Genomic DNA, 70766 nt, shown 5'->3' with positions numbered 1-70766 from the left:
GATTGGTCTATTTTACACACTTTGCAGGGATTTGTCAATATACTGTGCAAATTTAGCATGTAAAACCACCCAATAGGATTGAGTGATTTGCAGGGATTAGTTGGTTTGTGGTCCTGCTGGGAGGTCCATGCCTTGAAATTGATAAACAGCTTACTTATATAAGCAGCCAACCCCACAGTGTTTTTCAGAGAGACAATGGGAGAGAGAAGGAGGGAAGCTCCCAAAGAGCTGTAATATGGGTCAAAAACTGGAACACTGAAGATGGCATATATAACATGAGATGGTGGCAAGCACAGCAGAACATAGAGGGAGAGAAATGGCAGCAGCAGTACTAGTGGCAGGAACCATGGGACTGGCAGATAGCTGTGGTGGGCTTGCTGGCCCATGGAGAGAGAGCTGAGCACCTTCATGCAGGAGGCTTGCTGGTGGAGTTGGGTGCTTCTGGGCACTTGTCAGTGGAGCTAAAGAGCTGTAACACTTGCCCAAATAGGGCAGAGGCCCAGAGGGGCCCGGTGGCACAATGGCCCAGGAAGGGGCCCAGTAGCAGAGCTATTGGCAAGAGGCCTGGAAGAAGAGCCCAGTGACGGAGCTGGAAGTGATGGCAGAAAGCTGCTGCTAGGAAAGCAGCAGCCAAATGCACTGCTACACTGGCCATGAGTTGGCCTAGTTAGCAGTGAAGAGGCCGATAGAGGGGACGCCGATGGGAGCGAAGGGTGTGCACATGGCTGAGAAGGGCTATTGGCTGGCACTGTTGAGAACAGTAGTCAGCTGAGAGAGCTGTCCTGGTTGGAAGCTGTCCTGACTGATGAAGTTGCCTCTTACTTCCCTGATAAACCCCATAATCATGAGTATTGTCTGTGAGTTCTGTGTGGACATTGCAACAAATTACTGAACCCAGCAGAGAAGTAGAGGCGGGGAGGGCAACCGGTGTCAGAAATAGTGAGAGTTGGAGAGTGGAGGTATGTCCACCTCAACCTCATAGGAACCAGATTTGTGCTGATCGTGATTCTTATTGCTCTGCAATCTAGGCAAGTTCAGAAGTGAGATTACATCACTCCATTAGGCATTGGGTAAAAAAGGAAATAACTTGTAATATGTATTTCTCATGTGTTGGGATTTGTGCCCCACAAAGCTGTGTTGGTAAATTGAGGATCTGAGCAGAGAAGCTGACTGCTAAGAGTCACACAGCTGGAGATCCAAATTATGTCTGCCTCAATTCAAATCCTGTCCTCCTGACCTACATCATACTTCCCCTGGCTTTACTCTTTAAGCCCTGTGTGTTGGGAAAATGGGAAAGCAGTCTATTGCGCAGCCTTCGGACCCCCACCTGGACTGCCTAATCAGAAGCCATGGCCCTGGTAATGAAGTCTGCTTATTTAGTCTCTTTCCCACCGTTTCTTCTCCTTTTGGAGAAACACCCTGTTTGGAATACACAGTAAACGTTCTCTCTGCTTTGCGCATGTGTGTACCATATCCCGCTGTCTTCAAGTCTATTCCAACTCCTAATGACCCTATAGGACAGAGGAGAGGCTGGTGGATTCAAACTGCCAAACTTTTGGTTAGCAGCCATGCTCTTAACCACTGCATCACCAGGGCTTCGGGTACCATATGGCAACTGACCACCTGGCCAATCCCATTCCTATACTTGCTCCCGGAGGGGAGGGAATGGTGTCTCTCAACTGTGGCACAGAGGGATAAATGCAGAACACCTGTCCTGCATCAGCTCTGGGGAGAGACTCGCTGGCCGTGGGGGACGAACACCACTATTGAAGCTGACTTTGCTCTGTCTCTTCTCTCTGTACCTAAGTCATGCTTTTGTTGGCAACCTCAGACCCTGGACCTTGGCACTGTGAGTTGGCGCAGTGAGCAGGGCCGGTAATTTGATACTGTTAAACCCTAGAAAAAAGTGTCCCCCATTTCACCCAGATTTACCAAATGTAAAAACTGAGAAAAATGAGAAAGCTTAAAAAAATAATGACCCTGCTGACCTCATGTGACACAGTGAAGTAACGGATTTCATAGCTCTTTGGAAAATAACATAAAGGACTATGCAGAAGGATTCTCTCAGTAAAGATTTATTGAGGCTTTTAATTTGCAGAGGTGGAAAAGAAGAAAAAGTTAGACCCTGTTCTCCAGGAATTCACTGGAGGAGAATTGTGCATTGCAGGCACCCCCACAGGGGCAGGGGAAGAGAAGGCAGGGGAGAAAAGGAGAGAAGAAAGAAGGAAAAGGGAGGGAAACAGGTGCAGCTATTTGGTACTCATCCACAGGTACGTCATGACACATCCTTCAAAGCAGACAGAACTTAGACAGAATGATGGTATTGGGAGCTAAGAAAAGTGAGATCCCAGGCAAGAAGTCTGCAGGCCCAGCAAAGGTCCCAAAACTCCAGTCATGGTATAAGTTCATGGGATAGGGCCTCTGGTAGTCAAGGGACACTGTGAGATCAGGCCATGAGGTTTCCAGCAGTGACCAAGACAGACTAAAGCTACAAGACATCCCCCCTACCAACAATTTCTAGGAAGCACCTAAATGTCTAGGATTCTCGTGTTACCATGCAGAGGTGAAGAGGTCCAGTGATGACAGAAATGGAATTTTCTACCAAGCTGATGTAATGGCAGCTTTGAGTCACAACTTTCACAACTATGTGTTTTAAGGGAAACAAAGACACCTACGTTTGTGAAGTAAACCATAAATATTGTTTTGATTTAAGCCATTGGTAAGTGCAATTGTAATTGTCAATTGTAAATTAAAATGTAAAACACCTCAGTTGTTACAAGGCCTTGGGAATAATGTTTGCAGAATGACTGTCTTTACTTCTGTCTCTGTTTCTTTCTTCTGATATTTCCCCATATCACTCTCATACCCTTGAATGATACTTACAATTTCAGAAAGATCACCATTACGTTGGACTTAAAAAAAAAAAAAAAGTTGTTGAGTTGACTTCAACTCATGGTGACCCCATGTGTGTCAGAGTAGAACTGTGCTCAATAGTGTTTTCAAGGGCTTATTTTTTGGAAGTAGATCACCAGGCCTTTCTTCCAAAATGCCTCTGGGTGAACTCAAACCTCTAAACTTTCAGGTAGCAGTCAACTGTGTTAGCTCTTTGCATCACAGAGGGACTTTTTGGCCTAAAGGCCCACAAATCAGCTCCCACAGGATCAAAGGATTATGGCAATAATCTTAGAAGTGGTATGTGGGTGGGTAGGTGGTGCTCTGTCTTGTCCAACTTTCTCAGCTTCTCTGCCTCCGTTATCTCTCTCTGTGTTTCTGGTTACTCTCTTTCATCTTCATCTTTGCTTTTCCCTGTTTGTCTCTGGCTCTTATCTCACTGGAGGAGAATTGTGCATTTCAGCCACCCCCAGTAGGGTAGGAGAGGAGAGGGTAGAGAAGGGAGGGGAGGAGACAAAAGAAGAAGAGAAGGGAAAGGGAGTGATAGAGATGCAGCAAGCATCTTGCATTATTACTTGCCCCTTTCCTTTTCTTTATCTTGATTCCTTGAGTGGGGAGGGGCCTGGGCACCCAGATTTCTCAACCCTTGATGTTGAGAGGGTTGAACTTCTGTATCCTACAGAGGATTGAGGTTGAGGAAAACAGTCAGATGCTTGAGTTTCTAAGAGGGAACAGCCTGTTCCCCAAATGCTGTTAAGACATATTCCAAGTTGTATATTCTTTGGGCCATATTTTCAAGCAGATCTGGTTTCCTGTTACTCAATAGGTTTGTTTCATTACCCTTCCCCTTTCTCTTCTATAAAACTGTTGTGGTCATTAGGGCCAGAGTCATTCTCCCTAGGAGTCCAGGACTTAGACCTGCCCAGGGAAGGACCACTGCCGGTGGAAATTTCAGGTGAGAAATGTATCCCTGGAGGCTGGGTCCCTTGACAAGGGCACATTCAGTGGTGTGGTAGAGACAGAAGACCCTTTGGAGTGGGCTGTGGAGAAACACAAGGTAAAGAGGTGAATACAGCAACACACACATCTGTTTCAGATGTTTTGCTGTGAAAGAGAGCCAAAGAATTGGTTGAAAACTAAAGAAGGATGTGTAGTCAAAAGATAATTTCTTTAAAAAGGTTCTAGAGCATATTGGTGTATTGATGGAAATGATGAAGTAGAGAGAAAATATTGATGCAGCAGAAGAAAGAGGGTATGAATGAAGGAGGAAAGTTCTTGAGAAAGTGAAGGGAATGGCATTTGGGGTACAAGTAAAGGAGCTGGTTTGGGTAGGCCTTGGGCAGGGATACATATATTCTTGACACCAGAGAGGAAATCAGAGACTAATGGTGCAGTAGCAAGTAGGAGAGTGAATCTGGTGGAGTACAAGACAAGAGCATCAGCTGGACATGGGAGTAGGGAGAGGCTTGGAGATTTGAAGAGAGAAGGGCCAAAATAATTATTGTGGATTATGGGCAAATGAATGCTATAGAGAAGCAGTAGCCTTCCAGAGCAGTGCTGTGTCTTCACATGCAGCACCTGTCAGCAGAGCTCAGCTCTGCCCACTCAAGGATTACTTCCCTTCTCAAAGTCTGAGTTTCTCCTGTCACATGGTAAAAAGAATATTTAGCCAATACTGAACTTGCTGAGCTCAGAAACCAGAAAGGTGAGAGTGTGACACAGTGACCGCTACAGAGAAGGGGCTTGGTAGATGGTAACCACCATGATCTGTGTTGAGTGCAGATCACAGATTTTCTCTTTCACCCTGCTGTGCCACAGCAAAGCCACAGTCACACAGCTTTTCCTCTCTGGCCTGTCTTCTCTTTTTTATTCTTTGCATCAGCCTTTTCAAATAGTTGCCTTAGTGATTCTTGAGGACAGACAGTCCTCGAGGTGTCTCAATTGTTGGGCGAGGGTGTCGGGAGACATTTTCAAGTCGTTTCCAAGATTGTAGAACATTGCTATTCAATAGAAATGCAAGTCACGTATGTAATTGTTTATTCCAAAAAACCAAAAACCCATGGCCATCAAGTCAATTCTGACTCATAGCGACCCTCTAGGACAGAGTAGAACTGCCGCATAGGATTTCCAAGACTGTAAATCTTTACAGAAGCAGACTGCCACATCTTTTCTCCTGTGGAGTGGCTGGTGGGTTTGAACTACTGACCTTTTGGTTGGCAGTTGAGTGCTTAACCACTGCACCACCAGGGCTATTTAAAAAATTGTTTATCAGGCACTTAAAAAATTAAGATGAAAAAAGTGAAATTAATTCTAATAAAATATTTTAGTTAACTTGATATAGCCAAATTGTTATTTCAACATGTAATCAATATAAAAGTTATTATTGAGATAGATCACATTCATCTTTCCATACTAAATCTTTGAAATCTGGTGGATATCTTACTCTTACAGTCTATCATTTCAAGAGCTCAAAAACTGTATTTGTTGAGTGGCTACTGTATTAGACAGCTCAACTCTACAGGCAGCATGACAGAGACAGAAAAAGCTTTTGCTGGAATCCGACAGTGTGAGCTCAAGCCCTGGCTCCATTTCTAACCATTTGGGTGACTTCAAGCAATTTACTTAAACACTCTAAGTCTCAGTTTCCGCATCGGCAAAATAGGTATGATTAAAAAAAAAAAAACTAGCGTACTATGTGTCAAACACTGGCTCATGCTTCATGGTATTAGCCCATTTCATCCTTACAACAACTATTGAGGGAGGCTGATGTAATGATTAGAAAAGAAGAAAAGCTTTTGTCAAGAGACAGACACATGCTTTGAATCTCAATTCCTCTTACATAAAGTGGAAATATTTTGTTCTATAGGTACATCAGGCAATGTAATGAGCTACTATAAATGAAATAGCTAAGAAGTTCCAAAGAACCAAACAGATACCTCTCTTAGTTATCTAGTGCTGCTGTAACAGAAATACCACAAGTGGATGGCTGGCTTTGACAAAGAGAAATTTATTTTCTCACAATCTAGTAGCTAGAAGTCCAAATTCAGGGCATCAGCTCCAGGGGAAGGTTTTCTCTGTCTGTTGGCTCTGGAGGAAGGTCCTTGTCCTCAATCTTCCCCTGGTCCAGGAGCTTCTCAGGTGTAGGGACTCCAGGTCCCAAATGATGCGCTCTGCTCCTGGTGCTGCCTTCTCGGTGGAATGAAGTTCCCCTGTCTCTCTGCTGGCTTCTTTCTTTTATATCTCAAAAGAGATTGCTTCATGACACAATCCAATCTTGTAGATTGAGTCCTGTCTCACTAACACAACTGCCACCCATCCTCCTTCATTAACATCATAGAGGCAGAATTTACAATATAGGAAAATCCCACAATACCGGGAGTCATGGCCAGCCAAATTGATACACATTTGATACATGGGGGGCCATAATTCAATCCATGACAATACCCAACACACATTTGGACCATTATTACTATCATATTCTTCTTCATTCCTGAGAGTACTGAGCCTATTCAATGGCTATAGAAGAGTCTCCTGTCTGTCTGGCCAAGATAATCATGGAGATGAGAGTTGAGATGGGGTCTCTGGTTCTACTTCCTCTAACACAGAATCCACAAGATGCAATGCTTTATCACACATTGTCTATTACCTCTCACTGATCTTTTTTAACTATCTTTGGAAATTAGCCAAATATTACGCCTTGTCTCTCATAATGGCATAGTAAAAGGGGCTTCCATGCCTCTTAAGAGAAAGATAAAACCTAGGAGGGAGAAGCTGCTTATCTTGTAGCCCTCAGGCAGAAAGTAATGGATGGAAGAGAACCTGAACCCATGTCTTCCTGACTGAGCCACTGAAGCTGCCTCCCACCAATTTTCTCTTGTCCATACACCTTTTGTTTTTTTTTTTTTGCCTTTTTTATTGTGGTAAAATACACACAGCATAAAATTACCATTTTAACCATTTTTAAGTGTAGAGGTCAGTGGTGTTAAGGACATCTGCAATGTTGTGCAACCATAACTACTATCTAGTTCCGGAACTTTTTTGTCACTTAAGCAATAAGTTTCCACGGCCCTTGGTAACCTCTGAGCTGATTTGTGTTCCTATGAATTCACCTAGTATGAATATTTCATGTAAGTAGAATCAGGCAATATTTGACCTTTTCACTTAGCTAACTGTTTTCAAGTTTCAACCATGTTGTAGCATGTATCAGTACTTCATTCCTTCTTATGGCCGAATAGTATTCCATGGTATGGATAGACCACATTTTGTTTAGATCAGTTTTAAAAATCAGTTAAAAAGATCTATTGATGGACATTTGGGTTGTTTCCACCTTTTGGCTAGTATGACTAATGCTGAAATGAACATTAGTGTACAAGTTTTTGTCTGAGTATCTGTTTTCTCCATATGCCCTTTGCTCAGTATTTCCTCTTGGAGCACAAGGACATTACGTCCTTTAGCAAAGTAGGTGGCTTTGATGTTAACAATTGTGGGACTATGTTGCAAGATACAATCTTGCCCAAAGGGTCTGATAAAAAGTTGCCAACTCACAGGTGTGAGTAGGCACAGTGGGGAGTGGTGAGAATGTTCTGGCTGGAGCAGGGCTGTAGGGGAAGGAAAGGGAGGTGTGGGCGGGAAAGTCAACGGTTGCAAAGACGAGGGCATAGAGAGGCTGCATTCAAGATCAGAGCTAATAAATGACCATTACTGAACTGTTTCAGGAGTGAGTAAGATGGAGACCAATTCCTCTCTTCCCGTGAATTTGTCTGGAGGGATCCAACCTGTACCTTCCAGCTATGCTGCCCTAAATATCTTCTCTCTGGTAGTATCTGGAGTCACCTTTGTCCTCAGCATCCTGGGCAATGGGCTCGTGATCTGGGTGGCTGGCTTCCGGATGACACGCACAGTCACCACCATCTCTTACCTGAACCTGGCCTTAGCTGACTTCTCTTTCTCTGTCACCCTACCATTTCTCATGACTTCTCAAGTCATGGGAGAACAATGGCCTTTTGGTTGGTTCCTGTGCAAGCTCATTATGACTGTGGTGGACATAAACCTGTTTGGAAGTGTCTTTCTGATTGCTGTCATCGCCCTGGACCGCTGTATTTGTGTCCTGCATCCAGTCTGGGCCCAGAACCACCGCACTGTAGGTCTGGCCAAGAAGGTGATCATTGGGCCCTGGATTCTTGCCCTGCTCTTCACTTTGCCAGTTATCATTCGTGTGACTACAATTACTAATCAAGTAGGAACATTCTGCACTTTCAACTTTTCACCCTGGACTACAGACCCTCAGGAGAAGTTGGAGGTAGCTGTTACCATGTTGAGGCTCAGAGGGATCATCCGGTTCATCATTGGGTTCAGTATGCCAATGTCCACAGTTGCTATCTGCTATGGGCTTGTCGCTGCCAAGATCCACAAACAAGGCCTCATTAAATCCAGCCGTCCCTTACGGGTCCTCTCTTCTGTTGTAGCTGCTTTTTTTATCTGCTGGTTCCCATATCAGCTAGTGGCCCTCATAGGCACAATCAGAATCCGAGAACACTTGCTGAATATGACCCCAGGCTTTGGAGTAGTGATTAATGTGACAAGCGCCCTGGCCTTCTTCAACAGCTGCCTGAACCCAATGCTCTACGTCTTCGTGGGCCAGGACTTCCGAGAGAGATTGATCCATTCTCTGCCTGCCAGTCTGGAGAGGGCCCTGAGTGAGGACTCAGGCCAGACCAGTGACACACCTGCCAATTCTACTTCGCCTCCTTCAAATGCTGAGTTAAACGCAACGTGAGGAGAGGCTGGGAGACCTTTTGAACTCCGCCTTCTCCTATGGTGCTCCCACATTAGTTTCATCTCACCTTGAGTCATACTGAGTCACAAGCACTTCCTGTGGCTTATCTTAAGTTTACCCACTAAAGAAAAAAGTTTCATGCCTTTAATTTTGGAAGGAAGAAATAAGCATGAGGGTACTATTGATGTCTGTTTTGGTTTTTGGACCTCAGCCTAGGGGCGGTTGTTGTTAGGTGCCATCAAGTCAGCTCCAAGTCATGGCAACCTTATGTATAACAGAATGAAACACTGCCCAGCCCCGCTACATTCTCATAATCATTGCTATATTTGAGCTCATTGTTGCAGCCGCTGTGTCAATCCATCTCATTGAAGGTCCCCTTCTTTTTGCTGACCCTCTACTTAACCAAGCATGATGTCCTTCTCCAGTGATTGGTCCCTCCTGACGACATGTCCAAAATAAGTGAGATTAAGTCTCACCATCCTCACTTCTGAGGAGCATAGGGAGACCATACATCCTAGTTTGCTTGAAACATTCCTCAATGATACCTATTATGCTCGAATAATTATCAGTTGTGTTCACTTTCATTCTCAAAGCTACCCTGCTGTGGATAATAAATTATAGGGTCACCTTAGGAAAGTGAATGAGAAGGGAGAAGTGTGAAGGAGTACGGCTTAAGTGAAGCAAGATATAGAGGTATTTTATATAAAGTCTTCAGCTTTTATTGATCACTAAGAAAAATATAATGTTATCTAGATGTCAACTGAAGATCTCTATCTCCCTGAGATCTACATAAAATTGCCTCATAAAATTTGGGAAATCTATTTTCCTCCCCACAGGGCCTGTGTTTTCACATGTGGCTCCGAGTTTTGCTTCAGTTGAACTAGTTCAGCTCACACAGTATCTGGTGTTTGCTGCCCTTTTTCTGAATGAAATTCACCCAGAGTGAAACTAAGCCATTTCCCTCAATTCCCTTAAAAGCTACTCGCATAAAACCTTTCTGTGTGGAACATACTTTACCAAAGTCTGCCAAACTGGGGATATTCACTGGTCAGCAACAGAAACAACTGTGAAAACTTCCAGTTGAACTTTAGACATTCGTGTTCTTAAAAGTCTGTCTTCCCTCCATCATGTTCCTCTGCCATCCCTCCACTCTCCCCTCCTGTCATCCCACCCCTAGATTCCTGCTCTTTTACAATGTAGAACGATCTACCCATTATACCCTTGACTCTTTGAATGTATGTGTTCTGGGTCTCTCTTTCCAACCCAATCCACTTATCAACAATAACATCTGCCCCAAGAGGATTTCTGGTGCCAGTTCTTGAAGGAATCATTTAAGTGTCACCACAGAAATTTTAATTTGATTATAAATAATAAGAAATAGAGAAGGGGGGAAAGGGACAATGAGAGGAAGGAAGAGGGTTGGAGAAGACTAAGAGTGTCCAGGGTCAATGGAAAGCAGGACACACACTTTGGTGAGGAACTGGGTGATGACAGCTGATTTCATTCCAGTTCATGGACAGATTTCTGGGTTTTGACTGCATGGTGTGACCCTTAGAGATCAGCCTTCATCTGGACCCCCATGGCCTTTTCTGAACAACTCCCAAAAAGCTCTCTGAGCCTTGCATTGCCGCTTCCAGCACTTTCATTTAATTTATTCCACTAACCCCTGAGCTCCTGGAGGGCCCTGTCTGATCTTTGCCTTCCCCTGCACACAAAAGACCCCAATAAATGTTGCTGAACTAAATCTTTTGCCTCTCTCTCTTTTATTAATTACCCAGAGTTCTTGCACATCCAGTAGTTACTTCTTTTTTTAAAATTTTTTTGTACTATGGTGAAAATATACATAACAAAACATAAACCAACTCAATAATTTCTACATGTACAATTCAGTGACATGGATTACATTCTTCAGGTTGTGCCACCATTCTCACTACCCTTTTCCAAATCATTCCACCACCATTAACACAAACTCAATGCCCCCTAAGCAAAAACTCCCCCATTCCCCCTCCCACCTCTGGTAACCTCTAAAAATCTTTGGTGTCTATATATTCATTTATTTCATATAAGTGAGATCATATAGTATTTGTCCTTTTGGGACTAACTTCTTTTGCTCAGTATGATTTTTCAAGGTTCATCTATGTTGTAGCATGCATCAGGACCTCATTGCTCTTTATGGCTGAGAAGTGTACCATTGTGTATACATACTACATTTTGTTTATCCATTCATCTGTTGGTAGGCATATCTATTGTTTTCACCTTTTCAGTAGTAACTCTTTTTATTAATTGTACTTTAGGTGAAGGTTTACAGAACAAACTAGTTTCTCATCAAACAGTTAGTACACACATTGTTCTATGACATTGGTTAACAACTCCAGAACATGTCAACGCTCTCCCTTCTCTACCCTGGGTTTCCTATTACCGGCTTTCCTGTTCCCTCCTGCCTTCTAGTCCTTGCCCCGGGCTGGTGTGCCCCTTTAGTCTTGTTTTGTTCCATAGCCTGTTCAATCTTTGGTTGAAGGGTGAACCTCAGGAGTGACCTCATTACTGAGCTGAAAGTGTGTCCGGGGGCCATACTGTCAGGGTTTCTCCAGTCTCTGTCAGGCCAGCAAGCCTAGTCTTTCCTTTTGAGTTAGAATTTTGTTCTACATTTTTCTCCAGCTCTGTCTGGGACCCTCTATTGTGATCCCTGTCAGAGCAGTCAGTGGTGGTAGCCGGGCACCATCACATTGTACTGGACTTTGTCTGATGGAGGCAATGGTAGATGTGATCCATTAGTCCTTTGGACTAAACTTTCCCTTGTATCTTTAGTTTTCTTTATTCTTCCCTGCTCCCGAAGGTGTGAGAACAGTGGAGTATCATAGATGGCTGCTCACTCAGTAATTACTCTTTAGATCACCCACTGTATGAGGTCAGCTGAGTTCTTCCTATTTTGACAGGTGGGGGAACTGAGGCACAGAAAGAAGGATTTTCCAGTCCTTCAGAAATGGTGTTAGAATGGATTTTTTCCAGCTGAGCGAAGCCCTTGGTTGTGGGGAAACCATGGTATTTGGAATAGAAAGGGCACTAAAGCTGGCATTGGTCAGACTTGAATTTAAATTACTAACAGTTGACCCTTACAAGAGACTGTCACAAGTCAGATCCTCAGTTTCCATCTCTGTAAAATGGGAAGATAGGACCCATCTCCTTACAGGTCTTTTGTGGATTAAATACCCAGCACAGACATGGCATATGATGAGTGCTCAAAAAAACTTTCTCAGTCCTTATAGGGCTCTGCCTACGCCTACCATGACTAAACCAAGCTAATGGTCCTTTAGGATGTTTGGCCAGGTGCCCCAGGTGTGTCAGAGATGCCTATCCATATCTCCCTGTTTACACCTCATGGCCCATCCCAGCTGCCCTGATTTTATCATATATCCATGCCCCCCTCTCAAGTCCTAGCCACATATGATCCTACCCCAGGCAGAGCTCATACCCAAAGCCAGTTGGTGCATAGCCATCTGGTGTCCAATCAATTCCCACTAGAATCTGTTTGAAAGAGAGTCTGTAAAAGATCAGACTGTGTTGGGCACTGACGTTGGGGCAGGAATTGGTGTCGTGGTGGCCCAAGGCATTACTAAACTTGCAGGGAGGGCAGATATCAAAAGGAACCCAGCAGAGATGTCTGAAGTTTGACCCAAAGGGGGCCTGGGGACATCCTGCATGGTCTGTCAGGTGTGGCATGAAGAAGTGAGACTTAAGCAGGAAGGCCAGAAAACAAATAGAATTTCATACTCGCAGGTCCCCGAGAGGAAACTACAGCACACCTTGATGCAGGGCCACACAGGGGGTTGCACCTCAGGACAAGGCAACAAGCTGGAACTGTAGGAGAGGGCTCATGCATGGAAAGCAGGGTAGGGTCTTGGGGTTAGTGTACGCTGAAGTCTTATTAATCAGTTTAAAGGTTTCTAGGGCATTAGCGTGGGAAAAGGTAGATGTTATATCACAGGGAGTTATATGGACATGTCTGGGAGGTGCAAGGAGTAACTGTGGCTGTTAAGAGACTAGGTTACAAGGTAGTAATGGGTTCTTATCATGGGAAACCTTATGATCTGACCAGGAAGGCCAGTTAGAGCTCGTAACTGTTAAGAGACTGGGTGACAAGATAGGAACGGCCATGCCAGACACTGGGTGAAAGGGCAATGAGGAGGAATTAATGGATGCTGATGCAGCAACTTATGTCAGCCACAAATTGGGTTTATGATAAGAGGAAGCTCATCTTTGGAGGCAGAATGGAGCACATGATTTGAGCAAAGCCTAGATGAGAAATGATAGAGCACCAGTTTGCAAGGGACAGAGAGAAGCCATCTGACAGCTTTCGTTTCTCTAGGATCTGGATATAATTTCTGCAGTTGGCCTCCTTTAAATTCCACTGTCTTAGTCATCTAGTGCTGCACTAACAGAAATACCACAAGTGGATGGCTTTAACAAAGAGAAATTTATTCTTTCACAGTCTAGTAGGCTACAAGTTCAAACTCAGGGCATCAGCTCCAAGGGAAGGCTTTCTGTCTCTGTCAGCTTTGGAAGAAGGTCCTTATCATCAATCTTCCCCTGGTCTAGGAGCTTCTCTGTGCAGGAACCTCAGGTCCAAAGGATGCACTCTGCTCCCAGTGCTGCTTTTTTTGGTAGTACGAAGCCCCCATGTCTCTCTGCTGGCTTGTCTCTTTTATATATCAAAAGAGATTGGCTTAGACACAATCTAATCTGTAGATCTTGTCAGTATAACTGCCACTAATCCATCACATTACATCATAGTGATAGGATTTACAGCATATAGGAATATCACATAAAATCATGGATAATCATACAACACTGGGAATCAGGATCTAGCCAAGCTGACAGACATTTTGGGGGGATACAATTCAATCCATGACATCCACTCTGTCCTTCCGATAAGGAGCTCTGGTGGGACAACAGTTAAGTGCTTGGCTGCCAACTGAAAAGTTGACGGTTTGAACCCACCCAGCAGATCTGTGGGAGAAAAATCTGGCTATCTGCTTCTGTAAAGATTACAGCCAAGAAAATCCCAGTAAGACTTCGGTGTGCACTACAGCAGTTCCACTTTGTCACATTGGGTCGCCATATGTCAGAATTTACTTGATGGCACCCAACAACAACATGTCCATCCAATAAGCAGATTTAACTTAAGCCAGCTTGAGTGGGTTTCCGTAACGTGGAACTACATGATCCGTGCCTAAAATACCAAAGATATGTGCCAGGATGGAATACAGGTTGGTGCCCGTGCTGAGGTGGCCCATGATGAAGAAGGGAGTGGGAAAAAGACATGGCTGAGAGGAATTATACAGTATTTGCCGTTTTGACTGACTTATTTCATTCAGTGTAATGTTTTCAAGGTTCATCCATTTTGTGGCATGCATCAGCACTTATTTCTCTTTACGGCTGAGCAAGATTCCGTTGTATGGCTAGATCACATTTTGTTTACCCATTCATCTGTTGCTAGTCATTTAGGCTGTTTCCATCTTTTGATTATTGGACCACATTCTTTTTTATGGCAGCAATGCATCTAGCCCAGAGTTTAAATCTCTATTGGAGGAATTGAGTTCTAAATTTTATTTAATTAATCTAAATTTAAATATGTAGCCACATGTGGCTAGTAGCTACAATCTTTGTATGACTGACGGTCTCCATCTCTCCTCTCCTCACTACACTCTTGAGCTTAAGGCTCTTCTGGATCCAGTTTGCCTCTTCATTCTTACTAGCAACTGGCACACAACCAAAAAATCAAACCCATTGCCATCAAGTCGATTCCAACTCGTAGTGACCCTATGTGTCATACAGTAGAAATGCACTCCATAGGGTTTTCAAGGTTGTGACCTTTCGGAAGCAGATCACCAAGCCTTTCTTCTGAAGCACCTCTGGGTGGGATTGAACCACCAATCTTTTGGTTAGTGGTCCAGCGCTTAAATGTTTCTGTCACCCAGACCCCAGGAAAACGTTTATGAATATCCTCACGTCCTTCCATTTTTGCCTTTGTATGTCCAGTTTTCTTTCTTCGCTTGACAAATGTGTTTATAAGATAATCATTGGTGTTTTCTGATAACCTTTAGAACTTCAAAAAGTCCTCTGTTTCCTCAGCTCAGAAGACCACAAATCAACTTCCAAATTTGGAGAGCCACGGGAAGTAGGAGCATGGAGGCAAGAAGAATGTTTGGATATTTACATTCCCCAGAAGTTCCAGCCCATCTCCAAATGAGTGGTGAAATGAGTTCCTTTATGTGGCCTTTTGTGTTGGTTCTTTGGAAAAACAGCTCGAGAGATTTTTCTCCTAAGCCCTGAGGAGTTACCTTTGCCCTAGTTTTCTACACTGGAGGGTTTGTTACTTTTATCCAGGTTGATTGACATTCTCTGGGCAGGATGTAAACAACTTGACTTTTTGTCTGGTCCTGGGCTGCAGCCTGACCTGTGATTAGTATGCACCTTGCAGGGATTGGTCAATAGACTATGCAAATGAAGTGACTATAGCCTACTATGCAAATTGTCTGTGGCCTACCAAGAGACGATTGGTCAGTTCATAGCCTGGGGTGGGAGGTCCATGCCTTGAAACTGATGGGGAGTTTGCTTATGCATGCAGCCAACCCCACCAAGGTGGGTAGACAGAAGCAGAAGGAAGAAGAGAGATGATGCGGAGAGAAAGGAGGTAAGGAACCTCCTAAAAGAGCTGTTGTCAAGTCAAGGGCTGTAACACTGAATATAGAGAGACGCCTGAAAGGGGCCCAGCAGCAGAGTAGGTGGTGGTGGCAGAAAACCGCTGCTAGGTATGCAACTAAGAGCGTTGAATAAAACTGCTATACTGGCTATGAGCTGGGTCAGTTAGCACTGGAAAAGCTGACACCCAGGAGGCCCCAAAAGCAGAGAGGCCTGTCCTTAGGGTACTGAGAAGAAGCCTGTCCTCAAGGGGCTGAAAGGAGCTTGTCCTGAAGGGGCTGAGAGAAGGCCTTCATGGTTGAGAGGGGAAGTGCACAGCAGAGAGAAGGGTCTGCTTGCTTGCACAACCAAAAATAGCTGAGAGAGCTGTTCTACATTGAAGAAGAGAGGGATGTACTCTCCTCTTTGGGGGCACCTTCCAGACTTTGCCTGCATGCTTCCTGATCCTGATCCTAAGTTGTATCCTGTCACTTCCTTAATAAACCACTCAACTGTAAGTACACTCTGAATTCTGTGAGATTTTGCAGCAAATTGCCAAATCCAAATTGAGGGGGACGGAGTGCTAAGGAGGGGGGAGAGTGGTTGATGTCAGAGATGTAGTGGTACAGCAACTTAGAGAATGTAGACATCTGGTATATATTTAGCCTCTGCCTTATAGGAATTGGCTTTGTGCTGATTCTTATATTTGAAGTTATTTCTACAGATGATAACACGTTGTTCTTGTTGTTAGGTGCCACTGAATCAGTTTCAACTCATAGTGACCCTACATGACAGAGTGGAACTGCTTCACAGAGTTTCTTAGGCTGTAATCTTTACAGGAGCAGATTGTCAAGTCTTTCTCCTGTGGAGCTGCTGGGTAGGTTCAAACTACCAACCTATAGGTGAGCAGCTGAGTGCTAAACCATTGTGTGACCAGGGATCATAAAACCACACCCATGTTAGGAAATAGGGTGAGACCCTACTTCCTCCTACTCAGGCATCCCCAAGTCTATTTTCCCTGCCTATGCCTCAGCTCTGTTCCTTCTGAAATCACCAAAGCCTGAGTCACTCCACAAACGACCAGGACTCAGCAAATCCTCAGGGTGAGAACTACAGTTGCAAGTGTGTCTGGATTAGGAAATAGATCCATGTTGTTGTTCTTAGGTGCTGTTGAGTTGGTTTCGACTCATAGCGACCCTATGTACAACAGAACGAAACACTGCCCGGTCCTGCTCCATCCTCACAATCGTTATGCTTGAGCCCATTGTTGCAGTCACTGTGTCAGTTCACCTCATTGAGGGTCTTCCTGTTTTTCTTTGGCCCTCTACTCTACCAAGCATGATGTCCTTCTCCAGGGACTGGTCCCTCCTGATAACGTGGCCAAAGTATGAGATGCAGCCTCGCCATCCTTGCTTCTAAGGAGCATTCTGACTGTACTTCTTCCAAGACAGATTTGTTCATTCTTTTCGCAATCCATGGTATAGTCAATATTCTTCACCAATACCATAATTTAAAGGCATCAATTCTTCTCTGGTCTTCTTTATTATTTGGCTTTCGCATGCATATGAGGTAAATGAAAACACCATGGCTTAGGTCAGGCGCACCTTCGTCCTTGAAGTGACATCCATGAGGGGTGGGGAAATAGGAACCTTGACTCCCCCCTAGGGGGAGACTCCTGGGACTGAAGGCTTGGGCTGTAGAGTCTTGGCAAAGAGTCTTTTCATCTTTCTGAGCCTCTTCCTTCTCATTTGTAAAATGGATATATTAATAATCCCTCCCATACAGGAATGTCTGCACAATGAAAAGAGACACAGTGTATTCATACAATGCAATGCTATCTTATAGGAATGAGAATGAGCAAGGAAGGAATGGAGAGGTAAGGGAGAAAGGAAAAGAGGGAGAATAAGTGAGAGAGAATGAAGAGAGGGAGAGAGAACGAAGGAAGGAAGAAAGGCAGAAAGAAGGGAGGGAAAGAAGGAGAAATGAAGGGAGAGAAAGAGGGTCAGATAGGAAAGGAGAGATTGTTTGCACATAGGAGATAAAGCGTGAGTTCAAGATTTTTCTGCAGCTGAAATGAATGAAGTAGGGTGAGTTGGCACAGGGGCCCAGTAGGGACTGTGAAAATAATTTTTGATCCTTCCTTTCTCCCACTGCCCCATCCACACATAATGCTGATGTTGTTGTGTGCCGTCAAGTTGATTCTGACTCACAGCAGCCCTATAGGACAGAGTAGAACTGCTGCACAGGGTTTCCAAGAAGGTACCACTGGATTCAAACTGCTGACCTTTTGGTTAGCAGCCAACTTCTTAAACACAGCACCACCAGGGCTCCTCCTATAATGTTGGAAAAAAAAAAAAAAAACAACCAGTTGCTGTCAAGTTGATTCCAACTCATAGCAACCCTATAGGACAGAGTAGAACTGCCCCATAGGGTTTCCAAGGAGCGCCTGGTGGATTCAAACTGCCAGCCTTTTGGTTAGCAGCCGTAGCTCTTAACCACTATGCCACCAGGGTTTCCTCCTGTAATGTTAAAAAAAAAATTTTTTTTTTTTTTTTTTAATTCAGGCTGTGATATATGCCAAACCCTGTTCTGTTTTTGCTGGCTGCCATTGAGTTACCCCTAACTTATGACGACCTCATGTACAACGTGATTGAACCATTGTGATCCATAAGGTTTTCAATGGCTGATTTTCAAAAGTAAATCTCCAGGCCTTTTTTATTAGTTTGCCTTAGTCTGGAAGCTCCACTGAAACCTGTTCAGCATCACAGCAACATGCAAGCCTCCACTGACAGATGGGTGGTAGCTGCGTTTCAGGTGCACTGGTGGGGATTTGTATCTGTGTCTCTCACATGGAAGATTGCAGTTCCACCACTGACCACCCTGCCCTCAAACTCTGTTCTCCCACTTTATATTCATTATTGTTCTTGTTAGGTGCCATGGAGCCGATTCCAACCCATAGTGATCCCATGTGACAGATTAGAACTGCCCCATAGGGCTTTCTAGGTTGTAATCTTTACAGAAGCAGGTCACCAGGTCTTTCTCCTGTGGAGCAGCTAGTTGAGTTTGAGCCACCAACCTTTTGGTTGGCAGCAGAATGCTTAACCATTGTCCCACCAGGACTCCTTTTACATTTATCAGCTCTAATAAAAAGATCTGCTTCAGATAGTTATTATAGCCTCCATGTCAAAGGAGAGAACACCAAGATTTAAAGAGGAAAGTGACTTAAGGATTTAAAGGGGGAAGTCACACAGAGTCAGAATTTAAACATAGCTCTTACAGAATCCAAACTACATGTGGAGACACAGTGGGGAGACTGGGAAAACTCAGCTCTGAAGACAGAAGTAGCTGGGTTGCAAGCACCGCTGAGTGTCCGACACAGAGAAATTGCCATTGACAAGTTTCCATGGGCTGGGGACAGCCTTGGTCTCCCAAACCCCAGAGCAGCCAGGGATCTTGATTTCTGGAACTCTGACATAGTAGGGGACCCTGTCTCTCCCCCCTACACATATCTGTGCTGGAGATGGCTCATACCAGCTTATAAGAGATGATTGCTAATAGCCAAAAGTGGAAACAACTGAAATGTCCTTCAAAGATGAATGGATAAAGAAAATGTGATATATAAGAGCTATGTTCAAATCTTGACTGTTACTACTTGCATGAACTTACACGTCACTTCCTTCTTTAAACCTCAGTGTTCTCTTCTTTAGTAAGGGGGCTGTGACAGCTTTCTGAAGCAGATCTTTTGGTTAGAACCGATGAATATAACCACCATTCATCTGACATTTTGCCTTACTGTGGGGGCTTGCATGTTGCTGTGATGCTGAAAGCTATGCTACCGGTATTTCAAATACCAGCAGGATCACTCGTGGTGGACAGGTTTCACCAGAGTTTCCAGACTAAGACAGACTAGGAAGAAGGACCTGGCAATCTACTTCTGAAAAAACTGGGCAGTGAAAACCTTATGAACAGCAGCAGAACATTGTCTGATATGGTGCCTGAAGATGGGCCCCTCAGGTTGGAAGGCACTAAAAATATGACTGCAGAAGAGTTACCTCCTCAAAGTAGAGTCGACCTTGGTGACAGGAATGGAATCAGGCTTTCAGGACCTTCGTTTGCTGATGTGGCACAACTCAAAAGAGAAGAAATGGCTGTAAACATCCATTAATAATAGGAATTTGGAACGTACGAAGTATGAAACTAGGAAAATTGGAAGTTGTCAAAAATGAAATGGAATGCATAAAGATCGATATCCTAGGCATTAGTGAGCTGAAATGGACTGGTATTGGTCATTTTGAATCAGACAATCATATGGTCTACTATGCCCAGAATGACAAATTGAAGAGGAATGACATTGCATTCATCATTAAAAAGACCACTTCAAGATCTATCCTAAAGTACAAAGCTGTCAGTAATAGGATAATATCCATACTCCAACAAGGAAGACCAGTAAATAAGACTATTATTCAAATTTACACACCAACCACTAAGGCCAAAGATTAGGGAACTGAAGATTTTTACCAACATCTGCAGTCTGAAATTGATTAAACATGCAATCAAGATGCATTGATAATTATTGGTGATTGGAATGCAAAAGTTGGAAACAAAGAAGGATTGGTAGTTGGAAAATATGACTTTGGTGATAGAAACAGCATTGGAGATAGCACAACAGAATTTTCTGAGACAAACAGCTTATTCACTGTAAATATCTTTTTTTCAACAATAGAAACGGCGGCTACGCACGTGGACCTCACGGGATGGAATACACAGGAATTAAATCAACTACATACTTGATTTAAGAGATGATGGAAATGCTCAATATCACCAGTCAGAACAAGGCCAGGTGCCGACTGTGGAACAGGTCATCAATTGCTCATATGCAAGTTCAAGTTAAAGCTGAAGAATATTAAAACAAGTCTATGAGAGCCAAAGTACAATCTTGAGTATATCCCACCTGAATTTAGAGACCATCTCAAGAATGGATTTGACAAATTAACACTAATGACCGAAGATCAGAGGAGTTGTGGAATAACATCAAGGACATCATATGTGAAGAAAGCAAAAGGTCATTAAAAAGAGAGAAAAGAAAGAAAAGACCAAAATGGATGCCAGAAGAGACTCTGAAACTTGCTCATGAAAGTACAATAGCTAAAGTGAATAGAAGAAATGATGAAGTAAAAAAGCTAAAGAGAAGATTTCAAAGGGTGCTTGAGATGACAAAGTATTATACGAAATGTGCAAAGACCTGGAATTAAAAAACCAAAAGGGAAGAACATACCTGGCATTTCTCAAGCTGAAAGAAGTGAAGAAAAGATTCAAGCCTCAAGTTTCAATATTGAGGGATTCTACTGGGAAATGATGCAGGAAGGCATCAAAGGAAATGGAAGGCACAGAGTCACTCTACCGAAAAGAATTGGTCGATGTTCAACTATTTCAGAAGGTAGCATATGTTCAAGAACCAATGGTACTGAAGGAAGAAGTCCAAGCTGCACTGAAGGCATTAATGAAAAACACAGCTGCAGGAATTGACGGAATATCAACTGAGGTGTTTCAACAAATGGGTGCAGTATTGGAGGCTGTCACTTGTCTATGCCAAGAAATTTGGAAGACAGCTACCTGGCAAACCGACTGGAAGAGATGCATATTTGTGCCCATGTCAAAGAAAGGTGATCCAACAGAATGCAGAAATTATCGAACAATATCATTAATATCACACATGAGTAATATTTTGCTGAAGATAATTCAAAAGTGGTTGTAGCAATACATCAACAAGGAACTGCCAGAAATTCAAGCCAGATTCGGAAGAGGATGTGGAACAAGGGATATCATTGCTTATGCCAGACGGATCTTGGCTGGAAACAGAGAATACCAGAAAGATGTTTACCTGTGTTTCATTAACTATGAAAAGGCATTCGACTGTGTGGATATAACAAATTATGAATAACCATGTGAAGAATGGGAATTCCATAACACTTAATTGGGCTCAGGAGGTTGTATCCTTTCACCATACTTATTTAATCTGTATGCTGAGCAAATAATCTGAGAAACTGGACTATATGAAGAATGATGCATCAGGATTGGAAGAAGACTCATTAACAACCCGGGATATGCAAATGACACAACTTTGCTTGCTGAAAGTGAAGAGGTCTTGAAGCACTTACTGATGAAGATCAAAGACTACAGCCTTCAGTATGCATTGCACCTCAACATAAAGAGAACAAAAATCCTCACAACCTGACCAATAAGCAACATCACGATAAGCAGAGAAGATACTGAAGTTGTCAAGGATTTTATTTTACTTGGATCCATAATCAAAGCCATGGAAGCAGCAGTCAAGGAATCAAATGATGTATTCAATCATGCGAATCTGCTGCAAAGACCTCTTTAAAGTGTTAAAAAGCAAAGATGTCACCTTGAGTACTAAGATATCCCTGACTCAAGCTGTGGTATTTTCAATCACCTCATATGCCTGCGAAAGCTGGACAATGAATAAGGAAGACCGAAGAAGAGTTGACTCCTTTGAATTGTGGTGTTGGTGAAGAATATTGAATATACCACAGACTGCCAGGAGAACAAACAAATATGTCTTAGAAGTACAGCCAAAATGCTCCTCAGAAGCAAGGATAGCAAGACTTCATCTCACGTATTTTGGATATGTTATCATGAGTGACCAGTGTCTGGAGAAGGACATTGTGCTTGGTAAGGTGGAGAGTCAGAGAAAGAGTTAAAAAATCTGTCAAAGAGATGAATTGACACAGTGGCTGCAGCAATGGGCTGAAGCATAGCAACAATTGTGAGAATGGCGCAGGACCAGGCAGTGTTTCATTCTATTGTACATAGGGTCACTGTGAGTAGGAACCGATTCAACAGCACCTAACAACAACAACAACAATGAATATAAAGTGGGCACCCCAGGGCTTGGCATATATCACGGCCTCAGTAAGGGATCGCCATCAATGTTATGGAGTCCCCAGGTGGGGCAAGTATTTAACATGCTTAGCTGCTAACCAAAAGGTTGGAGGTTTGGGCCCACCCAGAGGCACCTTGGAAGAAAGGCCTGGAGATCTACTTCTGAAAAATCAGCCATTGAAAACTTTATAGAGTATAGCTCCACTCTGACACATATGGGGTTACCATGAGTTGTAATCAACTGGATGGCAGCTGGTTTGGGTGTTTTTGTTTTGTTTTGAGTCCCTGGGTGGTGCAAACAGTTGACATGCTTGGCTGCTAACCGAAAGGTAGTCTGAAACCCTACAAAGCACAGTTCTGCTCTGACACACACACGGGGTCATCATGAGTTTGGGTCGACTTAATAGCAACTTAAAAAATTTTTTTTTAGTCAACATTATGGCTATTTCCACCTGCTGGAGACAGGCTGGGTCTTTCAGTGCCCTGTGAGATCCAGACCACAATGATAACACGCTTCCTCTCTGTCTTGTCCTTTCTGCTTCTCGAAGTCTTCCTTCCTCATTGCACCTCCCTTTAGCAATTTATAAAATGCAGGGTCATTCAGGACACTTTATTCTGAAATCTTTGGGTCTGTGCTTGGAGAAGAGGAAACACTTCTTTTACAACCCATTCTGCTCTCCAGCATCTCAGAAGAGGAAGGTCCCTGTGAACTTCTCCAAGGCAAAGACCAGCACCTGGCCTATCACATGCTTGCATGTGCCAGGCAATGGGCCAGTGTATTAGTTTTCTAGGGCTGCCATAACTCATTACCACAAACTGGGTGGCTTAAAATAACAAAAATTTATTCTCCCACAGAGTCCAGAAGTTCAAAACCAAGATGTTGGCAGAGTTGATTCCTTCCGAGGCTCTAAAGGACAGCCCATTCCATGCTGTTCTCCTAGCTTTTGGTGGCTGCTCGCAATTACTGGCATACCTTGCCTTGTAAATGCGTCACTCTAATCTCTGCCTCCATCTTCACCTCACCCTCTCCTCTGTGTCTGGTGTCTAATCTCCCTCTGTCTCACTCCTATAAGGACACCTGTAACTGGATTTGGGGCCCACTCTAAATCCAGGGCGATATCATCTTGAGATCCTTAACTTAGTTACATCTGCAAAGACTTTTTTCCAAAGAAGGTCACATTTACAGGTATCAGGGGCTAGGACTTGGACATATCTTTTTGGGAGCCACCATTCAACACACTATACCTGGGGACTCATATGCATCATCTCATACAATCCTCACTTTGAAACAGTATCAGAGGAGGGAAACTGAGTTCAAAGAGAACAAGTCACTTTTCCAAGCTCAAACTGCTAGGTGTCAAAAGTGGGATTAGAATCCAGGCCCTTCTGACTTGCTGCCATACCACACTGTCCCAGAGGAGGCCTCAGTAACAATGATTGATTAGTGAATGAATAAATGAATGAGTGAAGTATTTAAGTAACAGGTATGCAAGTTACCTTGTACAAACATTTCCTAGAAACAACAAATTACAGGTTAAAAAGTTTGGGAGCTCATTTAAACTAGGTTTCTATTCCTGGTGGCTCCAGCTCTCTGTGTGACCTTGAATACATTAGGGCCTTAGTCTACTTATCTGTAAAATGGGGATTATAATATTTTCTCAAAAGTTTTTCAAGGATTTTAAGTGAGAGAAAGGACATAGATCAATGTTAGGCACAAATTGGGAGCCTGGGAAATATTACTCCATTTAAGGAGGCATTTTTGCCTAGTCAGGCATGTCCCTCCACAGTGCATAAGAACCACCTGAGACATTTGTTTAAACCATTTCCTGAGCCCTGAACTCACTTGGATCAGAATATATGAGAGTGGGCCCAGTAATCTGCATTTTTTTTCTTTTTTTTAAAGTTGACATGAAATTCACGTAACATAAAATTAACCATTTAAAATTGTACAATTCAGTGGCATTTAATACTTTCACAGTGTTGTGCACCACCTTGTCTAGTTCCAGAACATTTTCATCAACCCAAAAGGAAACTCCGTGCCCATGAAGCAGTCAGTTCCAATTCCTCCACTCCCACCCCAACCCCTGGCCACCATTAATTTGCTGTCTTTATGGATTTACTTATTCTGGATATTTCAGATAAGTGGAATCATATACTATATGGCTTTTCGTGTCTGGCTTCTTTCACTCAGCATAATGTTTTTGAGGTCCATCTACATTGTAGCATGTATCAGAACTTCATCCCTTTTTGTTGTTGTTGGTTGCCACCAAGTTGATTTTGACTCATGGAGGCCCCGTGCGTGTCAGAGTAGAATTTCTCCATAGGGTCTTCAAGGCTGTGACCTTTCGGAAGCAGATGACCAGTTCTGTTGTCTGAGGTGCCTCTAGGTGGGCTCGAACTGCAAACTTTTTTGCTAAATCTTTGCACCACCCAGGGACTCTCATTCCTTTTTATGGCTCAATAATATTCCATCATAGGAATATACCACATTTTGTTCCTCCATTCATCCATTGATAGAAATAATCTGAATTTTTAGGAAGCACCCACAGATGGTTCAGATGCTTTGTTGTCACTTGGATATGTAATGACAAGGGCAGAGGGTAGAGTCAGCCAGACCTGAGTGGAATTACCCAGCTCTGCTATTTTCTGGTTGTGTGTTCTTGGGCAGCTTCCATCGTCTCTCTGAGCCCCTATTTCTGCATTGGAAAAACGGAAATCATCACAGGGATCAGAGGAGCATCTGCCAGGGTGTGATATGGGTTGAAATCCCGTAAGCTGGGCATCGATAATAGGTAGACAGAAAATTGTGGCAACATGATTTACCCTTTTCTAACACACAAGATAGCTTCTGTCTTACTTTTTTAGTGCTGCTATAAAGAAATACCACAAGCAGGTGGCTTTAAGGAACAGAAAATCCTTTTCTCACAGTTTAGGAGGCTGGAAGTCCAGGTTCAGGGCACTGGCTCTAGGAGAAGGCCCTTTCTCTGTTGGCTCTAGGGGGGAAATCCTTGTCTCTTTAAGCTTCTGTAGCCCTGGTGTTCCTTGGTTCCTCGGTGATCTTCATGTGGAATCTATATTCCCATATTTGTGCTCCTTATGACTCTGAAGTGATTAGATTTAGGATACACCCTACACTGACATGGCCTCATAAGCATAACAAAGAAAACAAACAATTAAAAACAACAACAACAATAGCCCAGAGTGGAGGGTCTTTTCATCCCGCACTTGAGAGACGAGGAAGGTGGGCCTCAGGGATTAAGTCACTTCCCAGCAGAGTTTGGTCCGCTCACATCAATAGGTGATGGGTTCTCCTTGTCTGCAGGTGGCCAAGGTGGAGAAGGAGGTTCAGGGAGAGAGGGGGCTTGCCCAAGGCCACCAGTCAGGGTGCTCAAAGCTAGATTGGAACCCAGGAGTGTTTGACTCCAGAACATCAACTCCTTCCAGCCCTCACCAGGCTGACTCCTCAGATGAGAGCTGGGATACCCAGGGAGGGTGAAATGTCCCCGTTGCCACCTGAGTCAGGCATGGAGATCCTCGATTGCTGCTGGTTCAGGAATAGCTAAAACTCACCTCATATTCTGGTGTGCCAGGCAGTCTCTCTCTCTTAATCCTAAAGATAACTGTGAGGGATGGTCTGGGATATTCCCATTTTGCAGATGAGGAAAAAGAGGCTCAGGAGAATGAAATGGCAGCTTGCCAAGGACATGCAAGTGCAGGGCAATGAGTTCCTCTTTTTATATGGCCTTTCTGGCACGGGACTTGTAACTCCGGCAAAATGATTGGGTGGGACTATGCAAGTAAGGTATGTAAATCTCTTTCCAGGATTGGCTGGGACTATGCAAATAAGGTGTCTGTGGCCCACCAAGGGGATTGATCAGTTTTGCCATTCCACTAAGCTTAAAAAGAGTCAATTTCACAGGTTGAGGGGGGAACTTCACCACCATCAAGAAGAACCTGGAGTGGAGTGTGCCCTTAGGATCTGGGGCCCCTGTGCTGAGAAAACTCCTAGACCCAGGAGAGAGAGTTTTAGCACTGGAGACAGCACACAGCAGGTACAGAGAGAACCAGGAAACTGGCACAAGACATCTGTGGTGGGATTCCCAGCCCACAGAGCAAGGTGGCTGCAGTGGGCTCACTGACCCATGGAGACAGAGAGCTGAGTACCCTCAGGGAGGAGGCTTCCTGGTGCTGTGGGGTGCCTCCAGGCACATGTCAGCAGAGCTAGAGCAGGGGCTGGAGACAGGCATAGCAGAGAAGGAGCTCAGAGGTTAGAGGCTGTCTGGATTGAAGAACTGTGCCCTGCCTCCTGAGTTGTTCCTGTTACTTCCGAGTTGATCTCGATCCTAAGTTGTAACCTGTTACTTCCGTAATAAACCTCATAATCGTGAGTATGGTCTTAGAGATCTCCATGGCCACTGCAATGAATTATTAAACCCCACAGAGAAGTAGAGAGAACCGTGGGAGAGATGGCTGCTGTCAGAATTGGTACACAGGTTCAAGAGTGGAGGTGAGTCTGAATTCCACCTCATGGGAATCAGCTTTGGTTTGATGTGATTTTCTCTCCTCTGCCTGAAGTTAGATGAGGAGGTCTGATACTACCATTTTACGGAAAGTAACCTGCTCCTCAGAGGCCCCAGAAGCCCAGTCCTCCATGGTCCTGCCCTCTGGCTCTTCATCCTTGGATTTATTTTCTGACCCAGAGTGTTGTGTTTTCCCCTTGAAGGCCTTCAGGCCCTGGTCTGTAGTGGGGTGGACCCAGGACTCAAGGTGGACAACGGGAACTGTGTGAAGGGAGGTGCTGCTAGTGCAGAGCTAAAACCATGTGTATGAAAGCAACCCAGCTCTTGAAAAATTTTCTGTTAGAGCTCAGAAGGTGATGGTGTCCAGGTGCCCAGGCCTCCTCTTCAGTATACAGAAGTACAGATCCCAGGCCCCTCCTCCCTCAGACCCAGGAGTCCAGCCCCCTCCTCTCCCTCCTCTCTCCACCCAGAAGTCCAGGCCCAGCCCCCTTCTCCCTCAGATCCGGGAGTCCAGCCCTCTCTTCCTCCCTTGGATCGGATCCATCCAGGAGTTGGGGGGGGCTTTTAGCCCCTCCTTCCTCAGACCCAGGGGTCCAGCCCTCTCCTACTCTGCCTTGCTCAGATTCAGGAGTCTGGGCCCAGCCCCCTTCTCCCTCAGACCAGGAGTTCTGCCCCCCAGCCCCCTCCTCCCACAGTGACCTACCCAAACCCAGTGCCGAGTCGATTCCTCATAGAGATGAGTCCACAGTGACCTACTCAGTGGATAATCAGCACGACTTAATGCCTCTGACACCTGATTCCCATTCCCTGCCTCTGCTGCCCTCCCCCCTCCCCCCGCAGCTGCGTCACTCTGGCCAGGTGACTGCTCTTCTCAGGCCTCAGTTTTTCCTATCCGGAAGATGGGGCTCCTCCTCTCTTGCTTCCCTAGGAAAGGAGAGCTGCTGAAAAAGGAAGTCTCTACTCTCTTTTTGTCTTTGTTGCCCTCCTGGGAAAAGGGCTGGAGAAGGGGGGGTGGTCAGGGGGAGGTGGGCTGGAGAATGCTATCAACCAGGCAAGTCCTGCTGAACAGATGGGGTGTGACTCAGACAGGTCCCGCCCCCTCCAGACCTTCTCCTCCCTCCTGGCTGGCTCCAGAGATCCTAGAACTTCCTCCCAGAGGAGGCAGATGGTGGAGATCCAGTCATCTCTGCTGCGGGGCCTCCCCTTCCAGGGTTGCAGCCCAATCTTGGAGGCCTAGGTGTTTCCCAGAATCTGGGGGTGTGGGAGGGACGGCTGTCCAGGGCTCCACTGAGAGCATTGTGGCCCAAGCCCTCAGAGTTCCTGGAAATTCAGTGGCAGTCGGCTGTAAGATTTGGGGATTTTGCTGACCTTGGGGACTCCTTGCCTAGGGTCCCACCTCCCTGAGAGCCCATCATCCCACCCCTTTCAGGACTGGACACTCTGATGAAGCAGCCACAAATCTGGGGAGGGGGGAGGGGGGATGTCCCCACTGCTGGGCTCTCTCCCTCCTGTGCAGCTTTGACCTTCCTATCCCTCCTCCCCCTGCCTCCCCCCTTCCCCATCTTTTCTTCTCTCTCCCACCTCCACCCTCTTCCTCCTCAGCCCCTCCCTTCTTCCTTATCCTTCTACCTTTCTCCCTCCTCCTCATCCCCCTTCTCCCACTTCCTCTCTTTCTCCTCCCCCCTTCCGCAGTTTTTCCCCTCTCTCCCTCCTCCACCATCCTCCTCCTCTACCCTTCTTCTTTCTCCCAGTTTCTCTTTATATCCCTCTCCTTCCTCTTCCCCATCTTTTTCTCTCTCTCTCCTTCCTCTTCCTCCTCCCTCCTTCCCTCCTCTCTTCTTTCCCTCCCTTCTTTTTCTTTCTCTCTCCATCTACTGTTCTGACTCTCTATCCCAATCTCACATGTTCATTTGTATGACATATATTTATTGAGTGCTTACTATGTACCAGGCACTGGTCCAGGCGCCCTGGAAATAGACTTGTGAAGAAAACAGGCAAAGAAGACTGCCTTTGGGGAATTTTCCTTCTGACAGGGGGAACTCACAATACACAAGAAAGATAATGAATGAGCTATCCATCCTGCAGGAAGGTGACTGGTATCTGGGTGGCGCAAGCAGTTTGTGCTTGATTGCTAACCTAATAAGCAACATCACTATAAATGGAGAAAATGTTGAAGTTGTCAAGGATTTTATTTTACTTGGATCCACAATCAACACCCATGGAAGCAGCAGTCAAGAAATTAAATGACGTATTATTGCATTGGGCAAATGTGCTGCAAAAGACCTCTTTAAAATCTTAAAAAACAAAGATGTCACTTTGAGGACGAAGGTACATGGGACACAAGCCACGGTGTTTTCAATCGCCTCAGATGCATGCAAAAGGTGGACAGTGAATAAGGAAGACCAAAGAAGAGTTGATGCACTTGAACTATAGTGTTGGCAAAGAATATTGACTACACTATGGACTGCCAGAAGGACGAACAAATCTATCTTGGAGGAAGTACAGTCGGAATGCCCCTTAGAAGCGAGGATGGCAAGACTTGGTCTCACTTACTTTGGACATGTTATCAGGAAAGACCAGCCCCTGAAGGATGTCATGCTTGGTAAAGTAGAGGGTCAGGGAAAAACAGGAACGCGCTCAACAGGATGGATTGACACAGTGGCTGCAACAATGGGTTCGAACATAGCAACCAATGTGAGGATGGCAGAGGACTGGGCAGTGTTTTGTTCTGTTGTACATAGGGTCGATATGAGTGGGAACCAACTCGACTGTACCTAACAACAATGATCAACTTTTTGAGGAACCATCAAACTGTTCTGCATGGTGTCTGTATCATTTTACATTCCTACCAGAAATGGATGAAGGTTCCAACCAGGCCATTTCTTGCTTTGGATGTCCTTCCTGTGTCACCTTCTAACCCCCACCCCCCCCCATTACCCTGGGTAACTCCTCATCAGTTAGACCTCATTTCATTCAGGACACCGCCTCCTCTAGGAAGCCTCCCCTGCTGCTCCAGCTGGTCATCTCTTACTGGAAGGGATTCTCAGAGACCAGTCAGACATCTGGGGCTGAGGGAGGATGGAATGGGGACCTGGACTCTTGTGTCTGAGGGAGGAGGGTGTTGGGGGTCAGAAATCCTGTGTCTGAGGGAGGAGGGGCGGGGGGCCTGGATTCCTGGGTGAAAGGGAGAAGGGGGCTCGGGGCCTGGACTTCTGGGTCTGAGGGAGGGGGGCTAGGGTCCCGGCTAAGATGGTGCCTCCTCACACTGGTGTATGATTCTGTTTACACAGCTGTCTCCTCCATCAGAGTGGTGTCTCCTCAAGGGCAGGGCCCAGGTCTGAGTCATCTCTGTGTGCCTGGCATCACCCACCCGAAAGCCCGGCCCACCAGTGGCTCAGGAGATGTCAGACAATGAATAAATGCTCTTTCTTTGGCCCCTTCTCCATTCCAACTTTGTTATCTCCTTGCCCTTCTGTCCTGGTGTTCTGTAAAACACACTCTGAGGTTTTCTCATGATGAGCAAAATCCTGGAAAGGCCATTATGGACTCAGGACAGGGACTGAAGATCAACCACCATTGGAGCAGAGGATCTGGGAGAAGTGGCCGTTGGTGAGGAGTGTAGGAAATCTCTGATTGTCCCATCCCAGCTTCATGTGTCCTTGTCTTTCAGCTCTTATATTGACTGCTTGTAGCCTTGGTCATCTACCTCTGCAAGGGATTCTGGGAGACCAGTCAGACTTCTGGGTCTGAGGGAAGAGGGGGCCGGGGGCCCAGACTCCTGGGTCTGAGGGAGGAGGTGATGGGGGCCAGGGCTCCTGGGTCTGAGGGAGGAGGGAATGGGGGCCCAGACTCCTGGGTCTGATGGAGGAGGGAATGGGGGCCCAGACTCCTGGGTCTGAGGGAGGAGGGAATGGGGGCCCAGACTCCTGGGTCTGAGGGAGGAGGGAATGGGGGCCCAGACTCCTGGGTCTGAGGCAGGAGGGGGTGGGGGTCCAGACTCCTGGGGCTCAGGGAGGAGGAGGCTGGGGGCTCAGATTTCTGGATCCTGGGCACCAATTCCTGGGTCCCGAAGGGGGAAACCATTGGGGTTCAAAGTCCTGGTCCCTCCTCCCTCATCCACACTCTGGTTTTAGAAACATCTGGTTTTATATAGCTGCTCCACCCAGGCTTGGAGGGGTAGAGGCTTGACAGGCAAATGCCCTGCTTCTGGGTGGAGCCTGGGCTGGGGCAGAGGAATCACCCACCCCTCCTCCCCTGGGCTCTGCTCCCACTGGAGGATCCATCATCCTGACACAGCCAGACACCCGGTGGAGGCCAGGCTCCCGGGAATGGGGGTCAGAGAGGCCGGCACGCCCTGGTGGGGTGAGCAGGCACTCCTGGCTCCGGCCTGGACGGGCTTTCTCCCTGCCAGCTACACTCAGGCGAAGGCCCAACCTGGCACCAGCCCCCCACTCCTTGGCCACCCGGGGAAAACCAGGGTGGGAGGACTTGGCATCTCAGAGGCAGAGCTCTGGACAGGCTGGAAGAGATGAAGCAGCAGGGAAAAAGGAAGATTGAGAGAGAGGCAGAAATAGAAACAGAAAGCATGAGTGAGAGAGAGATAGAGATAGAGGCCCAGAAAGAGAGAGACAGGGTTACAGACAGACAGAGGGAAGACAGACACAGAGAGAAGCAGACAAAGATAGACAGAGATAGCACTCCAGAAAGAGAGAGACAGGGATACAGAGAGGCTGAGGGAGGATAGACAGAGACAGACAGACAGACAATGAGAGACAGAAGGAGACAAAGGCAGATAGAGGAAGGGAGACAGAGAAAGACAAGAGGAATATCGATTCTGACTCAAAGGGACCCTATAGGCCAGAGAACTACCCACAGGGTTTCCAAAGCTGTAAAAAAAGACTGCCACATCTTTCTGCTGCCAAGCAGCTGGGTAGGTTTGAACTGCCAACCTCTCGATTAGCAGCCGAGCACTTAACCACTGCACCACCAGGGCTTCTACACACAAAGATTGAGCCCCAGAGAGAGACAGGAATACACAGAGATGGAGGGAGAGAAAAAGGAGAGGCAAAGAAAGAGGGCAGACAGACAGACACAGAGAACAGGGACAAGAGAGAAAGAAAAACAGAAAAGAGAGAAACAGACAGGGACTCAGAGAGAAACACAGAGAAGGAGATAGAAATATGCAAAGACAGACAAAGGCAAAGGTAGGGAAACACAAGTACAGAGAGAGTCCCAGACAGAAGCTGTCAGGGATACACAGAGATTGAGAGAAAGAGGGAAAGATACAGAGAGAGAAAGAAGGGTGAAAAATCAGGGAGAGACACCCAGAGAGAAAGAGAGAGACGCACGGAAGAAGGAAGTCAGGCAGACCCGAGAGTCAAAAACTCAGAGACAGACAGACACAGACCCACAGAGAAGCAGGTGGAAACAGACACAGAGGGGGAAGAAGAAAAAGAAAAGAGGGAGGCAGGAGAGAAACAGACAGGAGCACAAAGAGACCCATAAAGACAGACAGAAAGGGAGAAAGAGAGGTAGGGAGAGACAAAAGGACAAAAGAGTCTGAGAGAGACAGAGGCAAAGAGAGAGAAGGAGACAGGAATATGCAGAGATGAACAATCAGAGTCTCAGACACACTGAAACAGGGAGAGAGCAGATGGAAAGGGAGGGAGAGAGACTGATTAGTTCATAGGAAGAGGGACAGACAGAAAGAATTATCTAATTTACAGGGACTTTTGATTTTTTTTAAAAGCATGGAAAGAAGGGTGAGGAAACGATGACATTTATCATGGGGTCTTCTGGTCCCTGAAGGGCTGGGAGCTCTGATCTCTTGGATCCCCCATCTCTGGTTTCTGAGAGAGGCCATGCCCACCTCTACTGTGACTCAGTTTCCCTAACGGGTCAGGTCACTGACAGAGCTCGGGTGGTTCCCTGAAGGCAGCTGAGCAACAACTCTCTGAGTTCACCCCTGGGTCCCTGGGGAGACCAACCCCAGTGTCCCTGACCCTCCACCACCCCACCCAAAGTGTTCCTGACCCCCCACCACTCCACCCAAGACGTTGGCACGTGCACGCAGGCGCACACGCAGACCCACTTCAATTAGGCTCTGACAGACATTCACTCACAGCTCCAGTTCCAGACGGCCGTGCCTCATAAACCAGAGCACACACAGTCACACCCACAAACACACGTGTGTGCATTTTATTCCAACCGTCAGTGGCTGAGACAAGTCCCTGGGGGGCCCAACCCAGAGACAGAAGGTTCTGGGGACAGAAGGGGAGTGGCTGCGGGGAAGAGGGGGTATCTGGGCCACCCCTGGCAGGTGAGAAGGGGGAGGTGAGGAGACCTGGGAGGGTGGGAGACAGAGAGAGAGCAGTGGGCGGAGAGATGAGGAAAAAGATGTGAGGAGAGAGGTGGGGAGAGAAAGAGAGAGATGGAGAGAGAGATGTGGAGAAAAAGAGACGGGGGAGAAAGGTGAGGGAGGGATGAGGAAAGATGTGGGGAGAGAGATGAAGGAGAAAGAAAGACATGGGGAGAAGGGGGGAGAGATGGGGAGAAAAAGAGAGATGTGAGAAAGAGGTGAGGAGAAGAAGTGGGGAGAGAGATGGAGAAAGAGAAGAAGATAAAAGGATGAAGAAAAAGTCAGAGACAGGGAGAAACAGAAGTGGGGAGAGAGAGAGTAGAAAGAAAAATCCATTGCCATCAAGTTGATTCTGGCAGAGAAAGAGGAGAAGAAATACAGAGAAAGGGAGACTGGGGCACAGAGGGGAAAAGAAATTGAGAGCTGGGAAGAGAGAGATGGAAAGAAATACCAGGGTGATGGACAAGAGAGTCAAGAGGGAAACCCAGAATATAGAAGAAAGGTGGAAGAGAAAAAAGGGGGAGGGAGGGGTATGGGGCCAGAGAGAGGGGGAGAAGAAATGGTGGGAAACTGGGGGAGAAGAGGGGAGAGATGGAAGGGAGACCTCGGAGGAGAGGGATGGGCAGGGATGGCAGACTGGGAAGGGAGGCCCCCGCTCCCAGAGGGGGATGGGGGTAATAGCGGGAAGCGGGTGGAGCTGCCCTGCTTGGCCGTGACCTCAGAGCCCCTGGCCCAGCTCAGCCCTGACGTCAGCCTTCCTCCCGCCCCCGCCTGCTCTGGTCTTCAAATGATCCCCCCAGCTCTCCTGCTACTGAGAGACTCCTCAGAGAGCAAGAAGCGGGACAGAGAGAGAGCTGGGCCGGACCCTCAGCGATGAGACAGGTGTGTGTGTGTGTGTGTGTGTGTTAACTTCGGCCACGTGGGAGAACTACTAGCATGTGTGTGACCACGTGCGCTAGAGGAACTGTGTTCATGTGGTTGTCCCCATGTGTGCGATTTCATGTGTGTATTCATGTGTGTAAGGAGCCCTGGTAGTGCAATGGTTATCTACTCAGCTGCTAACCGAAAGGTTGGTGGTTTGAACCCACTCAGAGGCTCTGCGGGAGAAAGACCTGGTGATCTGCTCCTATAAAGATTAAAAAAATTACAGCCTAGAAAACCCTTTGAGGCAGCTCTACTCTGTCACGTGGGGTTGCTGAGTCGGAATTGACTCCACAGCACCTAACAACAGCATTCGTGTGTGTGTGACAGTGGCCATCTGTGTGGGACAGTGAGTATGTGAGGCTGAAAGTGTGCCATTCCCATCTCTGAGTGTGGGCGGCCATCGAGGGCACATGTACATGAGATATGACATGTCCCTGTTTATGTACATATTTATCTTGCTGTATATCTGTGTATGTCTGTGTGCGGGGGAGAAGGAAAGAGAGACAGAGAGAGAAAGCTGTATTTGCCTGTGACACGTGGGTCTGGATTTGTGTTTCATCTGTTCAATAAATATTAAGTTGAACCACATGAAATCGCCGATATTCAACTGCATTTGACCTATAAAAATGGCAATTTCATATGGTTGACTGTTACTATTATTTCTTCTCAAACCCTCCTTGTCTGTCCCATTGCCCTAGACCCCAAGGTGGGTGTTTGTGTGTTTCTTGACACATTGGCATTTCCGCCCAGTGTTGCCCCTTCCTGCTGGAGGGTATGTGTCAGTGTGTGTCAGCATGTGTACCTGTGGGAGTGGGGGTGGGGGCTGTAGGATCACTGTGTTTTACCTGAGGCTGGATGGTCTGTAGTCATTTTCAAGAACATGAGTGTTTTCCTATGTGCACATGCTCTGTCACTTGTCACGTATGGGTGTGTGTGTCCACAGTTGATATATGTGTGTTCATCTGTGTTGCTGGGACCCCTACCCTCTGCATCCGCACCATGAATTAGGCCACCTCTAGGAACTCAGGCAGAGTAGGGTTTGGAGCAAAGGAACGGAGAAGGAAGATTCTAGAAGAAAAGATAATCATTGTTGATATCGAGCAGTTACTAGTATCAAGCCATGTTCCAAAAGCTCTGCCTCAGCACTGTCCAACAGAAACACAATGCAAGCCACAGAGATAATCTAAAAATTTCTAGTAGCCACATTAAAAATGTAAAATGAAACAGGTGAACTTAATGTTAATAATATATTTTATTTAACCCAGTGTAGCAGAGTTCCTGGATAGTGCTGACAGCCAACATGCTCACCTCTTAGGCTCACTGAAAGGTTGGAGGTTCAAGTTCACCCAAAGGCAACTCAGAAGAAAGGCCTGGCGATCTAGTTCTGAAAAACCAGCCATTGAGAACCCTACGGAGCACAGTTCTACTCTGACACACATGGCATTGCCACGAGTCAAGTCGATGGCAACTAGCAGTAACTCAGTGTAACAAAACAAAAACAAACCAGTTTCGGTTAGCAGCTGAGTGCTTAATCATTTGCACCACCCAGGGACTCTAAAAACCAGCTGTTGTCAAGTCTATTCCAACTCATGGAGACCCCATGCGTTTCAGAGTAAAACTGCACAGAGGGTTTTCAATGGCTGTGACCTTTCAGAAGAAGATAACCAGGCCTCTCTTCTGAGGTGCCTCTGGGTGGGTTTGAGCTGCCAATCTTTCAGTCAGTAGCCAACTGCTTAACTGTGCCGCCCAGGGACTCCCCTGGTGTGACAGGGGTCAGCAAAATTTCTGTTAAAGGCCAGATAGTAAACATTTGTGGTTTTGCGGGCCTTAGTATCTCTGTCACGACTATTTATCTTTGACGTTGTGGTTTGAAAACAGCCATAGACAACAACAGCCACTAATGAGCATAGCTGTGTTCCAATAAAACTTTATTTAAAGACATAGAAATCTGAATTTCACATAATTTTCATGTGTCACAAAATATTCTTCTCCTTTTGATTTTTTTCAACAATTTAAAAATGTAAAAATCATTCTCAGCTTGTGGGCCACAGTAAAACAGGTGGTGGGCATTTGGTCTCTGGCTAGAGTGTGTGGACCCCTGATATATATAAAAAAATTATCATTTTAATATGTAATCAATACAAACATTATTACCCAGCCCCAAAAAACCCATTGCCACTGAGTCAATTCCGACTCACGGCAACCTTACAGGACAGAGCAGAACTGCCCCATAGGATTTCCAAGGCTGTAAATCTTTACGGAAACAGACTGCCACATCTTTCTCCTGCGGAGCAGCTGGTGGGTCCGAACCACCGACCTTTCAGTTAGCAGTCGATCACAGGCTAGCACTTAGCCACTGCATCACCAGGGCTCCTTACAAACATTTTAATGAGATATAGTTGCTTTTTTTTGTACTAACTCTTTGAAATCTAGCGTGTATTTACAACACATCTCAACTCAGATGCTACATTTTCACTGGAAACTCTTAATCTGTATTTAGATATGGAAGATTCTTGGGTGGCGCAAATAGCTTGCACTTGGCTGCTAATCTAAAGGTTGGCGATTCAAACTAACCTGTGGTATCGTGGGAAAAGCTTGGCTGTGTGCTTCCGTAAAGATTACAGCCAAGAAAAATCTACTGTGTAACACATGGGGTCACCATGAGTCAGAATCAACTCGATGGCAACGAGTTGTTTTGGTTTGCTGCTGTTAGTTGCCTTCGAGTTGATTGTGACTCACGGCAACCCAATGGTTTATTTAGATTTCGCAAAATTTACTGCTGAAGAGGAAGCATCACATCCTCAAATTATTTCAGGTATACTTGAGCTTTCCAACAACTGAATCCAGTATCGATTTTTAAAGTTAAATTTAAATTAAATTAAATGAAAAATTCAGTTCCTCAGTTGCACTCGCCACATTGCAAATGCTCAGTAGCCACATGTGGCTGGTGGTTCCTGTACTGGACCATGCAGATCTAGAACATTACATGATGGTAGGTCTACATCTAATGACTCATTTAATTCTGAACTCGGCAACTCTATGAGGTGGAACTGACGACAAGGGAGGTGGCTTAGTGTGGAAGTTAAGAGCTGGGCACTGGAGCCAGACTGCCTGGGTTTGAACCCTAACCCCTCTTCTTACTACTCAAATGACCTTGAGCAAGAGAATTCTCCTTCCTGTGCCTCAGTTTCCTCATCGGTAACAGAGGGATAGTAATGCGACCTCACAGTGTTGCTGTAGAGAAGAACCTGGAACACAGAAGGTGCTAAATTCCCATTTTACAGATGAAGAAACAGGCATCCTTCCCCTCTGATTCTGGGCTCTTCCAGCAATGCCTGCTGGGCACTGACCCTGTCGCAGAGCTGGGCAGAGGAAGAGGAAAACCAGCCTGTACCTTTGGGAAGCTTCCAAAGGGAACTTCTGTCTGCAGAAATCAGACTCCTCTTGAGAGCCGTGAGATCTTGGGCCATTCCTCTTCGCTGATCAATCCTCAGTTTTGCCATCTGCACAGGGGAGAAAACATTATTTGTCCTCCAGAACTCCCCTGTGGAGTACAGGCAGTATATAGGGTTGTGGTTTAGTGATTGGATTCCAAGACTTCAAATCCCAGTTTCTTCTTTTCCAGGTATGACCCTGGGCAGGCTGCTTCACCTCTATGTGACTCAGTTGCCCCATCTGTAAAGTGAGGATGATAATAATAATAGCTACCTCACAGGGCTGTTGTGAGGATTAAAACAAATAAGTTAATATAAAAGGCTTTGAGCAGTGCCTGGTAGATACCATAGTGTGTTGTTCTTTTTAGTACATATAGATTATATTATTATTACTGATTCAACACTAGGATGCCTTTGTGATATGAATCATTATTTTATGTAGCACTAAAGGAGTCCCTGGGTGGCACAAACGACTAAATGCTCTACTACGAGTCAAAAGGTTGTGGTTTGAACCCACCCAGAGGCACCTCAGAAGACAGGCTTGGTGATCTGCTTCCAAAAGGTCACAGCCTTGAAAACCCTATGAGTAGTTCTACTCTTGCATACATGTGGTCGGAATGGTACTCCACCACAACTAACAACAACAAGAGGAAAAAACCTCCTGCCGATTAAACTGACACTCCATTGAGTGTAATCCCCACGGCGATTTCAGAGATGTGAAACAACTGTGTTAGAATCAATATAATCAGGCATTAAGCTTAGACAACTGTTTGCCACAATTATTTTCATGAATGAAAACAACTTCCTAGTATCCAGGGGATCCTCCTGACAAAATGGGGATATTTTGAGCTGGCATGGGAAAAACCCAGGAGGGCTTCCTGGAGGAGGACTCTTCCCCATTCTTTCTCCCTCTCTCCGCTCCCAGCAGGACACAACCAAGCCCAGCGCGGCAGCCTGCCGCTACTCTGGTCTGGCCCGGCGGGTGCTCACCATCGCCTTCGCCCTGCTCATCCTGGGCCTCATAACCTGGGCCTACGCCGCTGGCGTGCCGCTGGCCTCCGATCGCTACGGCCTACTGGCCTTCGGCCTCTACGGGGCTTTCCTCTCGGCGCACCTGGTGGCACAGAGCCTCTTCGCCTACCTGGAACACCGGCGGGTGGAGGCAGCGGCGCGGCGGGCGGCGGCGCGAGGTCCCCTAGACGCGGCCCAGGCGCGCAGTGTGGCGCTGACCATCTCCGCCTACCAGGAGGACCCGGCGTACCTGCGCCAGTGCCTGGTGTCCGCGCGCGCCCTGCAGTACCCGCGCGCGCGGCTGCGCGTCCTCATGGTGGTGGACGGCAACCGCGCCGAGGACCTCTACATGGTCGACATGTTCCGCGAGGTCTTCGCTGACGAGGATCCCGCCACCTACGTGTGGGACGGCAACTACCACCAACCCTGGGAGCCGGCGGCGGCGGGCGGGCCGGGCGCCTACCGGGAGGTAGAGGCCGAGGACCCCGGGCGGCTGGCGGTGGAGGCGCTGGTGAGGACGCGCAGGTGCGTGTGCGTGGCCCAGCGCTGGGGCGGCAAGCGCGAGGTCATGTACACCGCTTTCAAGGCCCTGGGCGACTCGGTGGACTACGTGCAGGTGAGTGGAGGGCGGCCTGGCCCCAACCCTGACCCTAACATTCCAAATCCATCTTCCCTGAGGTCTTAAGTTCTAGGTAGAGATTCATTCTTTCCTTCCTTTTTCCATTCATTCATCTATCCAATGGAGAGATTATTTCCATTCATCCATCTACCTACCCATACATCCAATATATTCATTTATTCGATCATCTATTCAATGTAGATTCTTTCCCTTATTCATCCATTCATCCATCCATCCACTCATCCATCCATCCACCCATCCACCCATCATCCATTCAATATTGAGATTCATTCATTCACTTATTCAACCATCCATTCTATGTAGATTCTTTCCTTCACTCATTCATTCAACCATCCACCCACCCACCCCCCCATCCATCCACTCAGTATAGATTCATTTGTTCAATTATTCGTTCATACATCATTCAAGTAGGGATTCCTCCCTTCACTCATTCATCCATCTAAGAGACATCATTTATTCATTTATCCATTCATTCATCCATGGGATATAGAGATTCAGGTGTTCCTTCCCCCCTTCATTCCTTCCTTTCTTCATTCATTCAATGTAGAGATTTTGTTCATTCATTCACCCATCTATGTATTCAAAAGAGTCATTTATTCCTTTAGTTATTCATTCATTCAATGGAGAGATTCATTCATTAATGCAATGTATTTGTTTTCCGTTGCTGTGTAACAAATTACCATGAATTTGGTAGCTTGAAACAGCACACATTTATTATCTCACGATTTCCGTGGGTTAGGAGTCTGGGCAGAGCTTAGCTGGACTCTTTGTTCAGGGTATTACAAGGCTGCAACCAAGGTGTTTGCTAGAGTTGGCTTAAGGGTCCTCTTCCAAGCTCATGTGTTTGTTGGCAGAATTCATTTTCTTGCAGCCAAGGAACTCATGGTAGCTTGCTTCTTCAACGCCAGAAAGAGAAAGTCTCTGCCTTCTAGAGGGCTCACCTGTTTAGGTCAGGCCCGCCCAGGATAATCTCCATTTTTATTAATTTAAAATCAACAGATTAGGGACCTTAATTACATATGCAAAATCTCTTCACCTTTTTCATATAAGGTAACATAATCATGGGAGTTATATGCTGTCACTTTTGCCATATTCTATTGGTTAGAAGCAGTGACAGTTCTCACTCAAGGAACACTATTATACAAGGGTGTAGGTCTAGGTTATGTTTTTAAGATGTGATTAGACATTGAAAATGATTTAAAAATTCAAGGTCCCAGCTGCTCCCCACCTCTGGTGCCTTGCCCCCGAGCACCAGCCCCACACAGTAGGGGTCTGGTCTGATCCTGGCCCCTCTGGCCCCACAGGTCTGTGACTCAGACACCAGGCTGGACCCTATGGCACTGCTGGAGCTAGTGCGCGTGCTGGATGAGGACCCCCATGTAGGGGCTGTTGGGGGGGACGTGCGGATTCTTAACCCCCTGGACTCCTGGGTCAGCTTCCTAAGCAGCCTCCGGTATTGGGTGGCCTTCAACGTGGAGCGGGCTTGTCAGAGCTACTTCCACTGTGTGTCTTGCATCAGCGGCCCCCTAGGTGAGCAGGGGTGAGATTTGGGAGGGTCATGGATGGAGTGGAGCAGGGGAAGGGGAGCAGGTGATGTGACTAAGACTGGGGACAGAGATGGGGCTGGGGCAGGAACTGGGATGGGGATAAGGTTGGGAAATGGAGGTGGTGTTTCGACTGGGGATGGGGTTGGAAAAAGGATGTGGATGGGGATTGGGGCTGGGGTTGGGGAAGGGTTTGAGAAAAGGGAAGTGATGGGGTTGGGATCAAGGACAGGGTTGGGGCTGGGTTGGAGGTTGGAGATGGATTTTTAGATGAGGACAGGTTGGGGATGGGGCTGAGAATGGATATGGGGCTGAGGATGGGGTCGTGGATTTGGATCTGAGACTGGGTTGGGGCAGGTTTGAAATAAGGACGGGCTGAGAATGGACTTAGGACTGGGAACAGAGCTGGGGCTATGGTTGGAGGTAGCGCTGGGAAGGAAATTGAGATGGTGAGGGATGGGGCTGGAGATTGGGGTTGGGGTTGGAGATAGGAATGGAGACGGGGTTGGTGACAGACAGCAGGGGCTGATGCTCCTGCACTCCCCGCCCCCCACCCAGGCCTGTACAGGAACAACCTCCTGCAGCAGTTCCTCGAGGCCTGGTATAACCAGAAGTTCCTGGGCACCCACTGCACCTTTGGAGATGACCGGCACCTCACCAACCGCATGCTCAGCATGGGCTACGCCACCAAGTAAGCTGAGGGAACCAGGTGGCCGGGTGTGTCCTGGGGCCAGATAGTATCCCAGGGAATGTGTGCATGTTGGGAGTTCTCCAAACTCAAAGTAACTCCTGGGACAACGTCTCTACCAAGTGAGATGTTAGGGGAGAGTGGAAGATACCATAAGGGACAGGGGTGGCATTTGCATTGGATCACAGGACCCAGTGGGCTCTACCAAATGAGGCAAGGTGAGACTGGGGAATTCCACCTAGAAAGTACAACATGAGATGGAGAGAGTAGATTCTACCATGGAGACCAAGGTGGCACAGATTATTCCAGGTGAGGTGGGGAGGGCAAGAAATAAATGGATGGAGTGGTATCTGACTAGTGAGAGAGTGAGGGAGAAAGAGTGAAGTGAGAGAGGAGGGGAGCTCCTACCCTCTAGTAAGGGCTTTAAGGAAGTGAGATGTGGTTTAGTGATGCTTTGGGGCATATGAGCTAGACAAAGTGAAGTTCAGGGAAGAGTGAATTCCACATAGCGAGATCCAGCAAGACACTGGTCTGCTCTGACAGAACTTGGAATATACCGAGGGTCACCTGTGCAATCGTTCACGTGACATTCATTAAGTGCCTACAACATTTTAAGCCCTTGGAATGTGGTAATTTCTTAACCCTTATGTGCCTCAGTTTTCTCATATGTAAAATGGGGTCAATAATGGTTCCAACCTAACAGGGATATTGTGAGGATCAAATTCATGCTTACACTTAGACAATAAATAAGTAAAATATATAGTGTGCGAGGTAATCATAGGTGCTATGGAGATAACCCATAGAGACGTCTTGGAAGGCAGGCCTGGCAATCTGTTCCCAGAAGGTCGCAGCCTTGAAAACGCTATGGAGGAGAGTTCTACTCTGCACATACGGGGTTGTCATGAGTCGGAATCTACTCCACGGCAACTAACAACAACAACAACATGAGATAAATAAAGCCAGGAAGGGGGTGGATAGGAAGTTTCAGGGTAGGGAATGAAATGCTAAGTCAGGTGCCTGCGACAGGGTCAGGACTAGGCAGGAAGAGGAGGCTGGAGCAGTGAGCATGCCAAAGCGTGTGAGGAGTGAGGAGGACGGAGGTTCACAGGGAGTCCCTCATGGAAGGCTCGGAGGCCGCGGTGAGGACTTTGGATTGAGACAAGGGAGCCATGGGAGGGTTTTGAGCAGAGGGGTGACATGTTGTTGTAATAGGATCCCTCTGGGTGCAGTTTTGAGAACAGGCTACAGGTGGCATGGCTGGAAGCAAGGAGTCCACTAAAGATGCAACTGCATCATTCAGGGGCTTGGTTTAAACCCGCAGAGTAAAAAAAAAAGTAGCAACCAAAAAATAAAAATTAAAAAAAAACCAAACCCACTGCCATTGAGTCAATGCTGACTCATGATGACCCCATGTGTTACAGAGTAGAACTGTGCCCCATAGGGTTTTCTTGGCTGTAATCTTTACAGAAGGAGATTGCCAGGCCTTTCTCCCATGGCACAGCTGGGTGGGTTTGAACTCTCAACCTTTAGGTTAGTAGTTGAACACAAACCATTTGCACTACCCAGGGATCTTATAATAGCAAGAGGATTGTGAAAAAGGGGTAGATTCTGAGTGGGACTAAGAGAATGGACATGCATGCCTTCCAAGTGACAGATAAGAGACTGGACACTATCAATTAATGTCCATGGGGAGGGAATAATGTGACCTAACAAACTGATTGCTGCTGACCAGCCAATGGCTTTCTGTAAAAGGGATTCTGGCCTTGAGTGGCTTGGCTGGAAATCTGAAGGGATTGATTAGTAATGTCTGCCATGGCCACAGGAAGGGAGCCTGATGGTCCCTTGAGAAGCTCTACCACATGGATTACCCTAGGCAGGAACCATGCCTGTCTTGTTTCTCATCGTGCGGCTGTCAATAAGAATAATTGCAATGGTATTAGTAATAGATTAGTGATAGTATAAGTAAGAGTGCTAGTAATGGTAAAAATATTAGCAATGGCATAGTAGTAGTAGCTAACATTTATCTAGCAAGCACTACATAAAAAAAAAAAACCAAGCCCACTGCCATCGAGTCAATTCTGACCCATAGCGACCCTATGGTGACCCTATAGGACAGAGTAGAACTGCCCAATAGGGTTTCCAAGGCTGTAAATCTTTAAGGAAGCAGACTGCTACATCTTTCTTCCACTGAGCAGCTGGTGGGTTTGAACTGCCAACCTGTCCATTAGCAGCCAAGTGCTTAACCAGTGTGCCACCAGGGCTCCTCGTAGGAACGATTATTGACCCCATTTTACGTATGAGAAAAACTGAGGCCCGGAGAGGTGAGGAAACTAGCCCAGATCCCACAGTGGCCATTTCTGGCTCCAGAATCCTCTCCAGGCCCCAAAGAAAGCTGTGCTGAGGCCGCACCTTCTCCCGCCCCTCCAGGTACACCTCCCGCTCCCGCTGCTACTCAGAGACACCCTCGTCCTTCCTGCGTTGGCTCAGCCAGCAGACCCGCTGGTCCAAGTCCTACTTCCGAGAGTGGCTGTACAACGCACTGTGGTGGCACCGGCACCACGCGTGGATGACCTACGAGGCAGTGGTCTCGGGCCTCTTCCCCTTCTTTGTGGCTGCCACAGTGCTGCGGCTCTTCTACGCTGGCCGCCCATGGGCGCTGCTATGGGTGCTGCTGTGTGTGCAGGGCGTGGCGCTGGCCAAGGCTGCCTTTGCAGCCTGGCTGCGGGGCTGCCTGCGCATGGTGCTCCTCTCGCTCTACGCGCCACTCTACATGTGTGGCCTCCTGCCTGCCAAGTTCCTGGCGCTGGCCACCATGAACCAGAGTGGTTGGGGCACATCGGGCCGCCGCAAGCTGGCTGCCAACTACGTTCCTGTGCTGCCACTGGCACTGTGGGCTCTGCTGCTGCTTGGGGGCCTGGTGCGCAGTGTGGTCCAAGAGGCCACGGCCGACTGGAGTGGCCCATCCCGGGCTGCCGAGGCCTACCACCTGGCCGCTGGGGCCGGTGCTTACGTGGGGTACTGGGTGGTTATGTTGACATTGTACTGGGTGGGCGTGCGAAGGCTTTGCCGGAGGCGGGCAGGGGGCTACCGTGTCCAGGTGTAAATTCGAGCAAGAGTCTTAAGGGGAGGCAGGAGGAGACTTGCAAGGCTGAAGGGGCATGAACTTGCTGGATCTTAGCTTCTCACCTCTGTGAAATGATGGGGGAGCCCTGGTGGCTCAAAGGTTAAACACTCTGAAAGGCTGGCGGTTCAACCCACCCAGGGAGAAAGAACTGGCAATCTGCTCTGGTAAAGATTCCATTACCCTGCTGCCATCCAGTCTATCCCAACTCATAGCGACTCTGTAGCAGAGAGGAGAACTGCCTCGTAGGTTTTCCAGGGCTGTAATCTTTATGGAAGCAGATTGCCACATCTTTCTCCCACAGAGCTGCTAGTGGGTTCAAACCACCGACCTTTTGGTTAGCAGCCAAGCGCTTAACCACTGTGCCACCAGGGCTCCTCCTGTAAAGATGACAGCCTAGAAAAATGAGTGGGGTCAACCCAAGACTCCCCCTGGGACTGTGTTGGGGCTGGGACTTCTGGATCCCTGGGGACGGGTATTTATTGATCAGGGTGTAGGTTTTTTAGGGGCAGGAAGAAAAGGGGCCCCCACTTTCTCCCTGTTCCTATTTAATCTTCATTTGTACTGTGTGATTAGGATATAATAAAGAATTTTATTTATTTTCTTCTGAGACTTGTCTTTTTCCTTTTTTGAGAACCAAGGGGGCTGGGGATGGTACTTTGTTACAGCAGCCTTACCAGACTAATACTTGATCTGTCTGCAAATCCCACTGGTTCTACCTTCAGAATAGATCCAGAACCACTGGTCCTTACCTCCCCTGTCACCACCTTTGTCCCCAGGCTGCATCTCTTGCCTGGATTAAAGCTACCATCTCGGGCCCGGATTGCTTCAGCACCCACCTAAATAACAGTGGTCCCTGCTGCCACCCTTACCCCCCCTATAGTCTATTATCCACAGAGTTTCTAGAGGGATCCTGTAAAAATGTAAATCAGATCATGGCCCTCCTTGGCTTAAAACCCTCCCATGGCTCTCATCTCATGCAGAGGAAAATCCACAGCCCTTATGGTGGCCAATAGGGATTGAATTGTGTCCTTCCCAAAATGTGCGTTGTGAATCCTAACCCCTATTCCTGTAGTTATAATCCCAGTGTGTTGTTGTTAGGTGCCATCCAGTCAGTTCCGACCCACAGCAACCTTGTGCACAACAGAACAAAACACTGCCCGGTCCTGTGCCATCCTCACAATTGTTATGCTTGTTGCAGCCATTGTGTCAGGCCGTCTCATTGAGGCTTTTCCTCTTTTTCAGTTATCCTCTACTTTACCAAGCATGATGTCCTTCTCCAGGGACGGATCCCTCCTGATAACGTCCAAAGTATGTGAGATGAAGTCTCGCCGTCCTTGCTTCTAAGGAGGAGTCTGGCTGTACTTCATCCGAGGCAGGTTTGTTCTCTCTTTTGGCAGGCCACGGTGTATTCAGTGCTCTTCGCCAACACTGCAGTTCAAAGGCGTCAGTTCTTCTTCGGTCTTCCCTATTCATCGTCCAGCTTCTGCGTGCACATGAGGCTACCGAAAACACCGTGGCTTGGGCTGGGTGCACCTTAGTCCTCAAGGTGACATCTTTGTTTTTTAACACTTTAAAAAGGTTTTTTTGCAGCAGATTTGCCCAATGCAATGCATCTTTTGCTTTCATGGGTATTGGTTGTAGATCCAAGTAAAATGAAATCCTTGACAACCTCAATCTTTTCTCCATTTATCATGATGTTGCTCATTGGGCCAGTTGTGAGAATTTTTGTTTTCTTAATTTTTTTATGTTGAGGTGTAATCCATACTGAAGGCTGTGGTCTTTGATCTTCATTAGTAAGTGCTTCAAGTCCTCTTCAGTTTCAGCAAGCAAGGTTGTGTCATCTGCATAATGCAGGTTGTTAATGCATCGTCCTCTAATCTTGATGCCCCATTTTTCTTCACAGAGTCCAGCTTCTCAGACTATTTGCTTAGCATACAGATTGAATAGAGATGGTGAAAGGATACAACCCTGACGCACAACTTTCCTGACTATAAACCACATAGTATCCCCTTGTTCTCTTTGAACAACTGCCTCTTGATCTGTGTACAGGTTCCTCCTGAGCATAATTAAGTGTTCTGGAATTCCCATTCTTCACAATGTTATCCATAGTTTGTTATGATCCACACAGTTGAATGCCTTTGCATAGTCAATAAAATACAGGTAAACATCCTTCTGGTATTCTCTGCTTTCAGCCAGGATCCATCTGACATCAGCAATGATATCTATCCCTGGTTCCATGTCCTCTTCTGAATCCAGCTTGAACTTCTGGCAGTTCCCTGTCGGTATACTGCTGTAGCCGCTTTTGAATGATTTTCAGCAAAATTTTACTTGCATGTGATATTAATGACATTGTTTGATCATTTCCACATTCAGTTGGATGACCTTTCTTAAAAACAAAAACCAAACCCGTAGCCTTTGAGTCGATTCTGACTCATAGTGACTCTATACGACAGAGTAGAACTGCCCCATAGAGTTTCCAAGGAGTTCCTGGTGGATTTGAACTGCTGACTTTTTGGTTAGCAGCTGTAGCACTTAACCACTACGCCACCAGGGTTTCTGACCTTTCTTGGGAATAGGCATATATATGGATCTCTCCCAGTTGGTTGGCTAGGTAGCTGTCCTCCAAATTTCTTGGCACAGACAAGTGAGCACTTCAGTGCTGCATCTGTTTGCTCAAACATCTCAATTGCTGTAATTGATAGTGTTGATAGTACTAGTGTAGGGTGTGTCTTAGGCCAATCTCTTTTGAGAGGTAAAAGAGCAGATTAAACAAGCAGAGATGGGGGAAGATAGATGCCATGCCACATGGGGATCACCAAGGAACCGAGGCATAGAAGCTCAAAGACAAGGACTTTCCTCAGGAGCCAAATGAGAGAGCACCTTCCCCTAGAGCCAGTGGGCTGAACTCAGACTTCTAGCCTCTAAGAAAATAAATGTTTGTCAAAGCTACCCACTCGTGGTATTTCTGTTACAGCAGTGCTAGATAAATAAGCAGTGGCCAAGGGCCTGAACAATCTGGTCGCGTATCCTCCCCTACCTCATGGCCCACTCATTTCCTACAGCCTTACTCTAGCTACACTGGCCTCTTGGCTACTCCTCCCACACACCAGGCACCCGCCTGCAACAGGGCCTTTGGCCCTGCTGTTTCCTCTGTCTGGAACATCTTGCAATATGCAGTTCTTCCCCTAACTACCTGGAGCTAGGTCAGACTTCACAGGTAAAGGGCACACTCCTCCAGACTGCTAAATCTGCCCAAGATTTCAGACACCAGCTACAAGCTTGGGCATTCCCAGGTCACCCACAGTTCTAACCTGCTAGCTACAAATTTGAGGGTTCCTGATCCTGAGTTGTACCCTGTAACTGCCTTAATAAACCACTTAACTGTAAGTAGTTTGTACATTCTGTGAGGCCATTGCAACGGATTATCGAACCCAGCAGAGAAGCGGAGAGTGCTGTGGGAGGGATGGCTGATGTCAGAACTGGTAAAAAGGTTGGAGTCCCTGGGTAGTGCCAAAAGTTAACATGCTCAGCTGCTAACCGAAAGGTTGGAGGTCAAAGTCCACCCACAGGCACCTGGGAGACCTGGCAATCTACTCCTGAAAAATAAGCCACTGAAAACCCTATGGAGCACAGTTCTACTCTGGCACATATGGGGTCACCAAGAGTCGGAGTCAACAGGAACTTTTTTTTTACCAGTTACTTTCCCCTCAGGACACCTGTACTTCTGACCAACTGGTTACAAATTTGTGGGCTCGGGTTTCATTAGCCCCTTAGGAGCCCTGGTGGTACATTGATTAACAGCTCGGCTGCTAACCAAAAGGTTAGCAGTTCGAATTCACCCACTGCTTTTTGGAAACCCTATGGGGTGGCTATGAGTCAGAAATGACTTGATGGCAGTGGGCTTGGTTTTGGTTTTATTAGTCCCTCAGGTTTGATAATTCACTAGAACTCACAAAACTCAGGAAAGCATCATATCTATGATTACAGTTTTTTTTTTTTTTTTTTTTTGTGGCACAAAGGCCTAGAATACTTTATTCTTACATTTTCAGAGAAATGAGGACAGGGAGGGGAGTCGCGCATTTGCCAAAAAAAAAAAAAAAAAAACCCATACCAGTTGCCACTCCTCTGCTGCATTTGACGATGCTTTGCAGTAGCCACAGAGAACTCACAGACCATACTCATGATTATGGAGTTTATGTTTTTTTTAACAGGTTACAGTTCAGGATTGTCATGGTTTGAACTGTGTCTCCCCAAAATATGTGTATCACTAGGCCTTGATTCTCAGTACTGTGTGATTGTGTACCATTTTGTCATCTGATGTGATTTTCTTATGTGCTGTAAATCCTGTCTCTGTGATGTTGATAAGATGGGATTATCGGCAGTTGTGTTACTGATGCAGGACTCAATCTACAAGATTGGACTTTGTCTGGAGCCAGTCTCTTTTGAGATATAAAAGAGAGAAGCGAGCAAAGAGACATGGGGACCTCACATCTCCAAGAAACAAGAGTCAGGAGAATAGCGTGGTTTTTGGACCCGGGGTCTCCATGATGAGAAGCTCCTTGACCAGGGGAAGACTGAGGGCAAGGACCTTCCTCCAGAACCAACATAGACAGGAAGCCTTCCCCTGGAGCTGACACCCTAAATTTGGACTTGTAGCCTACTAGACTGTGACAGAATAAATTTATCCTTGTTAAAGCCATCCACTTGTGGTATTTCTGTTATAGCAGCACTAGATGACTAAGACAAGGATCAACTTGGGAGTAACAGGAAAAACTCAGGATACAGTTTTTTGATCAGGGCAGCAACTGGTTAACCTTTACAGGAGCAGATCACCATGCCTTTCTCCTGCAGAGTCACTGGGTGGGTTTGAACTGCCAACCTTTCGGATAGCAGCCGAATGCTTAACCATTGCACCACCAGGGCTCCTTATCATCATATAACTTGATATATCCCACTGCCATTGAGTCAATTCCAACTTAGAACAACCCCACAGGACAGAGCAGAACTGCCCCTGTACCATTTCCAAGGCTGTAATCGTTATGGAAGCAGACTGTCACATCTTTTTCCAGTGGAGCAGCTGGTGGGTTTGAACTATTGACCTTGTGGTTAGCAGTCAAGCACATATATTTTTAGAGGACACAATTCAATCCATAACAGGGAAGGAAAGTTGTTTTTTTGTGTGTGTGTGGGAGGCATCAAGGACTCTATTTGAGAGTGTCTTCTGCAGGAGGGAATGTCAAAGGGACTGTCAGAAATCTTGCTATGGGGCTATGGGGAGGGTCTGGGCTTGGACCTGAAGCCCTCAGCACAGGACCTTGCACTATGATATAAAAACACGAACAAATCTGATGGCCTTGAGTTGATTGTGACCAATGGTGACCCCATGTGCTACAGAGCAGAACTGCACTCCACAGGGGTTTCTTGGCTGTAATATTACTGAAGCAGATCGCCAGGCCTTTCTTCCATGGTGCCACTGGGTAGGTTAAGACAGCCAACCTTTCAGTTAGCAGCCAAGAGCAAACTGCACCACCCAGGCACCTTGCACTGTGATAAACCCATTGCCGTCAACTCCGACTCATAGAGACTCTACAGCACTGTGCTAGCTGTGGGTACTACTGTAATTATGGGGGCCATGATTCCCCTGAGTGTGTTTGGGGTATGCTGCTTCCTCCTCCACCTGATAGTAGTGACCGCTTTCGAAGACTAAAGAAACTGGAGCAGAAGAATATACTCTTTATTTGAGGGATGGAAGTGGGACAAGGTAGGAAGACAGATATCTTTGTTAGCTGTCGCTGAAGTACCACCTAAAGAACACCCTGGAGAAACAAGGAGGCTTGTGTGTGTGGAGGGAGGGGTGGGTTGGGGATCAGAAATCTGGGCCCTGGTGGCCTGGACGCCTGAGTCTCAAAGGTGGATGGGGGCCTGGACTCCTGGGTCTGAGGGAGGAGAGGCCAGCGGCCCAGAGTTCTGGGTCTGAGAGAGGAGGGAGCTGGGACCTGGACTCCCGGGTCTGAGGGAGGAGGGGATGGGGTCCTGGATTCTTGGGTCTGAGGCAGAAGAGAGCCTGATACCGGGACTGGGGGGTCCCGAGGACTCACCACCCGAGCAGGACCAGACTCGCTGACAGGAAGGCCACGGCGGCCGCGAGCAGGCACTGATTGCTCGGCGTCAGAGCCCCGGGGGTGGCCAGCAGCTCGCCCAGGCTCGGCCTCCAGGGCTCGACCATCTCCATCTCGCGCGGAGCCCAGCGCAGCACTTCCCGAAAGGAGACCTGAAGCTCGGTCTCCCCGCGTGGGGGCGGGCCCGTCACTGCGGGGGCACACACGTCAGCCGGACGAGCCCCACCCCGCTAAGCCCCGCCCCCACGCGCGACCGCGCCCCGCCCGAACCATTAAGAAAGAAGTAGAGCCGCGCAAGGGGGCGCTGTTCGTGCAGGATCTCGCAAGAGAACGTCCCGCGGTGCTGCGGCTGCGCCGGTCGGATCCGCGCCACGTTCCCTCGGGCCCCCGCCAGCTCTCGGAAGTAGGTCTGGTCCTGAGTCCGGAGCTAGAGGACGCTCAGGCTGAGGCGGTGGGAGGCGCGGGGCCTGCCAGGGCCGGCCTGCTGGAGCCTAGGACCTGCATTCTCCACCCGGGCTCATCAAACCGTAAGGTATAACCAAGGCCCCGCCCCTGAACCGGACCACGCCCACTTGAGTCATGGCCCCACCTCTCCGTTTTTATTCGCTGGTCCTTAATACATAGCCCCGCCGCATAGCCTTGACACCCCGACCCCCGGAGCCTATACTCGTCTCCCGCCCTAAGCGCTGCCCCTAACTCCCAAGCCCTACATATAATCCACCCCCTGAACCCTGGCCCTGCATTATGGACCTCGATTCCTGTCCTAAATCCCAGGACCCTCCTCTGCACTAAGCCTGGATCTAGACTACGCTCCGAGTCCCACCCCCTTGAGTCCGGACTCCCCATCTTCTAAAGCATAACCCACCTCCTAAACTCTTCACGCTGGCCCCGCCCCGACTCACACCTCCTCCTACGAACTTCCAGGAATAGGTGATCTGCTTAGGAAGCTCGAAGTTGACGTCGCAAGAGAACATAGCCTGATCACCCCGAATCACCTTCATGTCCTGAACTGAAGACCGGGTTCAGGTCACTCTGTCGGACTTGCCCACACCTGGCCCCACCCCCAGACCACAAGCCTGCCCCTTCTTCGCTCAGGTCTCTTCTCCAGTTCTTCACTTCCTGTCCCCACCTCTCAGTTCAGTCGTTCCAGGGCCCTCCTTTCACTAGGGCAGTCCAGTCACTCCAGGCCCCACCCCTCTGCCTGGCAGTCCAGTCATTCCAGGCCCCTCCCCTCACCTGGGCAGTCCAGAGGAAGGTCGCAGAGTGTAGAGTAACACCCGCGACAGCGGAAGCGCCGTGAGACCTCCTGGAGCCCTATAGGGTGGGAAACCTGGGTCTAGAGGGATGTCTCCATCTTCCCCAGCCTGTGTCCCTGTGGCCAATTTAGGATGTATTAAGTCTCCCGGGGAGCCCTGGTGGCATACTGGTTAAGAGCTTGGCTGCTAACCAAAAGGTCGGCAGTGCAAATCCACCAGCTGCTCCTTGGAAACCCTATGGGGCAGTCCTACTCTGTTCTATAGGGTCGCTATGAGTTGGAATCGGACTGGACAGCAACGGGTTTGGGGGAGAGGGTTCCATTGACCTGTTAGAATCTCGGCCCCGCCTTCCCTGCGCTCATTGGAGGGCACTCACCACTCTCGCCCTCTAGGATTCCTCCTGGCTTGCTTTGGGGCTCTCGGACCCACCTCCTATGTGGTTAGTGAGCAATACCTGGTCAACTTACTTTTCTCCAGGGCTTAATTTTGGCCGCCGAATCTAAGACCCACCTATGCTCTCCCAATAGGTAGTCTCAGGTTTTGGCCCCGACCACTTCCCGTGCCCCGCAATCCTGAGCTTTGAATTATATCCTCACCGCAGGGAGGGATGCAGTCCGGGGCTGCATAGAGAGAGAGAGAGGAAGTTACTACTTTGCAAGTTGAGGGAGGGGGCACCCTACCCGAAGGACCTCTAGAAGATGTTACTTGGCCGGAAGTATTCCTCTGAGGGGGCAGAGCCAGGCCTGCTGCATTCCACCTAAGGGGCGGGGCCAGCCCTGGAGCATTCCAGAGAGACAAGCACGTATTCCACTTGCAGGGGACCGAGCCTAATTAGGAGGCCACCAAAAGAGGAAGCCAGACAGGCTATTAATATTTTTCACGGAACGCGCATGGCCAGACACAGATCCAGGAAGGGGCTGGGGCCTGTCTGGGTCAGGAGCATCCCAAGAAGGGGTCCCTGCTGGAGAGGAAACCCTGGGTCAAAGGGGTGGGGCCGCCTCCCGAGCGGTCCAGGCAGGAGTGGTCCACCAAGGGAACAGCTCAGCGATCAGGCCAGAAGCGGATATGGGATTTCAGGAGTGGGGTCCCCTAATTGTATTACACGTGGTGGTGATGGAGTCTACTTTTACCTTCTTTAAGCTGTGCTATGTCCTTCTTCATGGCCTCGGCAGCAGCATGGAAAACCTCCTCATAAGACTCTATAGGGTGGAGGTCGTCCTTGTAGTAAAGGCCCTTCCCCGATGGCCAGTGTAGCTGGACAGGACCCGCTGTCACCGTGCCCTTGTCCCTTCCCCTGTCTCTCTCCACCCCTATGTCTCTCCAGTATACCACATCCAATGCTCTCCTCACCTCCTCCCACCTTGTCTGCCTCAAAGGCTAAGTCCCCAAGTCTCCTGCCTCCTGAGTCTCTCTCGGATGGACCCACTCTTCTGCATCATCTTGTTGGTGGGAAGATCAAATTCCTCATCGAGGCCTACTAGGCCATTTGCGGTCTGCATAGGTCCCCTGCCCTCTCTGCGCTCCATCCATGCTACCCACCTCTCATTTCCCCTAATACAAAAAGAACCACTAGCAGCCTAGCACCCCAGGGCCTTTGCCCATGTAGGGTTCTGTTCCTTTCCCCCATTCCTATTCATCCTTTATGTCTTACCTCGAGCTTCACCTCCAAAGGGTTCCCTCACCACAGATCTAATCTCGCTCCCTCTGTTATTTTGTATAGTGCCCCATTTCTTTCACTCATAGCTCTCCCCAATATATAATTACATATATACATGGTCAGAAACCCTGGTGGCATAGTGGTTAAGAGCTACGGCTGCTCACCAAAAGGTCAGCAGTTCGAATCCACCAGGCACTCCTTAGAAACCCTGTGGAGCAGTTCTACTCCATCCTATAGGGTAGCTATGAGTCGGAACGACTGGATGGCAATGCGTTTTTGTTTTTTAATATGATCCACTACCTGCCTGCTTTTTTTTTTTTTTACTGTGGTGCCTTGCATGTTGCTGTGATACCGGGAGCCATTGTTGGGTGCTGTTAAGTCCATCCTGATTCAGTGACCCTATATGACAGAGTAGAACTGCCCCATAGGATTTCCTAGACTGTAATCTTTATAGAAGCAGACTGCCACGTTTTTTCCTCCCACAGAGCCCTTAGGTGGGTTCAAACCACCGACCCTTCCGTTAGCAGCAGAGCATGTAACCATTGCACTACAGGGCTCCTAGTTTGTAATTACATATATATGTGGTCCACCACCCATCTGTTTTTTGTACTGTAGTGGGTTGTGTGTTACCATGATTCTGAAAGCTATGCTACGAGTATTTCAAATGCCAGTAGTCAACCATGGTAGGCAGGTTTCAGCAGTTTCTAGACTAAGGCAGCCTAGGAAAAAAGACCTGCTGATCTACTTCCAAAAATTAGCCAATGAAAACCCTGTGGGTTACAGAATATTGTCTGAGACTTCAACTCGCTTACTGTGAACGTGTCATCAGAAGGGACAAATTGCTGGAGAAGGACATCATGGTTGGTAAAGTGCAAGGTCAGCAAAGGTGAGGGAAACTCTCAATGCGATGGACTGACACAATAACCAAAATCGTGGATTCAAACATACCCATGTTCATGAAGGTGGTTCAAGACCAGACAATGTTTTGTTCTCTTATACATAAGGACAGAGTCAGAGCTGACTCAAAGCAACTAACAACATATGTATGGTGATTTGTTTAAGTCTCTCGTGTGCTGGACTGTAGGAGCCCTGGTGGCAGGTGCAGTGGTTAAGTGCTCGGCTGCTGACCAAAAGGTCAGTGATTCGAACCCACCAGCTGCTCTGTGGGAGAAAGATGTGGCAGTCTGGCTCCGTAAAGATTACAGCCTTGGAAACTCTATGAGGCAGTTCTACTCTGTCCTACAGGGTCGCTGAGTTGGAATCAACTCGACAGCAGTGGGTTTGGTTTATGGTTTTGTGCTAGACTGTAAGTGAATGTGTCCTTCTTTAGTGCTGTGATCCCAGACCCTAAGAGAGGGGCCCAATCTTAGAATAAATAAATATGTGTAGAATGAATTCCAGGATCCAGCTGGAACTAGAGATATAACTAGTAGCCTATGGCCCAAATCCAGCCCTTGGACATGTTATATTTGGCCTGAAAAGTGTTTAAAAAACAAACATACGAGCCAGTTGCCAACATATTAAATTTGGGAAAATCACATGTTTGGCTTCTCTTTATTAAAAAAAAATGGGGAGGGGTCTAACTTGGAGATCATATAACACAAGGCAACAGTCAGCTGAACAGCAGCTCACCCCACTTACACAGGGCACGCACCCACAGCTTCTCCATAGCCCCACTCTCTGTTCATTTCTACGTCCTTCTCCCCATCCCCCTTCACTTTTTGATGTTTCTTTCCTGCCCTTTTAGGCATTTGGATTTTGCCCATTGTTACTAGCCTCCAAACTAGAAAGTTTGGGGATTTTTTTTCCAGGGAAGCTTTGCAGAGAAGTAGATGTATGGATTGACCTAGTGGTAGAGGTGGTTTTGGAAAACAAATGGGGCAGGGATTGCCAGTAGCCTCTAATCTCTCTCTTTTAAAAATATTTTATTGTATTCTTGGTGAAAATATACACAGCAAAACACACGCCCATTCAACAATTTCCACACATAATGTTCAATGACACTGGTTACATTCTTTACATCAACTTTCTCAGTATTTCCCTTACGGTTGTTTTACTCTGAGTAACTTAGTCTCACTGCCCCCTAAAGTTCTTACCTGTGTTTTAGAGTAACTGTTGTCCATTTGGTTCCTTATTGATCATTTTTTTAAGAGTGTAGCACTCAAGAGTGACATTCTTTACTTTTTGATCTAACCTGCTATTTTCTTAAAAGATGACTTCAGGGGATAGTTTCGCTTCAATGTTTAAAGAGTATCTCTGGGATTCTGCCAGTCTCAATGGGTCCATTAAGTCTGGATTCTTTGAAAATTTGAAGTTCTGTTCCACAATTTTCTCCCTTTCTATCAGGATCCATCTACTGTGTCCCTGATCAGAATGTTTGGTAGTGGTAGCTGGGCACCATCTAGTTCTAGTCTCAAGGTTCCAATCTCTTTTCCCTTTAATAACAGAACACTGCATGTCTGTGGGAACAGTGCCACTCAACTAAAAGATTTCATTTCTCAGGCTTCCTTGCAGTTAGGTGTGGTCATGTGACAAAGTTTTGGGCACTGAGATTTAAGTGGAATTATCAATGTGTGAGTTACAGAAAGTAGCCTTAAAAGGAAGGTGGTGCCACTTTATTATTCCCTTCCTCCATCCTGCTGCCTGAAACTTGGTTGTGATGGCTAGAGCTCCAGCAGCCATTTAAGACCATGAGGACAAAGACTATACCTATGACAGTAGAACAGAAAGCTGGAAAGAGCTTGGGTCCCTAAGAAAATGGAGCTGCCATACCAGCCCTGAATGTCTACCTCAAAATTTATTTCTCATGGGAGAAATAAACTTCTAGCTTGTTTAAACCACTGGGGTGTGTGATGGGGGTTTCTCTGTGACTTAAAGCCATACAAAAAGGGAGGGATTTGAGGATATTTGCAAGAGAGTGGCTGAAGTGATGATGATGGGGTAATAAGCTGGAGAAAGGGGGCACTGAAGCCAGGAGGAAGGTTCAAAATGAGGAGTCAAGAGATTGAAGACTCAGAGGTCTTTCCAGGGCCACAGAACAGGACTGTAGTCTGGAGATGGCAGGATGGTCAGGAGGATGCGGTCAGAGTGGGAGCTCCAATGAGATAGCATCAGGATGTTGGAGGAGTCATCTCATGGATGGGCCAAACCAAGTGACTCAAGTGGAGGAAGAGTGTAGGATATACCAAGTGAGCCATGGAGGATCATCTGATTTGAATCCTGGCTCTTCCAGGTGTGAGCACACCTGTTTCACTTAGACATCAATCATACGTCCTTCTCTGTATGTGACCTTGACCAAGTGACTTAATCTTCCTGATCCTTAGTTCCCTCATTCATATAATGGGGGCAATAAAGTACCACCTCCCAGGGTTGGGGTGGAGGTGAGGATTAAATGTGATACATATAAAAGTGCTTAGACATGTCTCATGAAATTGTTTTAATCCCTGCATGAGATGATGTCTGGAAGTGCGTAGAACTGTGCCTGCAACACAACCAATGTTGTGGAAGGTCAGCTATTATTATTACCATCCCCTGGTTTGGATAAAGGAGCCCTGGTGGCAAAGCAGTTAAGCACTCAGCTGCTAACTGAAAGGTCAGTGGTTTGAACCCACCAGCTGCTCTGCAGGAGAAAGATGTGGCAGTCTGCTTCCATAAAGATTTACAGCCTTGGAAGGCCTATGGGGCAGTTCTACTCGGTCCTATGGGGTTGCTATGAGTCAGAATCAACTTGACGGCAATGGGTGGGGGAGATTGAGGCATGGAGAGGCTAGGGAAGTTGCCCAAGGTCACAGAGTTACATTTCAAGCCAGGTGGCCGGGCTCCAGAGCTGGCACACTTAATCATTCTGCCCTCTTTTCTACACCATACCATACACTCCATGGTTTACAGACACAGACTGTGTGACCCGGGACCATCAAGGAGCAGCATTAAGTCAGCCTTGTCCATCTCTCTCGTTCTCCAGTTGGGAGAAAGTTGGGTGCCATCCTCCACCTTCCCACCCTGCACACCCTACGCTCACCTGCTCTAGTCCATGTCTGGAATATCTCTTGGGTCTGCCCTTCCTATCTAGCTGGAAAATAGGGCTATAACAGCTCACCATACCCAGTGGTGCTGAGAAAGAAAGGCCTGGCGATCTGCTTCCATAAAGATTACAGCCATGAAAACCCTACGGGGCACAGTTCTACTCTGCAACACATGGGGTTGCCATGGAATTGGAGTTGACTCAAAGGGTTTGGTTTTGGATTCACCAGGCTCGTATGAGGGGCTTACAGAATAGTGACTATAAATAACTCTCTGCCTAGCAGACACAGCTTCTGCCATGTACAGGGCCAGCTTGGCACATAGTCAAGTCCTTGATCTTCCTTCTCTTCTATCCTCATGTCCCACCCCCCTCAGCTTAGACCCATCTTGGCCTGCCTGGATCGCTGTTGACTGCTTCAAGCGTCCACCCAATGTCTCTCTCCTGGATACCTTCAATAGTCTTGCTTTTGCCCTGGGCCAGACAGATTTGCTAAAACCCAAGACAGATCCCATCCCTCCTCTGCACAAAACCCTCCAATGGCTCCCGCATCCCACTCTAGGACAACGGCTGAAGTTCTTATGATGGACAACAGCCATTCTCAAAGTATGTTCCTGGACCAGCAATATCAGGGCCTTTGCACTGGCTCTTTCTGCTGCCTGTAGCTTTCTTTCCCCATGTTATCTGCATGGCTCATCTACACGGCCCTCATTTTCACCTCCTTCAGGCCTTTGCTCGACTGTACCTTTCCATTTGTACCTCCCCCGACCAACTTATTTAAAATGATCACCCCATTGGCCACCCTGTTCCCTTTCCTTGCTTTGTCTTCCTCCACAGCCCGGATCACCAGCTGACACACGATAGTAATTTATAGATGTTTCTTTTCTGTCTCCTCCCATTGCCAAATATAATAAATCTGAGAGCGGGCTCTCATACTTTTGTTCACAGCCATGTCCCCAGCACAGTGCCTGGACCATCTGATGAATATTTGCTGGACATATTGCACTTGCCTTCTCCCGGCCTCCAGTCTCTCCCTCCAGTCCATCCCCACAGGGCCCCTGTTATTGTTGGGTGCCGTCGAATTGATTCTGACTTCTAGTGACCCTGTAGGACTGATTCTGACTCACAGTGACCCTGCAGGACAGAGAACTGCCCCACAGGGTTTCCTAGACTGTAGCCTTTACAGAAGCAGATCTTTTCTCCCATGGAGCTGCTGGTGGGTTCAATCTGCCAGCCTTAGGGTTAGCAGCTAAGCACTTACCCACTGCACCACCAGGGCTCCGTCACAAGGCCCCAGAGGATTGTTTATGCGCCTGGAGCTGACCTCTGCTCACAGCTCTCCCCTGGCTATCCAGAAGTCCATCGGGTTTTCAATGGCTGATCTTTTTTCTTCTTTTTTTCCCAGCGGTAGATCGTGAGAACTTTTTCAAGGCACTTCTGGGTGGACTCGAACCACCAAACTTTCAGTTAGCAGCCGAGCATGTGAACTGTTTGCACCACCCATGAATGGGAGTAATTGCCAATGCAGAAGCCCTCCCCTGGCTTTCCAGAGCCTCAAGTCTCCCTGACCTTTTAGCTGAACCCTGACCCTTGTTATCTAGCTGCCTCCTCGATGTCCCCTGGGCCCCTCAGTCACTGCATCCTAGCCCAGCTCACCATCTGCCCCCACTCCTGCTCTTTCTCTCCAGCTTCTCCTCCCAGGGATAGTTTTAACTGCCCACTCAGCTATGCTCTGCTCCTCCTTTCTCCAAGTCTCCGGCCCTCGTCCTCTCTTGTCCATATTCACAACACCAGCTCTGCTCAGGGCTCATCCTCTCTCACCCAGACCCTCGCCCCAGCCTCCCCGACCTCCCAGCCCCCAGTCTACCACACACACGCCCCCTAGAGGGGACTTCTACACTTCCATCTGGACCTGTTCCTCCTCTTTTCAAAGCCTTCTGTGACAAGACAGCCTGAGTGGGGAGAAAGGGTGTTTCCTGGAGCCCTGAGCCCCCCTTTTCCAGCTCTCAAGTCCTTGGGTCTCCCTTTGGGGAGAGGGCTGCACGGCTGGAGTTGTCTCCATGTTGCCCCCCCCACCCCCCGCCACTGGACATCCCCATATGTCCCTCCAAACTCAGCCTCAATGGGCTTTGGGGATCTTTGTCTAAAAGCTGGGTGGGCAACAGCATGAAGCAAAAAGAGTAACTGTCAATGTGGAAAAAACAAAACCAAACAAGCTGCCATCAAGTCATCCCAACTCATGGTGCCCCGCATGTGTGTCAGAGTAGAACTGTGCTCCACAAGGTTTTCAGTGGCTGATTTTGTAGAAGTGGATTTCCAGGCCTTTCTCCCGAGGTACCCCTGGATAAACTGGAACAGCCAACCTTTTGATTAGCAGCTGAGTGCATTAACCATTTGCACCACCCAGGGAGGGAATGCAGAAACCACCCCCCTCAAAAAACAAACACAAAAAAATCCCAAACCAGTTGCCATCAAGTCCATTCTGACTCATGGTGACCCCACATGTGTAAGGGGAGAACTGTGCTCCATAGGGTTTTCAATGGCTGATTTTGTGGAAGTAAGTCGCCAGGCCTTTCTTCTGAGACACCTCTGGGTGGATTTGAACCTCCAACCTTTGGATTAGCAGCCAAGCACTTAGCCGTTTACACCACCCAGGCATGGGACTAACTGCCAATGCAGAAAACAAAAAAAAAACCAAACTAGCTGCCATTGAATCGATTCCGACTCATGGCGACCCCATGTATGTCAGAGTAGAGCTGTGTTCCACAGCGTTTTCAATGGTTATGACCTTTCGAAAGCAGACTGACAGGCTTTCTTACGAGGTGCCCATCAGGTGGGTTCGAACGGCCAACCTTTCAGTGAGTAGAAGGCTTAACTGTTTGCACCACCCAGGGACCTGTCCATACTGAAAGAAGCCCTGGAATTCCAGTCCTAGGAGGTGGCAGGTTTATCCTATACAATAGTGCTCCATGACCTCCCTCCCACTCCTTTCATCCTCTGGCAGCTCCAGGCTCTGGCATGTGGGGGGCAGGGGTCATGTGTCCTGTGACCATGGCAAGCAGGTGTGATTACTGTGGACACTACCCCTTGGCCAAGAATGTGCCCCACAGCCCTGTGGTCCCTCCACCTGGCCACGAGCGTGTGTATTTCTTCAGAGCTGCACATGTGTGTCACACCCCCAGGCTGTTACATGTGCCTCTCTGCCAGGGCTGCCACACCCATGTCTCTTACCACTGCCACCTGAGTGACTCTCAGGTGTTCCTACTTACTTTTCTGGCCCTCTGATATCCTTATAGGTCCCTGTTGTTGTCGTTAGGTGCCATCAAATCAATTACAACTCATAGCAACCCTATGTACAACAGAGCAAAACGCTGCCAGGTCCTGTGCCATCCTCACAATCATTGTTATGCTCGAATCCATTGTTGCAGCCACCGTGTCAATTCATCTCGTTAAAGATCTTCCTCTTTTTCTCTCACCCTCTACCTTACTAGGTGGTGCAAACGGTTTGCACTCCACTACTAACCTAAAGGTGGGAGGTTTGAACCCACCCAGCAGTGCCGTGGAAGGAAGGCCTGGCAATTTGCTTCTGTAAAGATTAGCCTGTTGCCGTCAAGGCAATTCCAACTCATGGCGAGTCTATAGGACAGAGTAGAACTGCTCTATAGGGTTTCCAAGGAGCAGCTGGTGGGTTCGAACTGCTGATCTTTTGGTTAGCAGCTGAGCTCTTGACCACTGCACCACCAGGACTCCTCTGTAGAGATTACAGCCAAGGAAACCATATGGTGCAGTTCTACCCTGTAACACATGGGGTCTCCACGAGTTGGAATCAATTCGACAGCAACAGGTTTGGTTTTTGTGATAATTGATACCCTCACACATTAAAAATGTGGAATCGCATTCTAACTGTAAGGAGAACATAGATTTTTTTCATCCTAGAGGAAGACAAAGGAGCCCTGGTGGTTCGGTGATTAAGTGCTCATCTGGTAACCAAAAGGTCTGTGATTCGAACCTACCAGCAGCTCCACAGGAAAAAGATGTGGCAGTCTGCTTCCATAAAGATTACAGCCTTGAAAACCCTATGGGGCAGTTCTACTCTGCCCCATAGGGTCACTAGGAGTTGGACTTGATGGCAATGGGTGTGGTTTGTTTTACAGGAAGACATCCTTCCTGAGGGTGTCTCATCTTTCTGAGGGTCAGGGAGACCCTGTGTCTCACTGAGCTCTGCAGCCATCTGGGAGGCAAGAAGATTGTCCCACCTTACAGATGGATGAGTCGAGGCCCAGAGAAGGGCAGTGGCATGTCCGGAGTTTCATAGCCAGGAAGAGTGGGAGCCAGACGGTCAGGTCGGGACCAGCTGGGGGTCTTCTCCCTGGGCTGGGCTCCACTCTGGGTTATTTCACCATCGTCCCTCCACCTAAAGCCTCGCCGGCCTCTACATGTTCCTCCGAGAACCGCCTTCTCCTTGACACATAATCCAGCTCACTCAGCTTGCTAGTGTCACCTCCTCCCAGATCACTGCTGAGTTTCTTAGGGGCCCCTGCACACACCCACCTCTTGGGGGTCTCAACCCCACATCCCCTGCTGCCACCCCCACTCCACTCACTCTGGGCTGCAGCCGTCTCCTGGAGGGAGTGGGCCATCTGGGTAAAGATGTCATGCAGGCGGCCTCTCTCATCATAGTCTGGGGGAGGCAGGGGGAGGGGGGAGGGGTGTCAGGTGGCAGGAGTTTGGGGAGCAGCTTCTCCCAACCCTGTGACCTTAACATGGACATCCTCTGTCTAAGATATCATCTTTCTCTCTGAATCTGCATCCCACTCCCACCCCTGTGAGTTGTTATCTCCCTTCTCTCTGAGTCTCTACCACATGAGTCTCTATTCCCCTACTCTCTCTGGGTCTCTGTCTCCCTCTCTCTGGGTCTTTGTCCTCTTTTCTCTGGGTCTCTGTCCTCCCCTCTCTCTGGGTCTCTGTCCCCCTGAGTCTCTATTCCCCTTTTTCAGGGATTCTGTCCCCCTCTTTCTCTGGGTCTCTGTACCCCCCTCTGTCTCTAGGTCTCTGTCCCCTTCTTTCTAGATCTCTGTCCCCCTCCTCTGGGTTTTTGTTCCCCTCTCTCTCTGGGTCTCTATCCCCCTCCGTCTGAGTCTCTATCCCTCTAAGTCTCTGCCCCATCAATGTCCAGCTCTCACTTTGTGTGTGTGTCTCTCTGTTGCTCTTCTCCGTCTGTGAGTCTTGCTCTTCTGATTCTCTATCTCTCTATCCCTTTTCCTAGGTGCCTATCTGGCTCTCCAGGCCTCTGGTCCCCCTTCTCCATGGCCTCCCAGGGCCCCAGTAGAGGATCTCACTGATCTCTGTGTTGCTGAGGCCCTTGAAGGCAGCCGTGAATGCGTTCTCACACTTCTCGAGCGCTGGTTCCTCCATCCCAACGAAGATCTGGCAAATGCGAAGGCGCTCAGAGTAGGTCGTGAAGCAGAGGAGGCAGGCCCAGGCAGGGGCCATGATGCCCACCAGGGCCACTAGCGCAGATGGGACAATGCTCACAGGGGCCAGCAGGGCCATAGCCGAGGGGCTTAGTACCTAGAGAGAAGCTGGTGACTTTTGTGAGGTCACTGCATAGCGGGGGAGGGGCCAGTGGATGTAGGGTCAGGGGGTCAGGCTTTGGCTGGTGGTCAAACGTCAAGATCTGGGTTTTCAGAGGGAAGGCTATGAGGGGTCGGGGGTCAGGCTGGTGATCCCCAGGCTGGTGGTTGGGCCGGACGCCAGGCTCCCAAGAACCTCACCTGTGACCCTGGACATCCTCACAGGTTAAAGGGTCTCAGGGACCCAGAAGCCGGCAGCGTGGGGTGGGGTGGCCACGAGGGACAGCGGGGTGAGGTCAGAGACAGGCAGGGGCACAGAGGCAGAGACAGTGAGTGCCAGAGACAGAGACACAGAGACATAGAGAGATGGAGGGAGATGTGGACTCTGTCAGGGAGACTGAGAGGCTATGAGGGCAAGAGACTGAGACACACAACAGAAATGGGGAGACAGAGAAAGCAAAATGGCGATGGCTTGATAGGAAAGAACTTTACGCAAGGAGGAAGGGATGCAGGGAGAGGACAGAATAGACAGCCAAGCTCCTCCTCCCAGGGTCCCTGCAGCAGACCCCTGAGCCCCGGCAGGTGGGGCAGCCAGGGGCAGGGGGTCCCGGCTGGGCCCCCGTCCCGTGCAGGGCGCAGCCTGGGGAAAGCTAGGAGGCCGTATAGTGATCTCCTTGGGTGTCCTCCTCAACTATACAACCTCCTACCTCAGCCCGGGGGGCGCGGCAGGTGGACGGATGGACAGACAGACGGACAGACGGGGGCCAGGGAGAGCAGGGAGGGCCGGAGGCCCCGGCTGTGATGGTGAGCCCGACACGGACCCACAGACACGAGCTTGTGTGCGGCGAAGGCCCCGCAAGGTCGGTTCTACGGGTGGGTGCCAGGACCCAGGTGTCCGGGCCCCCGGCCCCCTCCTCCCCAAGGGACCCAGGAGTCTGGGCCCCCAGTCCCTGGCCCCTTCCTCCCCAATGGTCCTTGGAGTTGGGCCCCCCACCAGTCTTCTTATCCCTCAGACCCCAGAATCCATGCCCATAGTTCTCCCCAAGGGACCGAGGAATTCCAAAATCAGCCCCTTCCTCACCAGGGATCCAAGAGTCCAGGCCCCTGGCCCCTTCCTCCTCAAAGGTCCTTGGAGTTCCCCCACCCCTCACCTCTAGTCTTATCCCTCAGACCCAAGAATCCAAGTCCACAGCCACCTCCTCCCCAAAGATCCCTGGAGTCCCAGCCCCCCAGGCCCTCCTCCCTCAGACCCAGGAGTCTTGGCCCCCAGACGTCTTTCCTCCCAGAAGTTCAGGCCACCCCCACCTCCCTCAGACCCAGGGGTACAGCGAGGCCTGCCTCCCTGGGGAAAGAAGGCACTGCCCAATGGGAGGATCCTCACCTGTCTGGAGTTTGACCCCTCGGGCAACATTACTTCCTATTGTGTCAGGCTCCAAGGAATCCAGGACCAAGGCCTGAGATGGGCCAGTGGGTCTGCAACCATCAAAGCCTCATCATTTATGATTTCTAGAGGCTGAAACTACACCAGGAGCCAGCACCAGCGTCTGACTGACACCCCAGGCAGTCCTGAGAGGGAGGTGCTAGGAGCATCCCCATTTGGCAGGTGAGGACACTGAGCCTCTGAGAGGGGAAGGGGCTTCCCCAAAGTCACCCTGAAAGTGGGTGGGGCCAGGCCTCCCAGACCGGGCCCTGTGGACTCCTGAGCTAACAACAGTCTGCCCACCTGGGAGTCTCCCTCTGGGCCTGAGTCTCTGACTCTCTTGCTCCCACTGCCCCACACACTCTCCGTAATCTTTTTCTGCTATCAATTTTTTTCTTACCATGCCCTTTTTCTATTCCACACTCTTAGACTGTCTCTCTCTCTTGGTTTAGGTCTTACCTGCCTTCAGTCTCTTTCTGCGTGAGGCTGTGTCTCCCTAGCTCTCTCCTGTCTTTCCTTTCTCTACCACACTGTCTTTCTCAGTCTGTCTTTCCCTCCCCATCCTGCCCTCTCCCCTGCCCCTTTCTTGTTTTGGCCTTCCCTCTCTCTTCTCCTCCGTTTTCTCTCTCTTCTTTCTTCCCCCCCTTTCTCTTCCTCCCTCCCTCTGTCTTTGTCTCTCTCATTCTCTGGGACCCTCAGTCTCTTTCTCCCTCAATTTCTCTGTCTCCCTCTCCTCTCCGTCTTCCCTGTTTCCTCCCCATTCTTTTTGGTGTCTCAGTCTCCCTCCCTCCTCCTGTCCCCCCCATCTCCCCTTCGGTCTCTGTCTCTCTCCCTTTCTCTCCTCTTTTCCCTCCTCAGTCTCTTTCCCTCCCAGTCTCTCTCCTTCTCTCTCCCCTCCCCCTTCTCTCTTTCTCTCTCCCTCCCTTCTCTCTCTTTCTCCTTCCTTCTCTCCCTCCCCCTCTCAGCTCACTCGGAGCCAGGTCTGGAGCTGGGGGTGGGGTGGGGGTGGCTCGAGAAGGGGCCCCGGGCTGGGGTAGCGACCTGCTGAGGAGGGGGAGGAGAGGCGGGAAGGGGGCGGAGAAGGGAAGGGGGAGGCAAGCAGGGGCCAGAGACGGGTCCGCGGTCCCAGCTCACAGTCCCCGTCCCTCCTTCCCAACCTCCTAGACCCTCAGGCGGGGGCGAGAGTCAGGCCAAGGTGGGGAGGAAGGGGAAGGGAGGAGGCTGCCCCCGCCCCCCCCACCAACCTGGCCCTGAGCCCAGGCCTGGGTTCCCAGCATGCCCCGGGGCTGCCTGGGGCCTGAGGAGGGGGGTGAGGAGAGAGGGGAAGCTGAGAATCTTCAAGATTCGCAGGACCTGTGCATCCCCTCCCAACCCCAACACATTCCTCCTTGGGGAAACTGAGGCCCAGAGAGAAGGGTCAGGACTCGTTCAAGGTCACTGGACGAGGCTTTGGGAGAGACACGAACTGTCTGGTCCACCAGCCCTACTTAGGGGAAGGGGTGGGCTTAGGACTTCCCCCAGGTCTAGGTACCCCTCCCCCTCTCCGCGGACCCTGGGGAGCCCCCAAGGGTCAGAGAGCAGACCCAAACAGTCTGGCACTATAGCAACCAGCGGGCCCCGCCCCCTTAACCCCTGGAGGGCTGGACTCCAGCTGGGGCTAAAGAGGAGGTGGGGACTCCTGGGTTCCGGGGGAGGAGGGGTCTGGAGACCCGAACTCCTGGCTTCCAGGGAGAAAGATGCTGGGGGCTTGGATTCTTGGGTTCCAAAGGAAGAGGAGGTTGGGGATCCGAGCTCCTAGGGAAGAGGGGACTAGGGTTCCGGACTCTAGAGTTTTGAGGGGGATGGGAACTGGAGCCTGGACTCCCAGGTCTTAGGGAAAAGGAGGTTGGGGGTCTAGAATCCTGGGTCCTGGGGCAAAGAGAGCTGGAGGAATCCTAAGGGGAAGGGGACTGGACTCCTGGATCTGAGAAAGGAGGGTGTGGGAGCCTGGACTCCTGGGTCTGAGGAAGGAGGGCACCGCGGGCGCAGACTCCTGGGTCTGAGAGAGGAGGGGCTGGGGCCTGGAGTCCCGGGTCCCCAAGGGAGCCTGGATGCGGGCCTCTCCTCCTCCAGACATCCCCTGCCCCCGCCGCTGACCCTGGCCTGTCTGGCAGCCCAGACAACCTACCCCCTCCTCCTCAGCCCCCTCCCACTCGCACGGCTCACCCTTGACCCCTCAAAGCCCCGCAGCCCCATCCCTGCCCCTCCCCCTCCCCTCCAGCCAGACGTTAACCCTTCCGTAGCCAGAGGCATCACCAAAGCCAGACTGTCCTTCTCCACCTCCCTGAGGGCTCAGGCACCTCGTCCCCTGTCTCTGACACCCTCAGAACCTAGCCACACCAGCCTCCATTTCCCTCCTCCCCCAGGGACCCCGGAATCCAAGACTCCAGCCTCCTTCTTTCAGGACCCAGGAGTCTGGGTTCCCAGCCCTCTCCTCACAGAATCCAGAAATCCAGGCCCGCGGCCGCCTCTTCCCTCGGGCACCCTGGAATCTGGTGGGGGGGGGGCCCGGCCCCAGGCCGCCTCCGTTGCCGCAGACTCACCGCTCCCGCGGCTCCCGCGTCGGAGGGACCAGGGTCTCCTCGAGCAGGAGCCGGGCCCCCGGCCGCCGCCTCTCCATCCTTCTCCCCGCCTCCACCGCCCAGCGGCCTCTCCCCTTCCTCCGCGCGTCCCCGCCATCCTCTGCCCTGCGCTCCTGGCTCCCTCCGGCCTGCGCCTCCCCGGCTCTGCGGCCGGGCGCTCCCTCCCGGACCCCGCGAGGGGGCCCCCGCCCGGCCCCTCCCCGCCGCCCGGCCCCGGCCCGCCCGGCCGCCCCCCTGCCCCGGCGCTGGCCCGGGTCCAGGGGAAAAAATTCCATCCAGCCCCGCGAGGGAGGAGGCGCGGGCGGGCGGGCGGGGCCCGGCCAGGGGAGCGTGACGCAGCGCGGAGGGAAGGGACAAAAGCGGAGCCGGGAGGTGGCGGGGCGGCCGGCGCTCTTGCGGCCCTCCCTCCTTCCCGGCCAGGCTCGGTGTCTGTCTCTCCGTTTTCTCTCCATCTCGCCTCCCTTGCCTTCTCTCCTCCCTCCCGCCTTTTGCGTGTCTCCCTCCTCCTTGTTCTGTGCCTTCCGCCATCCCTCTGTCTCCATCTCTCCCTCCCTTCCTCTCTGTCTTCCTCTCCCTCCCTTCCTCTCTCTCTTTTTATTTCTCTCTTCATTTCTCTCCCTCCCTCTCTCTGTTTTTCTCTCTCCTTCCCTCCTCCATTTCTCTCTCCATCTCTCTCCCCACTCTCTGTTTTCCTTCCCTTTCTCTCTGCCTCTTGTCATTCTCAGTTGGTTTTGTCCCCTCTCCCTGTCTGTTTCCTTCTGTCCTCCTCCCTTCTGTCCCTGTGTTTCTGCCCTTCTCTCTTCCTGTCTCTCCACCTCCCTCCCTCCCTGTCTCCATCCTTTGGGCTGTGTCTGTGGGTCTCCTGTGCCTCTCTCCTGGTTTTCTTTCCCTTTTCTCTTTCCATTTGTTTTTCTCCCTTCCTCTGTGCTGTCTCTTTCCTTTCTGTCCCTGACATTCTTCTTTCTCTCTCTTCCTGCCTGTCTCCATCCTTTCTCTGGTGCTCTCCTTCCCTCTTTTCTCTGTCTCCTTATATTTTCCTCTTCCCCCACCCCACCCTTCATCAGGATCTGCCCTTCTCTCTCTCTCCCTCTCACTCCCTCTCTCTGAGTCTGCTTTCCCTGCCTCCCTCCGTTTCAGCCTCTCCACCAGAATCCTCCCCCACCCCCACAGGGGACTCAGAGGTGAATCAGACCCATCTCTGTCCTTGCTGAGCTCACAGTCTAATGGAGACAGACACAGCCACAGACAGTCACAATCTGGGGGTGATGGGGTTATGACAGAGGGAGTGACCAGAGGCTGTGGGACCCCAGGGGAGGAAGGAATCCCTTCAGGAAACCTTGAAGCCAGCAGAAAGGCCCGTTGGAGAAGGTGTGGTTGTGGTATGGCCTCCAAGAACCAGGAGAAGTTCATCAGAATTGCTGAGAGAGGGGGTGGCAGTAAGGGCATCCCAGGCTGAGGACACATTGGCAAGGGCCGATGGCAGGAAACTAGGGAAGATTCTGGAAGAACGGCCAAACATTGGAGGTCTACAGGGTGGGAGCCAGAGAAGAAAGATGGGGCTGGGGTGAATGGGTGGGGCCAGTTCTCAAGAGTTTTGAAGGCCAGGCTGGAAACTTTGTCCTGAGGGTGATGGGGAGCCTTGGGAGGGTTGTGGAGTGGGGGTGGCAGGGTCAGATCTGGGTGTCAGAAAGACCCCTCTGGGACTGTGTGGGGAATGGGATGGAGGGGGAGAGACTGGTAGCAGTAGGGAGGCCAGGGAAGAAGCTGGGGGCTAGGACCTTCAGGACAGAAGGGGATAGGGCAGAGAAAATGAGGAAGTGGAAGGGTTAGGGGAGTGAAAGAATGGGAAGAGGTGATGAAGATACTGGAGGTGGGGGAGGGGGAGGGTGGGAGTTGTTTCCAGTGGGGAACTAGGAGGAAAAAGAGGTTTGTTGCGAAGATGCTGTGCACAGGCTGGGGCTTGGTTAGAGGCCTTGGGGGACATTTAGGAAGACGTTCAGGCAGCGGTAGATAGAAGGGTTTCAACAGTGAAAATTACATCTAACTTCCAGCCACCGAGTTCCCCTCTCTGGGGACTGCTTATTTATACCAATTTCTTGTGTATCTTTCCAAAGGAATTCTATACATGTATGCAAATATACTATACCACTTCTTCTTTTTTGTCCCTAGATTGGATCACATTATTATGCACTTTGCTTTTTTTTTTTTTAAACACTATATCCCAATGTTCCTCCCATGCCTGTGCTTATAGAGCCACCCCATTCACTTTAATGGTGGTATAGTACTCCATAGGAGTCCCTGGGTGGCGCAGATGGTTAAGTGGTGGACTACTGACCGAAGGATTGGCAGTTCAGACTCACCCAGAGGTTCCTCAGAAGTAAGGCCTGGTGATCTGCTTCTGAAAGGTCGCAGCCTTGAAAACCCTAGGGAGTGCAGTTCTACTCTGCACACATGGGGTCACCATGAGTCAGAATCAATGTGACAGCAACTCACAACAACACAGTATGCCATGGGTGTCCCTGGGTGGGACTAAGGGTTAACACACTGTTGAAAGTTTGGAAATTCAAGTTTGCCCAGGGGTGCCTCTGAAGAAAGGCCAGGTGATCGTTTCCCGACAAATTAGCCATTGAAAACCCTATGGAGCATAGTTCTACTCTGACACACATGGGTTGCCATGAGTCACAATTGACTCAGTGTCAACTGGTTAGAGTATTCCACTGTATGGATGAGCCAGTTGGGAGTTGGATGAGTCAACTGGGACTTTTGTGTTTTTTTTTTTAACCTAAACTAATGTTGTATACATATTCAAATTTACTAGTATTTTTTTAATTAGTGATTTCTTCCAATGCTTTTAAGCCCCTGAACTCAAATATTTGATAAATACGGTATTCTAAGACTTTTAAAATCTGTTGATAATTACTAGTACTAGGAATAATGATGATGACAACCATTTATTGACTGTTTACTTGGGGCCAGGCCTTGGACTGCATATTTATTATATATCACTTAATTATTACAACGTATAAGATCACAATGTTACGTATGGTATCATGTAATCATTACTTAACTGTTCCTTATCCCATTGGTGGTTCAGTGGTAGAATTCTCACCTTCCATGCGGGAGACCTGGGTTCAATTCCCAACCAGTGTAACTCACGCGCAGCCACAACCTGTCAGTGGAGGCTTGTGTGTTGTTATGACGCCGGACAGGTTTCAGTGGAGCTTCCAGACTAAGACAGACCAGGGGAAAAAAAAGCCTGGTGATCTACTTCCAAAAATCAGTCAGTTAAAACCCTATGGATCACAATGGTACAGTCTGCAATCAATCATGGGGATGGCGCAGGACCAGTTAGCATTTCGTTCCATTGTGCATGGGATTGCCACGAGTCGGGGGCCAGCTCAACAGCAGCCAACAGCAGCAATAAGGATGAGGGAATTGGAACTCTGAACAGGGACTTACCCAAGGTCACATAGTGAGTGGCAGAGCCAGGATTTGAGCCTAGGTCTCCCTGACTCCAAGTTCAATGCTCTTTTTTGGGGAGTGGGCTGCCTCTGTGACAATGTGCAACTATTTCGGATTACAATTGGACACATATCAGACTTGT

At 48.6% G+C, this 70766-nt stretch overlaps 3 protein-coding genes across 3 annotated transcripts; 2 read left to right on the top strand and 1 right to left on the bottom strand.

Annotated features, from left to right (window-relative positions):
- Positions 1-3674: 3674 nt before the first annotated feature.
- FPR1 (formyl peptide receptor 1) lies at positions 3675-14661 on the top strand. Its single transcript, XM_003406563.3, has 2 exons — positions 3675-3847; positions 7608-14661. Exon 2 carries the CDS (start codon positions 7619-7621, stop codon positions 8666-8668), a length of 1050 nt encoding a protein of 349 aa, XP_003406611.2. The 5' UTR covers positions 3675-3847; positions 7608-7618; the 3' UTR covers positions 8669-14661.
- A 23662-nt stretch (positions 14662-38323) lies between these two features.
- On the top strand, positions 38324-46968 carry HAS1 (hyaluronan synthase 1; the record flags this gene model as incomplete). The annotated part of the gene is made up of 4 exons (XM_064293171.1): positions 38324-39118; positions 40447-40672; positions 41245-41377; positions 43802-46968. Coding segments are annotated over 4 exons (1830 nt in total), but the record flags the coding sequence as incomplete, so codon positions are not given.
- A 1643-nt stretch (positions 46969-48611) lies between these two features.
- SPACA6 (sperm acrosome associated 6) lies at positions 48612-64658 on the bottom strand. Its single transcript, XM_010586991.3, has 8 exons — positions 62888-64658; positions 62152-62229; positions 53004-53072; positions 52470-52493; positions 51854-51931; positions 51520-51626; positions 50888-51044; positions 48612-50807 (listed from the first exon to the last, which is right to left on the bottom strand). The coding sequence occupies exons 1-8, from the start codon at positions 63099-63101 to the stop codon at positions 50593-50595; spliced, it is 942 nt and encodes a 313-aa protein (XP_010585293.1). The 5' UTR covers positions 63102-64658; the 3' UTR covers positions 48612-50592.
- Between the last annotated feature and the right edge of the window lie 6108 nt (positions 64659-70766).

The sequence above is a fragment of the Loxodonta africana genome, chromosome 11 (assembly GCF_030014295.1).
Source record: "Loxodonta africana isolate mLoxAfr1 chromosome 11, mLoxAfr1.hap2, whole genome shotgun sequence".
Classification (NCBI taxonomy): Eukaryota; Metazoa; Chordata; class Mammalia; order Proboscidea; family Elephantidae; genus Loxodonta; species Loxodonta africana.
The sequence above is the reverse complement of the archived record's forward strand: the minus strand, read 5'-3'. Positions and strand labels throughout refer to the sequence as shown.

Coding starts and splice junctions, on each gene's coding strand:
- FPR1 (XM_003406563.3), top strand. CDS start 7,619: ATGGAGACCAATTCCTCTCTTCCCGTGAATTTGTCTGGAGGGATCCAA.
- SPACA6 (XM_010586991.3), bottom strand. CDS start 63,101: ATGGCCCTGCTGGCCCCTGTGAGCATTGTCCCATCTGCGCTAGTGGCC. Junction 52,494..53,003: donor CATAGCACAGCTTAAAGAAG/GTAAAAGTAGAC, acceptor CTCTCTATGCAG/CCCCGGACTGCATCCCTCCC. Junction 51,045..51,519: donor GGAAGTTCGTAGGAGGAGGT/GTGAGTCGGGGC, acceptor AGCGTCCTCTAG/CTCCGGACTCAGGACCAGAC.